Genomic DNA, 72,089 nt, shown 5'->3' on the forward strand with positions numbered 1-72,089 from the left:
TAGGTAGGTTGTCTTAAGGGCCCTCCACACTCGTGCGCGAATCGCGGCGCGAAGCCGCGAACGAGTGTAGTGTAGAGTCTAGTTCGCTAATCAGCGAAATCGACTCCACATTCCACAAGTCCACACTCGCGTTCGCGGCTTCACGCCGCGTACTCGAGTGGGCTTTATGTATAAGTAAAAGCGTAATATTAGTTAGAAATTTCCGAAAATTTTTTAGAAAATAGTTAAAAATTCGGAAATTTATGAACTATTTACAAGAAATTAGGATAGTACAAAATTGTTGTAAGCTTAATTAAAAATAGTGATAGGAAAACTCGTGCAGACAATACGTTGTGGGGTTTAAGAAATTTTTCAAATTAATGTTAAGAACGTTTGTAATCAATAGTAATTATATTATATCTATTTAATTATACTTTTTAATCATAGCTTTGTTAAAAAATTATGCAACTTGCAAATAAACCCTTTTTAGGGTTCCGTACCTCAAAAGGGAAGAACGGAACCCTTATAGGATCACTCGTGCATCTGACTGTCTGTCTGTCCGTCTGTCACAGCCTATTTCCTCCGAAACTACTGGACCAATTAAGTTGAAATTTGGTACACATACGTACGCTTGTGACCCAAAGACGGGCATGTAACATAAACAAATTAATTTTAAACAAGAGGGCCACTTTTGGGGGGTAAATGAGAAAATAAAAAAATAAAGTTTTTAAAACTATATCGTGTTACATATCAAATGAAAGAGCTCGTTACGAGAATCTCAAATATGTTTGTTTTTTGTAATTTTTAAATAAATTTACCATCCCCCCCTTTTATCGCCAAAACTACTGGGTCTAAAATTTTGAAAGAAATATACAAAATAGCTCTTTACCTATAGATCACAGGAAAACCTATTAGAAATGTGCAGTCAAGTGTCAGTTACTTAGTTTTTGATCCGACCCCTACGGTTTTTTAAAGACATCTCACGTTTTACATAAAAAATGGGTAAATTGGTAAAAATTGTGTAATGTACTTAGAATGCGAGTCCGACTCTCACTTGGCCGGTTTTCTTATAAATGAGCACTTATACTTATTTTCGGTTAGGTACCTACCTAAAATTGTGACTTTATTTTTTTATTTTTTTGGTACATGGAAAACCAACAGCGCTAAACATATCAACAAACTACAATAGAATTAGAGAGCCCATTATAGGTTTTCACTTATAGAAAAAGAAAAAGGGGTATGTGTTCAGTTATTACTGTTACTAGTAGTAACAGTAATAACTGAACACATACCCAGAATTTGAAGTCCGTTCTGGCCTAGTGGGTAGTGACCCTGCCTGTCTATGAAGCCGATGGTCCTGGGTTCAAACTTCAAATCCCGGTAAGGGCATTTATTTGTGTGATACACAGATATTTGTTCCTGAGTCATGGATGTTTTCTATGTGTGTATTTAATTATTTGTATATTGTAGATATCTTTGTCGATCTGATCACAATTTCTTCAATGAACTTCGTCAATTTGTGTAAGAATGTCCCTTTTAAAGAAACCTGATCAAGAGCCTTCCTGTAATCATATTTATGCATCTACTTATAGCTTATTTCACGGCCACAAAGAGCTAGCACCATTTGTGACGTTTTCAACCGAAAGGTACCACATTGTCGCTTGTTGATAAGGTTGATTTTTAATTGAAGCTATATGGAAATAGCGCCTTACTGACAAGCGATAGGTTACCCTTTTGATTGAAAATGGCACATTTGAAGCCGCCATACATTTTATTACCACACAGAATCGGTAGAAATCTCTCATCGGCTGTTAAACAATGATTTATGACACAAACATTGTATGATCGGTAAAGCGTCATTAAAGATAATGAAACTATTAAGCTTTCTCTAGACAGGCCATTAGATTGGCTTCACATCTCTGTAGTCTACAGTAAATTCGCACACCTTACTTAAGAGAATAGTGAAGATCACTATACGTAGTCCTCATTTTCTTCCCTGGATATTGACATTATAGAAAATATTGTTTTCAAATTAACAATTCGAAAAAGGGGTTTTTCTTCCCTGCTAGGAGGGATCAAAGTGGCACTTTTCTTCCCTGCTAGGAGGGATCAAAGTAACACTTTTCTGTTTTACGGCACTATTTTTACATTTTTTTTGCACATTATTTTTTTAGCTTAATTAATATTTGTAACATCATAATTACCTCATAGGTGATGTGAAAAGCAGTATGTGTCACATGGTAGCAAAATTATTTCCATATTGGGAGTAACACACTTGAATCCCTTACTACGCTCAGGATTCTACTTTAGAATCCCGAGAGTAACGAGGGATTCTATTATAGAATCCTTCGCTCGTTTCGTTTAGGATTCAATGTACGCCCTCGCCGTAAATATGTCATTTTGCTCCCTTGTAACACAATCTACTATTACGCAATTTGATGTAGGTATATTGAGTTAAGTATAGCCATGCCCCTTCGTTTGTTTTTTGTACGTACTCGGTTAAAAGTAGTGTTACTCCACATTTTTTAATTAAAGGAAAAATGGAAAAATTTACACCGACAGGACTGGAACCTGCGACCATTGGGACACCGGTCCAATCGCTTCTGCCAACTGAGCTGGTTGGACAGCTCGCAGACGTGTCTGGCAGTTCTGCTTCATAAAAAAATTGTAAAAGTAATGTTATTGTAGTTTTTAAGATAGTACTTACCTCCATAGTAGTAGTAGTAAATCACTTTATTGTACATAAAAAAATGTTAACATGAAATTCATATAAATTTAGGTACAAAGGCGAGCTTATCCCTATAAAGGATCTCTTCCAGCTAACCTTAGAGTAAATGAGTGGAATCGAATTAGATAGATAGACAAACTTACAGAACGTACAATAATATTTAAAAATGAAAACTACAATATTAACGTATACAAATAGCATTATACAATAAAAAAAAATGTACTAGCATACATAAACTAAACTGAACCAAACATCATTGGTGTGACAAAGGCGCAAAGGCTTCGGTGGCTCGGCCATCTGGAGCGAATGGGAGACGATCGGGCGGTGAAAAGAGCGTTTGAGGGAAAACCGACAGCACGCCGCCCGGTCCGGCGACCTAGGTACCGATGGCCGGATGTGGTGGACGCTGATCTGCGCGAGCTCCAGGTCCAAGACTGGCGAGAAACTGTACAGGACCGGGATCAGTGGCGAACTGTCGTGTTGGAGGCCAAGACACACTTTGGGTCGCTGAGCCAGAGGAGTAAGTATACATAAACTAATCTTAGGCTGTCTTTCCACTGAGGCAGAGATGAGCGTCCTTTTTTACACTATAGTGTAGCAAAATACAAAGTAGGTAGGTACATACTCGTACTTATAACAAGGAAAAAATCGACGCAACCAATAACATAAATCGTAGAGAAGTTAATAAAAAGTACCGTGTTATGGAAGCACACAATAATGACTTAATTGAAAATATCAAATGGCCACCTTCTATTAACTGGACTACGTTAAGGCACGGTCTCTTTAAACCGGATAAACATAGAATAAGTAGTCTCCGACCGAATTTTCGCTTTGTTACGGGAGATTCCGGCATAAAAATCATGTTTCGGACGAATGTTCGGTTTCAGCCAAAAAACTGCCGAAACTGTTTCGGTAGTGTCCGCCTGAAATTTCGTTTTCGGCGAGTTTCGGCTTAAATATCATGTTTCGGCCGAATGTTTAGTTTCGGTCAAAATTAGAGCAAAACTGAACTTTCGATTTGTTACAAATTCCGGTTACAATCGGACACTAAAAACAAGCCTTCGCTCACTCGCTGTATCGTAGATCGTTAACATAATATCCAGGTTATGTTAATACCTTTTCAATTTTCAATAGCTATGCGATTAAAAATCGCAACCGAAAATCGTCCGAACGAAACCCCATCCTAGCAGAGCCAAGGAATGAAGAATGCTTTAAAACATACTTAATGATAATTAGACACGCAAAACAGCCATAAACTCAACTGGAATCTTTTAAACAGTAAATCTATGAACTTCCGGTTATATAAGTGGCCGAAAAAGGGTGCTAGGAAATGGTAAGAAACGTTTAGTAAAATATAGAGCTTAGATAAAGTTTAAAAGGGTTAATTCATATAAAGAAACCCCGGACCCGAAGTGGACCCGGGTATGTCCTTAAACTACGTCCAAAAGAGAGGTATGAGCACTGTGAATGTCATATCGCGTTGTGTGGTTGGGCACAGCACAGCGGATGTCATTCCAGATGTTTTTTTTTTTTTTATTATAAAAGTTAGGAGCAAATTTTTCAGTTTTAAATTTTAATTTTATAATGCACTGACATGTAAAGATATGCCATACGATAAATAAATAAATGCTCCTTGGCTAACTCTTATTATAAGCTCTTATGATTAAGATACATAAAATTGTGTAAAAATATTTTCAATAATGTTAATTATCCAGAGATGAAAATGGTCCGTCCGGAAAACGTAGTACGTTTGTAATGGAAAGGCAGTGTCGCGGCGGTCGTCCGCTTTCGTCTCACCAAAGATAGATATAACTTCGTAATAGATGGATACAGTCTAAGGAAAAAACGTGCCTCGAAAATCACGAAAATTTGATTCTCGATCAGAGGGCGCCACTAGTTTTGGCCTACACTCGTATAGAGGGCGTTGACGGTTTCGTTTGTTATTTATAATTTTAACGCATATCAGTGAAAGAACATGGGTCAAAATCATAAAAATAATTAATGCAAATAAAAAAAATCATTTATCCATATTTAAATACATTTTATCGTATTTTTATAAATATTTATTTTTAGTTTTAAAGTGTGTCGACAGAAGGCAGTAAATTTACTGGGGTTACAAAATTTACTATGACAGTACCGCTCTAGTATAAGTTACTCTATGGTCTCACGCAATAATTTTGTCAAGGTGATTAAAACAAGCTGTCATTGTAAATCCCTGATAATTGCTATCGATATCATCATTCAATCGATTTGCATCTCTAATGGCCAAGTCCCACAGTAGCCGAAGAATTTAAAAAAATTAATAATGCGTCCTGCCAGCCGGCTTATGGGTTGAGATGAAATAATTTTGTCGATAATCCCAAAAATATATCGACCGTAAATAATCGCTCGTATGGCTGTCCAAACCATATTATAGTGATGTGGTTTTTATCGATACCATTTAACATATCGATATATTTAATTTTAGCAAGAGATAAGTTTGCAGGCGATACTGCCAATTTAAAAAAAAATAAAAAATGTTCAGACTCGTAATTGCGATTTTTGTACGTTTTTAATTGACAAAAAATCCCTGCAAATACCTCTTATCTCATTGGTGTCTTTATTCTGTCAATTAGATAGTTCTTATAAATCATAGTTTCATTATTTTTGGGAGGGAAGTACATAAACTCATAATTTTCGGATTGTCAGTATTATGCTCTTTACAATCTTGTCAGCCGTTTGACATCAGAATGAAGATAATATGCAAGATTTTGTAACTATAATTACCTATAATTTGCAAGTTGTTCAAGCTCTTGAACATGCAAATTTTAACAACATATGGTGTTATTTGTTTTATTTTTATGAATAATTTAATCAAAGTTATATTTATAACAACAACTCCACTGATCCCAACCCCAGCTCGTAATGACATGTATTTATTTAGCGCAAATACAATACTTAACACTTAGTGCTAGATAGTCTGATCTCACTGCGATATTAGTACCTAATAGTCAACATTAGGTCCGTTTTTGTCTTATATATCAGTATTTATTACCTTTTAAAATGTTTATATTGTAAGTTATATTACAAATGTGAATCCATTTTAATAAATAAAATAATTAAATAAAAACAAATATTTTAGAATCATCAGACATTTTCTAAAAAAAAACTAGTGTTGAATACCTACATAAAATTTTTGCCGTACAGTATTATTGCCCTTAGGTGTAGGTAATATTTAAGCTTCTTCCTTTTATCGATAGCACACTCCCATCACTACAAACAAACCAATTTGAAACCACCAGGCCCAGTGAGACATTTGTGTAGATTAAAATATATATGGGTTAATAATGTATTAGCAGTTATTAAAAGTTTATTTTATAGTTCCCCGCTCGGGCGTTAAACGGTTTTATGTAACCAGTTTTTTTCCTGTTATTTTCTAAAACATCATAAGTTTGTAGTTTCTTCTCTGGACTTTAGATCTTTTTTTTTAAGAATGGAGAATGTCTCCCGATTTCACAGTTTTGTAATCTGTGAAGATGTAATTTGGTGAAGGTTGATTTAACGATGCTTGTGTAGTTATTTGGAATACGTTTTGGAAGATGACTGTGAAATGATTCGAACTTTAAAATACGTCAAAAATTTGCTAAAGATACGATATGGATTGAATATGTCAGTGTCAAAACTCAAAAGTGACGTTTCTTTAAACAAAAACGTCACTTTTGGCACTCACATATCAGATCCATGTCGTATCTTTAGTAAACTTTTGACGTATCTTAAAGTTCGAATCAGGCCGATATGTTAGTGAGTTAGTGAGTATAAAAACCTAAACATATTACTACAAGTATCTCTGCTAAAGGGTATATTAACCTTTTCGACGCCGTGTAAAACACAAAAGCTGTCATCCAGACGCCACGTCACCGAAGTGTCAAAACTGAAATTGAACATTATACACATGGAGACTATATAAAGGAGCCAAATCTCTATGTATGAAAAGTATCCATCAAAAAACAGTAATTAGGCGGCGCCACCATACATCGAAATACTACCAAAAACAACCTACGTAATTTGGTCGGGTTATTTGTTGGTTCATGTTATACTCATGTCCCAGAGCCTAACTAGCGCCACCGGAGAGATTAGGAACTATTATTTAAAGCTGAAAGCGGTCACTTTTGCAACAATTCTGCCATAAGAGATTGGTATTCTTTCTATACCATCCATAATTATACATATGCATGTAGGTTTATGTTGCTCGGTGGTCTATGGCCGATTAATCAGTCTTTTGCGTTGAACCTACGGTGCGTATATATCGGTCATTAGCGTCCAAAAGGTTAAAAGTCAGATATGAAATGAGAGTCAAAATCAGATCGAATAACAAACTCGAATTGGCCTGTTAGGTACTAATGCCATCGGAATGTTTCCAATATTGCGAAATTTCCGTACCTATAGAAAAATTTCAAAAACTTCTAATATTTAGTAAACCTAACAAAAAAAAAACGAGTTTTTTTTGTTTTCCACTTTCTTGAAATTTTACCGCAACTTCTTTCACTCATCTGTAGACTCTCTAGTGAGTTGTGGCACTAAATGGTACCACGGTGTAATGTCTACTAACAGTTGTAATTTTAGACGCCATGGACATGATTACACGTATTTAATACAAAATTCTGGATGCCGAATCAAGCCCTCAACTCATACTAAAATCCCATTTATCTCAGCTATTTCAACGTCATAATTAAATACGAATATTCTATTATCTATGAAGATACACAGTATCACAACTCCGACGCCATTATACCACTAAAACTTTCCAAGCGCACAAAACATTCCTTATTTATAAACAACCCAGCCCTATTCTTTATTATTCTATTCACTGGGTTAATTGAGCAATATAGTTTGACACCTCACGGCCTGAATAGCCAATTATTAATACTAGCTTGATTAATTGTGATATCAGCATTTAATTTTCGTGTTAACAGACGAGCGGCCATTGTGCGCCGTGACGTTTCAATTTTGAAAAAATTAAATTTCGAACGGTTTTTTTTTTCTAAGGCTTGTGGCCGCGGAATGAGCCGCCGGCCAGTGTCATAATTTACTGTCGTTTTACACTAAGATTAGTTTTCTGGGCTTTTATATTGGATTCCGTAGGATTTAGGTTTATGAATCGCTTACAGAATACATGCTTAGTATGTTGTAGGTAATTAAAGTAGTGTATAGTGTTTAGTGTTATATATCTATTGTGTAGGTAAGGTATATTAGACTGTTTGTCTAATTTAAGGAATAAAATATTAAAAAAAGTACGAGAGAACTGGCGCAGTACCTATAGTTTGTCAAATGACTGTCTCATTTCAAACATAGACAGAGAGAATCATACTATCTTTGTCTTACACTAGTACTAGCACCCAAAAGAAAGGGATGAGTATAATTTACCTGGTTGTTACTGACTGACAAATTGGTTTGACCAACTTTATATCTAAATTTAAAAGTATAAATACATTTTATGTAATCATACATTACGTTACGTCATTGTAAGTACGAAAAAGTTGCAAGTCAAAGTGAATTCAGGATAAGTATTTACTAGAATGAAATCAAGAAAGTTTTTAGCATTATTTCCTCTTGTTTAGTTCTGTAGTTTTAACATGCTGTTTCAAACTTAGTTCCTTGGTCCCAAACTTGGTACTAAATCAAAGCCAACTTTGTTTGCCACCTGCATTTTTCAAATTTGCCACCTTTTTCTACTGACAAAGCTGGCTTGACTGAGTATATCTGTACCGAAGGTGTCCGTTTAGTCATACACGGTTTTTTTTATTAAAAGTATTTGATACGATTATCGCAATATCACTCGACGTAAATCGATGGTCGATAACGCATGAAATGCAAACTAGTCATTATCGCGGCATTATCTGTTCGCATTAATTAGCGGTAAAGCTATTTAGCACTTAGTTATTGTTTAACCAGCTCTTATTTACATAGATAAAACAATTTTAGCGGATTATATCCTATTGTCCAGTATAAATTGGTTATATACGATTTTACACTGTTTCTCAGCCCCTATTTCTCGTATAGGGCGGAGTAAACACTTGAGGTGGACGTACTTACAGGGCTATAACCGCTAAAATCGAAGTTCGCAAATTGCGAGAATTTTTCTCTGTCACTCTTATTACGCCTTCATTGGAGTAAAAGAGAAAGATCCCCGCAATTCGCGAATTTCGATTTTCGCGGTAGCCCCTCTGATTACAGATGTACAAGTTGCGGAAAGTTTCCAAAAAGTTGTTAAACTTCTCGGAAACTACAGGAAAAATTCACAGGAAACAACGGAATTATTTCACTTTTAAATGGAAACTTTCCTATTGGAATATTTCGAAGAATGAGAAATTTCAATTTTTTTTGTACGAAAGTAAAGTAATAGCTGATCAAATTGCTACGATGGATTGCCGGGTGTTGACTAAAAGAATGGTTAAAAGAGACTAAAATTGCCCGGTTTAGTTCACCGCATAATAAACTATAAATATATTACACTTTAAACAACATTATTTAGCAAAAAACATACAAAATATTCTCGATGTATCCCATAGCCGCATAGGCGAGCGCCACAGTCAAGCACACAGCCAGAGGAAGAAAAACGTAGTTATTCGCCAGAAGATAAATCTAGTGTGTAGGAACACTTACAAGATTTATTTAATTTATTGTGCAACGCTTTATTCATAAATTATTAATTTGCCTTTATTAATAGTTTTATTTTTAAACGTCAAGATGAATTATATGCACGCGTTAATTGGATAAAGGCCTTCACAGTTATAAATTCACGTTAGTGTTTCAATAATAAAAGCTAAATTAACAAATTTAAATGGGCGAACATTAAAATTTAAAATTAGTTTCATTTAATGCTCGGTAGCCCCAATGAGCTCGGTAACCTGTAATGGCGGCAATTTGAAAGTGGTCGCGTTCGAAAATCGAATTCCGAGCGTCGGACGTTAAAATCAATCAGTGACTTCCCTTTTTAATTTTAAAAAGTTTCTATTATACAAAATGCCATAAATTTTACGATGGATTTGTAAAGCGTTATTTACTTAAGTATTTTACGGAAGAATATCTTATTTCATACGCTAGTTTTAGAGTTTTATTTTATTTATGGTCATGTCACCACGGATTATCTTTAATAGCACCTCCCCATTACACGAGCACGAGCGTGCCTCGGAGAAGGAGTACGTTGCTACGAGCGTTATTGTGAATTCGTGCGGCAAAAGTAAATTTTTATGATTATTTTATCACACTTATAACTTTAAAACCACCAGAGATAGGAAGGTTTGAACTTTTGGTGTTTGATTGATCAACAAGGTACCCTAGTCCTTTCATATTTTTTAATAATAACAATTCAGTTAATGGCCCGTGAAAGCCGCTTTTGATCATGATAACAATGATAGTAGAATGGTTTGTTTACACGCGTCAAGTACTTACCTACTCTAATGCATTAGCGCTGTTCGGCGCTTTACCTTATAGATAAATCAGCTTTGGATTAGCTAAGGTTAATATCAACGATAATAATTATAATATTGATAAATTAAAATGGCTTGACAGATTTTCATAATAATAAAGTATAAGAGCTATGCAATTGAAAATTTTTATGCTTAATAAGTCCACTATTGGCATCATATCCCGAAAATTTTGTTTATCTGGTGTAATCCAAACCCAAGTTATGAGGGTTCAAAAAAACGACGAAGCGCTTCGAGAAAAGGTAGGTAGTGCCCTTGCGCTTCGCTTTGCTCGTCTTGGCGGGGGCACTACCGTGCCCCCAGATTGGGAAAAAAATAAGCTTCGAAAATTACTAACTCCACGTAGACGAAGTCGCAGGCAAAAGTTAATATAACCCATACAAATGTACTTGCATTCGTCGGGTAGACGCAATCTCATTGAGGAACATGTCCCGACGAACCTTGCACCCGTATTCGACACTCAAGTCTCAAACGGTCCTCAATGAGACATATTCAAAATGGCGGCATGAATGAAAGCTCATTTTCAGCGACGGTGACAGCGAATGATGGCCGCCGTTAGAGCTGTCAGCGGTGGATTGATATGGGAACATCGATTAGTAGTGTGACCATGAGGTTATTGTACACGATATAATTATTATAGGCTGACCAAACGAATTCTCAGAAGAAAAAGTTGAAAAATTTGGAAAGTGTAGGGATGAAGAATCGATCTTTTCGTACCTTTTCTATCATAGACATAGTATATACAAGTAGTTATAGACGCGCCACCGAGCGACCGGGGGTAAGAGAAAGAATATTCATATAAATTTTTAGATTTATTCTCTTTCACTCTTTTAAATTTCGGTATTTCACCATCGCCTCCTACCTATGATGCCACCCGGTCGGTGATAAGGACAAAGCATGGCACTATTTTCTCTTTCCTCTTATAGGAATCGCAATAAGACTATCTTTCTCTATCAAAGAGTGTCAGGCCCTTGTTTTCTATGGACCAATTGGTTGGCCAGACTATAGAAAGGCATTTTGATTTGGTATGACAGGAAAAACAACAAACACAGGGCATAATCTTGAAATCAGCAGACGGCTCTGCTGACTACAAAAAAATAAAAGATTTTTATAAGGTTCTCAGTGTAAAAATCGCTGTAGTCAATTTAGCTTTTCTAAATACTTAAATTTTAAACTGTCACCATCGGTAAAATGGTCAGACATGCTCAATGCGACAGATAGAAGTAATATGTTATACCTACCCTATACGAACATATTCTTATCTCTATTATCATCACAAAACGGACATATTATATCATATCAGAGATGGTATTCATTAAAACACATCAGGTAAACGGTTAACCCAACAAATGCGTGAAAATAACGAGAATTTCTCCTCCGTCTTGGCACTGACAAATTTTTATGAACCCTATTTAACAAATCGTGAGCGAGTGAATGACTGAACGAACGAATGAACGTTCTCACGAGCCACAGATAGCTTTAATTCAACTTTAATGACCTACTCGCGTGAATGAAATTGATTTGACAGCTAGTGTTGTGAATAATATTGTCTCTGGTTTTTGTATGCGAGTTGTTTTGACTTTCTTAAGTTGTAACTGATGACAATAATGGCTGGATAAAGTGACGGCCATCTTAGTTTTGATGTGGTTAGCAAATGTCGTATTATTTTAATTCGGGTTGCGTGTTGTTAGATAATTTTATTCGTTTTTTTATTGTTATATAGTTTTCATTGGCGTCGTTTTGATAATTAATTATAGTTGGTCAAATAAAATTGGCAGTAAATAAGAACCAAAAAACTATACTCATCCTTTTTTTTTGGGTTCTAGTACTATACAATACAATACAATACAATAATTTTATTTGCAAAAAAAGGGTAACGTTTACAGGTGTTAATGTAAGTAAACAGTGGTCTGTTTCACCTTTTCAGCTGTGTACAACAGCATGCAAATCCACGAAGGCATCTTAAAAAATATGTTATTACATTTGAAAAATTAATAACTAACAACATCTTATTAATATTTTTAAATATTATATAATAATAGCCATTCATATATGGTAGTTATAACCATAACCATTAAGATAACAATTATTTACAATTTTACACAAACTGTTACTCTACGTTATTTAAAAAATCTTGTGTACTATAGAAGCACCGAGCAAGAAGCCAATTTCTTAAGGTTTGCTTAAATTCATTGCCTTCGAGAGCTTTTATTTGAACTGGCAACTTATTATAGATCACAATACTCATATTAAAAGCATTTTTTTTATAAATGCTAGTCATACATCGTGGCTGATTGAGGCGATTTTTATATTGTGGTCTTGGATTCGCACAAAACAAGTCTGAACGCTTTACGAAATAATGTGGAAATCGCTTAACAAAAGTACATATTTTTAATATATAAATACATGCCAAAGGCAAGATGTTAAACTGTTTGAACAAAGGTCTACAACTGGTACCTACAGGAGCATTTGCAATTACACGTATACATCTCTTTTGAAGCTTGAATGCCCTTTCAACATCTACAGAGTTACCCCATATGATGAGGCCGTACTAGTGTAAGACAAAGATGATGATATGATTATCTCTGTCTATGTTTTCAAATGAGACAGTCCTTTGACAAACTATAAGTAAGAAATACATATGGCTGAATTCGTATTATACGTAGAATAAACAAAATTATTCTTATAAGCAAATTATTTTATTAGATATTGATTAGTGATATTAGTAGTGGTCACATTTTGTTGGGTCATTATTTATACCTGACATGAAAAACTAGCGGCTTTTTATGCTGTGGTCTAACTCCATGACCCTATTGCAGAATAATAACATCGATATCGAATCAATAATGATAACATTCAAACATTTCTGACACAAAGGAATTTGATTCGACTTCACTTCTAGTACCATGACGTTTTATTCCAAATGAAATGTCATTTGCAAAACAGTGTGATTAAATGGCGGCCGTAACTTGCGGTTCTTGAACACGTTATAAGGAACTTATAATGTGTTTAGATAAAGCAATGTATGTAAACTGTACATAATTGGGAATTAAAACACATCGAATTTAATCACCCGTCGTGACCACTACGTGCCACTACTCACTCAGGCACTGTTAGTGCTTGAAAACGGAGACCTAGGCTCTCCGAAACATTTCGCGCGAGTGACTAAAAATACGTGAGTGAAACCGCTAAGTTAGTTAAGTTAAAACACTCACTTTGCTCATTTTATAAACCCACACTCGTATAATACCTTTCATTATGTAGCAGTCACGTAAACTACTATTATTATTAATAATACTTTATTTCAAGCAACATGGCTCATAAAAGCAGTGAAACATTAAAATTGAAAATAAAAAAATAAGAATAAAATTAAAATTAAAATACAAATTCTATTGACCTATGGGAAACATGTCAGAAAATATAATTAAGATTTAGAAAAATATAAACATATTATTATTGTATTATGCCGATATCGTGCGCCCGCGCATGTAATGACACGGTAGTGTTGGAAGGCGTCAAGTAATTATAAACACATCTACGCCGCAAGGAACTGAGCTTGGTAATTAACTGCTTAATTTATAATATTGAGTTGTATTGTTATCTACTCCATCTAGGCGTTAATACTAGACTTAATCAATCAATCAAATATTTTATTTCAGACCAGGTCCATATTAGTGTTTAGTGTTAGAGTTAGACCAAGAAAAGTGCGATTTTAATAGCATACGCAGTGCAAGTGTTGTTTATACGTCATAATTTCATAGAAGTTTGACGTTTAAAATAACACTTTCACTGCGTGTGCTCTCAAAATCGTTGCAGATTTATCTTGGTCTAATTCTAGTGTACATTCCCTTAATGCCTTAATCCTATTAAATTATAATAAATTATAAACTAAGCCTATATGTACAGTCGCCATCAGATATATCGGAGCGGCCGAGCGACTCAAAAATATCTGAACACGCATCTAGCGCCATGACAATAGAGGCGTGTTCAGATATGTGTGAGCATCTCGGCCACTCCGATATATCTGATGGCGACTGTACATCATCCCAGTGTTTTCAGAAGGCGCAAGCGGGTGACTAACACTAGGCGCAAGAGGCTTTTGGGACTGTCACGCACGCGACGTTGCACGTTGCGGTGAGACTCCGATCGACCAGCAGATCAAACGCCGCAAGTGGAACTGGATCGGCCACACGCTCCGAAGGGACCCGGATCACATCCCGAGGCAAGCCCTAGACTGGAATCCCCAAGGAAAGCGGAAACGTGGTCGCCCTAAGCAATCCTGGCGGCGGACGATCATCGCAGAGGCGGCGGCCATTGGCAAGACGTGGAGCGAAATGAAGCGCGAAGCTCAAGACCGAACGGGATGGCGGAGCACTGTGGATGCCCTCTGCCCCATCTAGGGGATATAGGACCATAAGTCAAGACGCACGCGACGCATCAGGGAGACAGTTCTCTTGCGTATTATCGCAATATAATAATATAGTATATTTGAGGGTTATCTAAATGTTTATGCTAAGTATCATGTAATTTAAGAATGTCGTTTTCAATTATTCAAAAACGAGATTCAAATTTGACATGTACATTCTATTAAATTGTAAAACGGGACAATCGCGTATTTAAGTTTTAAGATTTACCACTGACGTTTCAAGGACGGCGTTGTTTCCAGGCGTGGCTCACTCCGCGATTTCGTCGCGTCGCCGCAAGTACATGCGGCCCACACCAATTTTGGTGTCTAACCTTAGTAGTTGCCACGCACCGCTACGGAACGGACGCCTGCTGGCGCTAGCGCCACCTAGCGGTCATATCTGTCGTAATAGAGGCGTTTTGTTAGAGAGTGAACCTTCTGTACCTATTATTATTTATTCTGTGACCTCAGCATATCCCAAGTATGAAACAGGGTGCCGAGGATGACTTGACACCTTATTATATTTACGTAGTTTATTTGTATTACATTGATGGAGCTCTTCCGGTGCTAATGGTCCGGAGTTCATTTCCGGGTGAGGTCAATTTAGGAAATGAAGCTAAGTGCGGATTCTAAGTGTGTTTAATTAACACGAATTTGTATAGCTAAATGGATAACGCGTACTTAGTGCCAGTTGCACCAAACAGCCTGTCACCGTTAAAACGTTCGTTAAATTTTATTGTATGGTAAGTTTCATAGTTCACTGCTGAGTGACGTTGATCAGTCTGTCAAATGTGGTTGGTGCAACTGGCCCTAAGTCCAGTATTGTATAAGGTGGATCGTGTAATTACATTAGGCGGACCGCGGGTCGTATGCTTGTTTGCCACAGATGTAGTAAGTAAAATGCCTCAGGAAGGCGTGAAACTAAACAGGTTCATCTCGTGGCCTCATCAATAACTCGCTACATTTCTATTAGAGCATCAATCCACCGTCGCCTCTAACTATGTTTTAATTATGCCGAGCGTTAGTAATTATATACAGCGTTGTGCTGCGTTTATTGCGGCGAGTAAGCTTGCCAGTGCACTCGACCAAGTGGTCTATTTAATTATGGTGCCCCCTCACCAAATACAACGGACCTGCTGAAGACTTCGCTCCCCTGCTGAAGTCTGACGAACAATGCGAGATCATATCTGCTTACTTGTAAATTTTGAATCTTTATTGTATTTTTTGTAACCAGTGTGTAACCGCCATACGATAAATAAAATAATGATAATTGCAGAACAATAAGAAATATATTATCTATCGATTTTAAACTGTTGTGAGACATGCTATCATTAAATAATTCCACGGTTTAGACTCACTTGTTTTAGTCACTCGCGCGACATGTTTCGGAGAGCCTAGGTTTCCTTTCTCAAGCACTAATAAACAAGTGACAGGTACAAGTGAGTCTAAACCTTGAAATTATTTAATATATTATCTAACAAGTATATCTACCTACTAATATTACAAATGCGAAACTAAGTCTGTCTGTTACCTCTTTACACTTTCATGATTAAACCACTGAACCGATCCAGATGTAGTTTTTTTTTTTTTTTTTTTTCCGTGGAAAATTCTGATTATTTAATAAAGTTTACGAATTTACAGTTTTCTTATACAGTACAATTTATATCAATTTACATTAAAACTAACTAAAAAGTAAACTAAACTAAAACCAAGTCACAACAATACATCGACATACATAATAATAAATTACCCTAAAATTAACTATAAACTAAACTAAATTAAAACTAAACTAAAAAAAGACACACATAGAACCTAGTCAAACCACTCGTCCCGCGCCCGTCCAGACGCAAAGGTGCCCATCACGCTCGCCGCGTTGCCACGCTGGACCGCGACAGACAGCCTCTGCATCAGGATGTAGTTTGGTATGAAGATGTAGTTTGAGGCCCGGGGAAGGACATAGGGTAGTTTTAGATACACGAAGTCGCGGGTGCAAGATAGTATTGAATAAGTGTTCTTGGTAACCCTCCATGGCATTTGCACTCACTATCGCAATATCATCATTAATGTCAAAGTTCCATGAAAATATGACGCTTAATAACGCGATTTTGTTCTTTTCAAGTCGGTGCAAAGTTAATTAGCCTAAAGCCTGACCAGAAACATATGATCACGCGCCATGTTGCAGGAATTTCACTGGAACTAATTTTTTCATACTATACTGAACTGTCACGAGTCATGAGAATAACAGCGCCCTCTTGACAATGATCATATATTACTGGTCAGGCTTTACATGGACTCTACCTAGTGAAGTGAAAGTAAGCAAATAGCTCGTATGCAAGTAGCTACCACCAAACGAGGCACGTGGGCGGGATTGACGCCTTCATTCTATGTACCCGTAATTGCTGATACGTAATTAGAGCCAAAGGCTCTTAATTAGCGCCCATTTCGGTCAAAAACGACACAAGTTATTAGGAACTACTAGGGAGTTATGACATTTAAGATCTGAGTTAAAAGTGTTCTGATTCGTAGTTCGGTATTATAATTACACGTAATTTGGGTTGTGGATGGATACTCATTATGAGTATATAATAGGCCTCTTACAAAAAACAGTCTAGATTATTTTCGTAGATTTCGGATATTCGGACACCGGATAACAGGGTGCGTAGCCAACGTGCTAATCTTTTACGCATTTATTGATGCATTTAATAAATCATTATTACTAAAAAAACGATAAAAGGAATGAGCTCCCTGCCGAGGTTTTCCCGAGGGGCTACAGTATGGGGTTCTTCAAAAAATTTGTGTACAGGTTTTTAAAGGGTCGGCAACGCGCGTGTAATATCTCCATCTCTCTCTCTCTCTCTCTCTCTCTCTCTCATCAGGCGGGCCGTATGCTTGATTGCCACCGACGTGGTATAAAAAAAGACCTTAATGCGGACTTAATGCCAATGGCACACTCCTTCAGCCAAAGCCAAATTCAGCCATGTCGGAGCCCCCCGTCAGCTGTCGGACCTATAATATTTGTTTGTGTGCGTATGTGTGCTAATGCTTCTTGTAGTGTGCGTGAACGCTAAAGACGGCGCCCGGGCGCCCCCCCGCGGCCTGACTACGCGGATGTCGGATCCTACATCCGATATCGGATCGGACAATCTGAAAACGCTCTTAGTGCGACAAGACAGTTGCCTTTCGTTCGCTACGAAGCATAAACGATCGACACGTTGGCTAGGCACCCAGACAGGCAGACAGACAAGAGATACTATCGCCACATCGAATTTATGGGACCCTGCCTTTTCGCCGAAAATTGTTTTGCCGAATTACATTTGCCAACCGACTTATCGCATAAGTTTGATTTGACCGAATAACTTTTACCAAATAATTATTTCGCAACCATTTCATTTCCCAACCCCATAGTTGGGAAATGAAAATGACGTACTAGGTTGGGTAAGGTTGGGTTGGATTATGTAAAGTTGGGAAATGAAATTCGGCCAAATGAGACTTCTGCGAAAAGTTGATTGGTAAGTGAAATTCGGGAATACAATTTTCGGCGAAAAGACAGAGAACCCGCATTTATAATATTAGTAGCGAGTAGTAGGGATTACTTTATTTAATATAACATCATTTACATCACAGCAGGTAAAGAAATGTATCAACAATTTGAAGTGGGCCATAATAGGCCTCATTTCAGTGTGGGTATGACTTCGCCTCCGTCGGTATGTTTATTGCAGCTTATTCGCGCCCTCTAACTGTATACAACTCCTTATTCTGAGTTCAAACTTGGTTTAAACTTTGCTAAAAATTATTAATATTTCATTTGACAGCATAGTTGGATTGAATATCTCTTTGAGAAGCATGGACAGCAGTCAAGCAAGCACGCGTGACGGATTCGGTAGCTAACCGCGCTGCATAAAAGAAACAATGCCTTTTGTTTCATTTATTTTTATTTATTTTTTTATTTGAAGATCCAACAACTGTGACATTAACATAAACAGATAAAGATAAATTTTATGTTTTATTTTTATTATTTTTTATGTAAATTTTCTATGGATGTCACTTGCCTGTCAATAAACGAATTTATTTATATTTATTAAGGTTTAAATCGATAAAATCACCTCAGAAAAATTCAACTGCTAACATCGGCAAATATAATTAGCTCTTCATACAAAAACATTTAGTGAAAGTGGCCGTTTTGACACCATTCAGCCAAAACTTTTCCCTGATAATTTTATAAGCCTGGTTTGTATGATGGTGGTATACCAACAGCAAAATCCTTAACGCTTTGGACACGAAACAAACGTCACCGATAATCGCATGCGATTTGCGATACACGCATTTGATTAATCGATTGAATTCGTTGTCTCTACTTAGACGGTAATTATCTAAAATCGCATGACATTTATTGCAACGTTCGTTGCAAATCAATCTAAAGCGAGGTTTAGACTAGCAAGAACTTGCATGCAATTTTCATTACATTGCGGTATCTGATAAACATTTTGAATGCAGTTTACCTTAGTAGTCAGCAATGTAACGTAATCGAATTTAAACTGTTGTGAGACATACTAATATTAAATCATTTTACGGTTTAGACTCACTTGTCTCATTAGCGACGCGGCGCGCGGCAGCGGCAGTACGCAACACACGGTCGTCGTGAACGCTGCTCGCACTATTAGTGCTTGAGAAAGGAGACCTAGGCTCTCCGAAACATGTCGCGCGAGTGACTAAAACAAGTGAGTCTAAACCGTAAAATGATTTAATAATGTAACGTAAATTGCATCAAGTTCTTGCTAGTCTTAAAGGGCCCACTAACTATCAGTCCGCCGGACGATATCGGCCTGTCAGTTGTTCGGAACTGTCAAATTTTTGTTCTAACCAACAGGCCGATATCGTCCGGCGGACTGATAGTCAGTGGGCCCCTTAAACCTCGCTTAAGAAAACGAGACGACACTACAATATTGCCACTTTTTAATTTATACTCTTTTTTGTCAGACTAGAAGCATGCGTTTGTGTGCGTTTCGTTACTTTTGGGTTACTCGGTTGAGAATGTACCACCACAGCCTGTGGCCTATTTAATAAAGCTACAAATTACAATTTACAAGCGGAAGTCTCTTTCTAATACATAGGGTTAGAAAGAGAGTTCCACTTGTGAATTGTAACTTTATTAAATAGGCCACTGATAAGAGCTTATGAGAGGAAAACCCTTGACTGCTGAGGTCGCCGTCATCGAAATCAATGTGGAGAATTGGTCCGCCGGACGATATCGGCCTGTCCTTCTTCTTCTTCTTCTTTTAAAATTATGGCTTCAGCCCAGTGGGACTATTTCGCCAGTATAGGTATTGAGAGGTTTACAAACGACAAAAATTGTACGGTTGTACAAGACAGTGTACGGTGATTTGTTAGCTCTTGTAAATCGATAGCTAGTCTTTACAAAAAGCACGTGGACTACCGGCCGTTGACTCCAAGATGGTGGTTAAACGCGCTTCAAAATTAATTCTCCATTCACTGCACACTACCACATTAGTTTACTGTATAATAAGCTATCGATATTACACTTTAAACAATATTAATAAGCAAAAAACAAAGTAATTAATCACGATGCTAACTATCAAGATGGCGCTCGAACCGGAAGTCCTATCGGCCTGTCAGTTAGAACAAAAATTTGACAGTTCGGAACCTGACAGGCCGATATCGTCCGGCGGACTGATAGTCAGTGGGCCCCTTAGATTCCGTCATCTTGCAGTTTTAAACCGATTCTATCAAGAATAAGCCCCTCGCTCCTCGCGCGCCGTCATTATCCTGTCACTCCGTTTATCTTAATTCCGCGCCGACGCCGATCGGCGTTAATGGCGTTTATTGATATACCTGGGTGTTAGCTGGCTTGACTTATAGAGCTAGAATGTTAAGTATACTTGAAACACTCGTTTCATATAGGTATAGGACGTAGTTTTCAATGTTCTAAAAGAATAATAGCGTTGATTGATACAGCTCTGCTGTGTGTTGGTCGGCTTCACTTATAAACTAGAATGTTAACTACGCTTGAAACACATGGTTCACATCGTCATATCACCTTTTATCGCCCACCGCTGCACCGCTAAGCATCGTTAGCACCGTGGCTACGCGCCCAGTAGGTAATTAGTAATTTATTGTGTAAAAGATTCAAAAGAAAAAAGATGTTTTTCTGTAAACGACTATCATCTTGGTTAAGCTCACTAGTTACAGTGGTCAGTGGTCACCAGTTTTGCTTTAAAATGGCTACATTTACATTTATTTAATATTGATGTTAATAGATTGCCAGAGGCGCTACGAAAACAGTCAATAATTGGGTGCAAATGCAAACTATGAATGATCTATCATGGATCTATTACGTGTGTTTAAGTTGTCAATGCTGCGTCTACGCTTGAATTTACGATTGGTTATGCGCGACAATAATTTAAATTTAAAGACAGATTAATCTTTAAATTTAATTTATGATCTATTCTAGCCTTAGAGCATATAACCAAACGGAGTAGCCATTAACAGGCGTTCCCCTCTTTCGAAAATGGTAATACACTATGGGCTGACGTTTATCTGACATGGCTATCTTTACGATACTTTACTTTTTTGTACAGAAAATTACAGACAAGGCGTCTCCGTTTGGTTATAATTATCGTCTAATGATTCTAGCTGTCTAGCCCATTGGTTCCTAGCCTTATTATGTAGTTCTTGTTGTTTGAACAGGTTGTTTGAACTGATACTGAGGATTTGGGAATCGGAAACTGTTCCTCAAGACTGGAGAGATGCCTCTATTTGTAAACTGTACAAGGGTAAGGGGCAGATTTCTGACTGCGGTTCTTATAGAGGCATCTCCCTTCTATCCGCTGCCAGTAAAATCTTAGGTTGCCTAGCAGAACAGCTCTTGCCGGAGAGCCAGTGCGGTTTTCGACCTTATAGGGGCACTGTTGATGCTATATTTGTTCTAAAACAAATCCAAGAAAAAAGCTTAGAACAAAACTGTCCCCTATATATGTGCTTTGTAGACCTTGAAAAGGCTTTCGACCGCGTGCCGCGAGAAGCTCTCTGGCTTGTTTTGCAAAAAACTGGGTGTCCCGAAAAGTTCGTTTACTTAGTCAGACAGTTTCATGAAAATATGATGGCTACAGTTCGACATGAAAACGAGTTTTCGGAACGATTTCCAGTCACCAGTGGAGTCAAACAGGGTTGTGTGATGGCTCCTACTCTTTTTGCGTTGTATTTCTCCACAGTACTTGAGGACTCGCTCCTTGGGTGCTCTGGGCAAATACAACTAAGCGTTCATTCTGACAGAAGTGTTTTCGACCTGTCTCGATTCAAGTCTAAGATGAAGGCCACAAGGCTCTCCGTACTCGAGATTCTCTATGCCGACGACGTTTGCTTAATGGCCAATAGCATGGAGACGCTTCAGTCCTACATGGATGCTCTGCAAAGGTCGTGCCTTAGATTTGGCTTAGTAATAAGCATATCCAAGACTCAAGTGCTAAAACAACCAGCCCGTAATTGCGAATCGGACACTTCCAACCTAACTATAGAAGGGAAACCCCTGACAGAAGTGTCCTCTTTCAAGTATCTTGGGAGCCAGATCAGAAAGGATAACAGACTATCCTCCGAGATCCCATCTAGGATTGCTAAGGCTGCGTCCACTTTCGGTCGGTTAACGCATCGTGTTTGGGGATCGCATGATCTAAAGCTGCAGACGAAGTTGTCGGTGTACAAAGCCATGGTTCTTCCGATTCTTTTGTATGCTTCGGAAACATGGTGTTTGTACAAAGGCGACATTCGCTTGCTGGACACGTTCCACTTACGCTGTCTACGTTCCATTCTGCGAATAAAATGGCAAGATCGTGTCCCCAACACAGAGGTACTTCGTCGTTGTAAAATGCCTGGCATGGAGGCGCTCTTGATGAAGGGTCAGCTGAGGTGGTGTGGGCATGTTTGGCGTATGAGTGATTGTAGACTACCTAAAGCCGTTTTCTACTCCCAGCTATCAGCTGGTAAACGGAAGCAAGGTGGGCAGCACCTACGTTACAAGGACATGCTTAAGCGTCACCTAACTGCCTGCGGTATACCACCTGACAAATGGGAGGAGTATGCTTCTCAGCGGCCAGAATGGCGTTCTCGTGTTAAGATGAGCGTAAAGAACTTTGAAGACGCTCGTCTCATTGAACTTGATACGAAACGTCAGATCGTAAGTCCCGGCCGAAACCCTCCTATAATTACACTTACAATGATTCTGGTCAGCTTTACTGCCCCACCTGCGATAGAGTTTAAAAATAAGTTCGGCTTTGCCAGCCATGTCAGAGCCCACGCTCGTAACTAGCTAGGGTCGCCGTTGCCGATTACGGCATGGAGCTATATATATATGTAGTTCTTAATATTATTTAAAGTCAGGTGGGGTGAGAGAAAAATTGTTTATTTTGCTCGGAGCAAGAGAAACTTGCATAAACTTGGCAGTTAGAATGTATTTTATAAGTTCCATACTTAAGCATGAAGAGGTAACGGACAAGCAGACAGCTTCGCATTTATGATATTAGTATATATATAGGGATTTTATTGGCACTATCCATCTCATAATTTAACATCCAATCAAGTTCGCATTTTTAAAGACCGAATGCCCATCCAGAAAGGTGCCACAGAGGTCACAGAGGGCCTATAATGAAATTCATGATTATTCATTGCTAATCTTCATATTACTTAAAGCGGCTGTTTCTCTGACGGTGATGGAATTTTGTCGGGAAATTATTCAGGTCATAATTTCATCGTGCTTGGCTTGTCAGCTGCTTTTACCCCATTAAATATGATAACTAAGGAAACTAACGGTAAAACATCAAGCCCCCAAATATCTGAGACTTCTGAGTACCAGACAAATTACATGTAATAAAACCGGCCAAGTGTTCCGTACCATTACGGAAAAAAACAGCAAAAAAATCATGTTTGTTGTATGGGTGCCCCATTTAAATATTTATATTATACTGTTTTTAGTATTTGTTGTTATTGCGGCAACAGAAATACATCATATGTGAAAATTTCAACTGTCTAGCTATCACGGTTCATGAGATACAGCCTGGTGACAGACAGACAGACAGACGGACGGACAGAGGGACAGCGGAGTCTTAGTAGGGTCCCGTTTTTACCCTTTGGGTACGGAACCCTAAAAAGTCACATTTAAACCAATTGACCAAACCAATGTTATAAATATATTAAGTACCGCTGTATGCGCGCAACCTCGACCTCATGTATACTCCATCTGACTCCATCTGTTTCCCATTTCTGTGTGTGCAAAATAAATATACTTTTCTTTTCTTTTTTTTTCAATTAATCATTAGCTGAAAGAACTGTTGTTGGGCGAAGGCCTCCAAGGATCTCCACAACAAGCGATCTTGTCGATCTACTGGTGCCGTTGGTGGCTTTTCCACGCTGCGCTTTGTTTTACTACTAACTGCCATTCCTTCACCACTCAAGCATTTTTGAACTATTGAAATAAAATGAATGAAGCAAACAAAGCAAATACCATAAAAATAGTTTCAGTAAATACGATGGCAATATTGGCAATACGATTTTGCCTGCGACCTCCATCTGTTGTCAAAATTTATAGACCCGTGTAGACACGTTATGTTACTAGCGCCATCTATCGTCACGCAGTGGTAGGGAATGAAGTAGAATAAACCCAATAGATGGCACTGTCGTGTAGATGAATTTAATTATAATATTTTATTTAATAACACGTTATTTATTGTACTTTAAACAAAATGCATCTTGTAAATGGTTCATTTATATAATAAGGTCGTATAGGTTTATTTTATATTTTAAAACAGCGCAGCGTGCGTGTAAAGAAACGGTGAGTAGTCAGTGTTACCAAAGGATAAAACTGTCCCGGCCTAAATGGTAAATAAGTTTTAAAAAATGCATTTGAATAATTTTAACGAAATAACCAACAACGGACTATTACTGCAAAAAAATTTGTATTCCGATACATTATGCAGTTATGAAGACATTGTGTGCTAGTTTTACCAGTTAATTATATTGCAATAAAATTATAGTCTCGCAAACCAATTTTGTCAGTAACAGTAAATAAGAACAAAATAAAATATATTTATCCTTTTCTTTTGGGTGCTAGTACTAGTGTAAGACAAAGATAGTATGATTCTCTCTGTCTCATTTCGGGCGTAGACGGAGAGTCATACTGTCTTTGTCTGTCTTGCACTGGTGCTGGCGCTCAGAAGAAGGGGATGTGTAGTTTTTTTTTGTTCTTATTTACTGACAAGATTTGCTTGACCAACTATAGTTGGTCCAACCAAATTGGCAGTAAATAAAAACAAAAAAAAACTATACTCATCCTTTTCTTTCGGGTGCTAGTACTAGTGTAAGATAAAGATAGTATGATTCTCTCTGTCTATGTTTCAAATAAGACAGTCCTTTGACAAGCTATATATACTAAACATTTTAAACGCAAACTGGTAACTTGTTCATATATCCTAGCAACACCTATTATTTTTTTCACCTAACCAAACTGTTGATTGATGTTGTGTTGTTTTGTTTTTCTTCTCTCTTCTCTCTTGTCTTGTTTGTTTGTATAGGTGCCGGTTGTGTATTATGATATTTCTCAAGTTTTTCCATTTAATTAATGAATGTTAATAACTGTACTTAAGGATAAAATCTCACATTTACTACGACGATTGCGCGGCCATCGTGATGTAATTATTTCATCCTCATATTAAAACATAAAGGGTAGTTTTAAAACTTTAGTTTTTATCACGTGTGATGAATGTTCACGGATAATTTCAGGAGTTTCGTGGATTTGGCGACTCTGACGCTTCACCGCCGTCATGAGATGGAAGGCAGGATCAGCGTTTTGGCTGGAAAATGCGACCAAGCCATCAATAACATAAGAAAGTTAAAGACGCAAGTAAGGAACTTCATATCGCCGCTATACTTACTCAACCTCGTATCTGCAACACTCATTTGATGACAAAAACACCCGTATTCCGAATGAAAGAAAAGCGACATTTCCTTCAAATGATTGTTGCAGATATGAGGTTGAGTAAGTATAGCCATGTATAGCGACGATATTAAGTTTTATTGTACGACTATACTTTTGTAGCCATGTGGTTTGTAACCAAACATACTTGGGCTACTTTATCATGCTAATAGGAAAGAGATATTATTTGCAGATGGCATACTTGTGGTTTCTAAAGATTTTAAGCCAGGTAAAGTAATGTAATTAGCCTTTATATTTAATTGAAGTTTGCAGTAGGTACATAGCATATATTAATTTGGTTCCACAACTTTAACTTCAACTCATCCTTTGAGTACCTAAACGTAGACTTATATTGACCGGGATATAGACCGTGATTACCTTTTGTATTGTTTTGTATTGTCGGGAGCTCAAAAACAATACAAAAGGTAATCACGGTCTATATCCCAGTCAATATAAGTCTAGTGGAACTAACCGTGAATCATTCAAAACTCTTATATTTATATTTATTTAAGCCTTTATTTTTCCTTAAATAGTTTTACATGATAAAAAAAAGTTTTCTAATATTATTGTTTTCCATTTTTACTATTTTAAGGACCCCTGTCGCGTATAGGCCTCCTCCATATCTTTAGCCAATTTTCTCCGGCTGTGGCTATAATATCCTTGGACCACCTTTTTATGGGTTTTCCCGCCTTCCTTTTGCCATGGGGTCCTGGCCACTTTGTGACTTTGTTGGTCCATCTGTCATCTGTCAATCTTCCTATGTGGCCGGCCCATCTCCATTTCTGTTTCAGCACAAACTCGAGGGCATCTATGATGTTTGTTTTGGATTGTATGTACTTGCTGTTAACCTTGTCCTTTAGTTTTATACTGAGAATACTCCTTTCCATGGCTCTTTGGCAGGTTCTTATCTTTAATTTGTTCTTGTTTGTGTGCACCCAAGTTTGAGAACCGTATGTAAGGCATGGTAAAATGCACGTGTCCATTACTGTTTTCTTATGTTTTAGATTGTAAATTCCTTTTAGAAGCTCTTTAAAACTCCAGTACTTCCTCCAGCTGTTATGGAGGAAACTCTTACCTAAACATAAACTACTGTTGATTGAATAATTAATTTTTAGTTTTATACATAGGTGGAGTATAATCTTCATCATCACAGGCCTTTGCATCTATTGCAGACGATTTATGCATTGCTGTTTAGACAGCGGGTTTGGTGACTGGAGGCCGATGCGTGAGCGGCATGGCCTCCCACATTTTTGGCAGAGGAAGCTCATGCCACCTGAGCTTCCAGTCCCGGACTGCCGGCGAGCGCCAGAACAGACATGATATTTTACCTACTATTGTCAGTTACAACCTCGCCTATCTCAATAATTATTGATCCTAGAGAAAAATGTTGAATTGAATTGGAATAGGCGAAATAGCCTTTAGAGTTTTGAATGATTCACGGTTAGTTTTACTAGGAAAGATCAAAGTTCGTTGAAAGTGAACGCAGCCGACGCGCAAGAATGAGGGTAGACAGAGCGCTGTCTACACAACTTTGACACCCACCCGCTATCTTCAGTCACCCGTGAACATGATGCATGTAACTGCGTCGAAATATCGGGAGCTCACAAATAATACAAAAGGTAATTACGGTCTATATCCCGGTCAATATAAGTCTAGTGAAATAGCCTTTATTTCAGACAAGTGTTTTGTAAGTACATTACTGAAATTTTCTAAGTCCCAAGAGCGCCCCGCCCCCAACCAAACCAAACCAAACCAAAAACATGATGAAACATGATAAAATATTTCCCATACTAATTATGTGTATCATATATTTCCCAGACTCGAACATTTGTGAACCGGCTCAACTGCGAGCCTTCAGAGCTGAAGGATCGGTTCCTGTCATCCATGAACAAGCTGGACGAGTATATCTATCTCATCACCGAGTTTAACCTGTCCATTGACAACCTTGGTAAGTGGCAGTGGTGTAACTAAGGGGGGGGGGGGGGGGGGCAAATGGGCAAAAGGCAGCAGCAGGGAGACTTTTGTCAGTCGTCAGGGGGCGCAAATTTGGTGACTGCCCCGGGCGCCATATCCTCTACCTACGCTCCTGGTAAGTGGGGTCCCTTTGTTTGACATAATTATAAGTCGTTATGTAATAATGAGATGATGAGGCGATCAGTTGAGAAAGAGGCTGGCTCAATTGGACTCGACTGGAAAGAGCTGGAAGTAGCCGCTTAAGATCGTGACAAATGGAGGATTCTTCTGCGAGCCCTATGTCCCTAATGAGGGATAACAGGACTGCATCATCATCATCATCAATGTAATGATTGTCATATTATCATTAGTCATAATTCTGAAGCCGTTAGCTTTTCAGGATTTTCCTCAGGTTATCCTATAGATAGGTTAGGTTTGTTTTATAGCAATCCTGAAAAATTACACGTTAGAAAAACCAAATTATGACTAACGAAAATGTGGATAAACAATACATTATGACTTAAAACTATATGGGAAACAATAGAGACCCATTCTGAAATAAATGATTCTTATTTTTTTTTATAGTCAGTTATTTCATACTATGATATAACTGTCAACTAAACTTCATTTACAGAAAAGCATGAAAGCATTGAGATGGCACCAGTGCATGACAATTCTTACAAGAACTATCCCGTGATGACTCCGACCAATCTGATGGATGTGCTCAGCGAACCTGCTCCCACCACGTCCACCGCCTGCGCTAACCTGTGTCCGGCTGAAAAAGGTAAAGATCATAGTTTAGCACAACTTTGGGAACAAATCAAATTATTTTTATATAAATGTTTTGATATGTGTATTTTTAATTAGTCACACTACTTTATAACTTATAAACTGAAATAGATGTCATATTTAACCCACTTCCCGGTTTCCGTTGAAGCTGAAAATTTGCATACTTATGTAGGTCGGGTGACAATGCAATATTATGGTACCATCAAGCTGATCTGATGATGGAGACAGAAGGTTGTCATAGGAACTCTGTGATAAAACAACGCAACCTAATTGTGTTTGGAGTTTTTAGAATGATCTCGATGAGTATTAGAAAAAAGTACAGTCAGCGATAAAATATAAGCTTGTACCAAAAATGAAATTTTTGCCCAAAACTTATTAGGTAATTCAGTCATAAACACTATAATAGAGTAATATGCTTTCTCGGTAAGAAAAGCTTTTAGGTTTCGTCATTTTACAGATAAGCTACCAATCCGAAGGCGTCCAAAGCGAGAGCAGCTGCTCATAGCATTCTCCAGCACCTCGTGCTCCAATGAGAGTGTGGGCAACAGCAGCAACACTGTCGAGAAAGAGGTCCAGTGTGTAGCCGCAGATGTTCAGGATCTAAACATCGCAGGTAAGATATATTCTTTAACAAAACCGCCCAAGTTTCCATACATTAACAATGTATTTTTCACCTCAGCAGCTCGAACAAGCCTACTTACGAAAGTGCGACTTTCCTCACTCCAGGGAGTTCCGTACATTAACAATGTATTTTTCACCTCAGCAGCTCTTACAAGCATACTTACGAAAGTGCGACTTTCATCACGCCAGGGAGTGAAACAAAGTAGCTTTTTTAATTTAGTGAAGGCCATGAACTGCCACTTCATACTCTATTACAAATTCGTTTTTTTTTGTTTTTATGTATTATTCTGTGTAATTCGAAATACATTTTACCCTTTAATATGTTCTCACTACTGAGGTGAAAAATTATATGTGCAACACGAGAGCAAAGTTATTTTACATCTCGTGTTTTTGAGTCCCTTGATACGATCAAGATTCTAACTTAGAATCACTCGCTTCGCTCGTGATTCAATTATACAATGTTTCGCTTTCTCGGGGCTCAAAATAAACACTCGCAAGAAAAACCAACTTTCCTCTCTTGTTGCACAAATAACTATTTTTATGTGAAACGTGAGTGAAATGTTACACACCAACTCACGCTTGATGACTCATCTTCCTCGCGTTGTCCCGGCATTTTGCCACGGCTCATGGGAGCCTGGGGTCCGCTTGGCAACTAATCCCGAGAATTGGCATAGGCACTAGTTTTTACGAAAGCGACTGCCATCTGACCTTCCAACCCAGAGGGGAAACTAGGCCTTGTTGGGATTAGTCCGGTTTCCTCACGATGTTTTCCTTCACCGAAAAGCGACTGGTAAATATCAAATGATATTTCGTACATAAGTTCCGAAAAACTCATTGGTACATTAAATTTTAATAGTTCATGAAAGTCCATAAACGTTCATATTTTCGATATGTTGAGCTCAATCATAGCTTTTACTTACCCAACTTAGCGTTCAATAATAAATAAATAATAAATAAATATTATAGGACATTCTTACACAGATTGACTAAGTCCCACGGTAAGCCTAAGGAGGCTTGTGTTATGGGTAACTCAGGCAACAATATATATAATATATAAATACTTAAATACATAGAAAACACCCATGACTCGGGAACAAATATCTGTGCTCATCACACAAATAAATGCCCTTACCGGGATTCGAACCCAGGACCATCGGCTTCACAGGCAGGGTCACTACCCACTAGGCCAAACCGGTCGTCAAGTTCAAACACACTTAAAAGTTACTGTTAATCTGCAAACTTAAAAACATGACTTATTCAGTATAATGACCTCACAAAAGTCTAGCTATAGTAGGCGAAACCTAAAATAAATATGTTTGTATTTAATATTGTCTTCGGTTACCGCGATAGTTACTCATGAAATAAAACTATGAAAACGGATTATATCGCGTATATTGAATTTATAATACATCCCGACGTTTCGAACTCTTTACAGCGTTCGTGGTCAACGGGTGACTGAGGAAAAATTACAAAGTGCAAAAATACCCACATACTAAAATAATGAACAATCATAGTATGTGGGTATTTTTGCACTTTGTAATTTTTCCTCAGTCACCCGTTGACCACGAACGCTGTAAAGAGTTCGAAACGTCGGGATGTATTATAAATTCAATATACGCGATATAATCCGTTTTCATAGTTTTATTTCATATGTTTGTATTGTTTTCAGATTCTAAAGCCATGGTGAACCTGCCGCAGCAGACAATTCTCGACACAGATACGGTGTATGAAGCGTCCATATTATGCGTTGATGGATCCACTTTCTGGATAGTTGTGGAGCAGACTGAGGCCTATAAGTAAGCCGTTTTACAGGTTTTTTTTAGGGTACCGCAGCCAAATGGCAAAAAACGGAACCCTTATGGATTCGTCATGTCTGTTTGTCTGTCCGACCGTATGTCACAGCCACTTTTTTCCGAAACTATAAGAACTATACTGTTGAAACTTGGTAAGTGGATGTATTCTGTGAACCGCATTTAGATTTTCACACAAAAATAGAGAGAAAAAAAACAATAAAATTACTTTCACTCATAAACAAAGTCCCCTTCTTTTCAATTATAGTTTTTCAGGAAAGATCATAAATAGAATCACCAAGGTCCGAGATCTTGGTATTATTTTGGATTCTAAGCTTAACTTCATTTCACACATAGACCACATCTCCGAGAGGGCCTACAAGAAATTGGGCCTGATACTTAGACTATCTCAACCATTTAAAGATCCAAACACCCTAAAAGTATTATACTCCTCTTACGTTCGCAGCATTTTAGAGTTCGGTAGCGTCGTCTGGACCCCTCAATATACCGTTCACATAAAAAGAATTGAAAGAATCCAAAAAAAGCTGTTAAAGTCGCTCAATTTCCGCCACGGTCTGAATATGTCAGAGAATAGCACACACCGTCGTAGTCTAGGGCCACTAGATACACGACGTGTTTATATAGACCAAATGTTTCTGTATAAACTCTTAAATGGCCTTACTGATTCTTCCACTCTTCTTGAAAAAATTGTCTTTAAATTGCCTCGTATTCCCACGCGCCACCCTTGGGACATTCCATATCGATTTTTGTAGATCTAATTTCGCCAAAAATACTTTTTTTAGACGAGCCTGTCATGATTACAATGTTAATTTCATAAATCTAGATATCTTCTCATTGTCTTTCAGTAAATATAGTAGTGGTCTGCGGAGCTTACTTTTTCCATAGCAGTCTTTGCTTTAAAAAAAAAAAAAAATTGTAATTGTTCTATAGTCTTATGTAACGTATGTATGTTTGTAAGCATGTTTGATACTTAGGTACTTTATTAGTTGTGTATCCAATTGTTACTTCTGTGTATCTTCCTATAGGCAGTGCCGAACAAGCCCTGTTTCTACTTGTTATCAATATCAGTATGTTATAATTAATGGAACTATAGGTCTTATTGTATATCTGCAAGTTTAAACTTATCTGTATGTGACTGTTTGTTTCCTAAATAAATTAAAAAAAAAAAAAAAAAAAAAAAAAAATTTTGGGGGTTCCCCATACTTAGAACTGAAACTCGAAAATGTTTTTTTCATCAAACCCATACGTGTGGATCTAATAACCAGATTTCTAATATCATGTTTTTCTAAACTGAATAGTTAGCGCGAGATACACTTCCAAAGTGGTAAAATGTGTCCCCCCCCCCCCCCCCTCTCTGTAACTTCTAAAATAAGATGATGATAAAACTAAAAAATATATATGATGTACATTACCATGCAAACTTCCACCGAAAATTGATTTGAACGAGATCTAGTAAGTAGTTTTTTTTTAATACGTCATAAATCGTAAACCGCAATTTACCTTTCATTCAATCAACTCGAATATAAAAAAAAGCACGGAACCCTCGGTGCGCGAATCCGAATTTGATTAATAAAATAAAATGAAATTATATTTAAGAGTTCCCGGGCAAGCTCGGCCGAATTGCGTAATTCCGCTCTCATTTTAAAACTACGTGTTGGATTGTAATGAAACTTTGCACATACAATGACATGAGGTATATTTAGGTCTGAAATTAGTTTATATAGCTCCAGTTTATAAAACAATCGAAATAGAGCAAAAACAAGTTTTGTATGAAAAACTAAAATTCGCTGTATTTTTTTTTACTATGGTATCTGAAGCTACATAAACTAATTACAGAGATAGATATACCTTATCCTATTGTAAGTACAATGTTTCAGAGCAATCTAGCTACTCGTTTAAAAATGAGAGCGGAACTACGTTTGTATGGAGAACCGAGCTTGCTGGAGACCCTTAATTAAATTTAAGAAATAAAAAATGTATAATTCTGTTCCAGTCTACTCCAAGAAATGACGGCATACTACTCTCAAGAGAAGAACCTCGTATCTATGAACCTGAATGACCTCCCCAACTTCACCTGCTGCGTGTTCCACGACGCGGAAGACACTCAGGGGTACTTCCGAGCCATGTTCATTAGGGTCGAGGTAAGGCCATTTTGAGAAACCTACAAAAAAAATTAGGGTAATTCGTCAATTACTGGCCACTGTTTAATAACGGGCCACTGTTTAATAACGGGCCACTGTTTAATAACTGGTCACCGTTTAATAACTGGCCACTTTATACTAAAAATCAACTATATTCACCTATAAACAAAATTCATTTTAGTACAAGGTGGCTAGTTATTGAAGGGTGGCCAGTTATTGAAACCTTATACTAAAATGAATTCTGTTTATAGGTGAATAGAATTCATTTTTTAGTTTAGGGTGGCCAGTTGTTAACCGGTGGCCAATAATTGACGATTTACCCTAATTATCGGACCAGCTTACAAAATTTTACGAGAATCTGTTGATAAATCCTATCTGTGGAGCCCCGATTCACCCCACGTTGACTATGACATTTTCAAAACACCTTGTATGTATTTGGTGTCATGGTAAAAAAAAACAGATGTCAGTGCCATGTTGTGTATGAAAACATGTTATTACAAGCTTTTTATTAACTTGCAATGTACCTATGTTAGTAAGTATGTATGTAATATGTAACTATGTTTGTACGGGTCAAATCTTGCAAGTTAAATTTGACCCACTTCCCGGTTTCCGATGAAGCTGAAAATTTGCATGTACATATGTAAGTCGGGTGACAATGCAATATTATGGTACCGTCGAGCTGATCTGATGATGGAGACAGGAGGTGGTTATTATGGAACTCTGTGATAAAACAACGAAACCTAATTGTGTTTGGGGTTTTTTAGAATTGTTTCGATGATTATTAGTTGCCTGTGGAAAGAAAGGTAGGTAGGTGGCGCCACCGCCACGCGCAGCTTCGGCTCCGGTCAAAAATACAAGTAAAAATTACATTAAAACTGTGTATACGAGAAAAAGAGTTACTAATGTGCAAAACAGTACCTAATTATCACGTGTGAGTGTTATCCTTAAATAAAATTAACTGAGAAAATAAATATTCAACGTTTACAAGTGAACAATTGTACAAGTGATTTTTAGTAAAAAAAAATATACTCAGTGACACGGAAGACAAATACAGATGTCCAGAATCATTGCAACAATAATCGGACTCAAAAACGTGTGAGTAATTACGATTTTAAGAACGAAATTATACAAAAGTAACACCGTTGCAATTCAAACGAACAAAGAGCATATAAACACAAAGCCGAGCAGTGACACTGACATATCAGCTGATGTAACCATATGTTGTCCAGCGACTCCAGCGCCACCTATATACTAATAGCAGAACGCGCACTAGCATATGACAACTCAAGTATCTCAACCTCGGCACGTCTAACAATGAAGAATATCACACCGCGGACGCCATCTACCCAAAACCTAGATAACTGACCAGACTTACTACCGGATTGCCAACACACTCTTGCGCATCGCGCACCGAATGTAATCTCCATGTACCACGCCATCTACTAGAAGTACAACAAACTTCGTTCATTAATATATGCGACTGACGTCCAGCGCCCTCTATATACCGACAGCAGAACGCTTACAAGAATACGACGACACAACCTCGGCGCGCTCGCCAGCTAGATATCACAGTATTGACGCCATCTACCGCAAACTAACATAACTACTTACCTCGTAACACTACCAGCTGGCTGTAGCGAACTCCTGCGCTTGGAATTTACTCTCCAAGTTATTGGTGGCACTAGTGCTGCTCCGCGCCATCTGGTTGGAAGTACAACAAACTTTGTCCCTCACAAGAATACGAAGAGAACGTAACACTCGTACTTAGGATTGCTAAAGTTTTGTTTATATAAATTCATGCTACGCCGCAAGATGGCCCCTACTACCACACTTTGCCCAAAGTGTAAAGAAGATGTAAAAGGTAAAGATGTCCTTCGATGTTCGACATGTTTACAAACATACGATGCACATTGTGCGGGAAGGTCACCGAAATTATTCCAACTCATGACAGCTGAGAGAAAGAAAGAATGGGTGTGCCTTACATGTAGAACCAAAAAAAACAAGCACAGTACTGTTATGAAAAAAATGTCTCCTGCGACCACGATAAACCTAGAATTCAGCAATGTAACCATGAGAAAAAAGAAAAATAATATTGAAATTAGTAACACATCACGTACGACGGCGTTAGTTCATTCCCCTACAAAAATGCTAGTCACAAAGACTTCGGCCAACCACACACCGAAGTCATCTAAGCCGCCAACGTCTCCCACCAAAACAGACATTAAAAATATCACGAGTCCGACGCAAATATTACCAAGCGTGGAAGCTCGATTAGACTTTGTAAACGCAACAAACCCACCACCAGCTTCACACAGCCCTGAGATTATTCAACCAAGTCTAGCAAATGCACCATTTTCGCCACCCGACGCCCTATTAGGAGTGAATATTGCAGTGAGTCCGCCTCCGGCCTCCCCGTGCGCCGATGCCAACTTGGAAAGTAAGACTAGTCCGCCATTGATATTACCTAGCGTTGAAAACTTAGAAATCAGCAACGTAACCTTGAGAAAAAAGAAAAATATTACTGAAATTAATAATACATGTATGACGACGTTAGTTCATTCCCCCACCAAAATAAAAGACACAGAAACTTCAGCCGACCAGTCACCAAAGTCTTCCAAACCGCCAATGTCTCCCGCCAAAACGGACATCAGAAATATCACGAGTCCCCCGCAAAAATCACCCAACATTATAACACCAGCGTCACCTACCGTCAACGCTCAGCTAAGCCTGGACAACGTGTCACCCATCTCTGACGCTAAAGTAACCACACAGGACAGCACGCCACCTGCGTTTCCCACTACTTCCGAGGTAACGGACGTAGAAACGACCCCAATCATGCCACGGTTGCGCATTTCGGCCTCCCCTGAAACAGAACTGAATAAAACAAATATTAGCACAACCTATGAAAGAACGCTTTGTAAAGCTAAATCTAGCGAATCATTAATACAGGGCGATTTTATGAATGACACAGACCCGCTCCTATTTATGGACGATAGTTTGTCAAGAAGTCTAGAGATACAAAATGACTTAAGCTTAGTAACAGAATTAAGAAGGGAAATTCAGAGATTGAAACTAGAGTTGTCCAGCACTGAAAACGAACTCCACAGTATTATAATAGAAAAAAATGAATGTCGCCGTCAAAATGAAAAACTGGTTAGAGAAATATCCGCACTCAAAAATATATGCAAGTCCCCGGCTCAGACAAGAAAAGACCGAAATAGTTTGTCTAACAATGGCACCCAAAACTCTATCATAGAGTCAAAATACGCACTTAACAACATTGCCTTGGAGCGTCAAGTTAGGGACTTGCAAACCGAAGTACAAAGCGCCAAGCAAGAAGTCCGCCGTCTACGGGAATGCATATTAGAACTTGAACAAAAATTGCGATACTCTAGCCCCAAACAGTGTATTCTTTCCGAAACTCTACCCTACATAGACACAAAAAAATCTCTTAGCAAACAGCTAGACTGTACATTCAAAAGTAAGCTATGTATCATCTCCAGCAATAAGAGGTATAACATTCTGCGAAACATAGAGTCGACCGATCTCTACAGTAGTTACGATTACTGTCACTTTATCACTCCCAATGTGGGCATAAATGTACTCCTGCAGTCTTTACAGAATAAGCTAAAAGAATATACTAGCCGAGACTACTGCGTAATTATGATTGGAGAGTCAGATTTCTACAGAACTCAAGATTACAACGAACTAGTAAAATCAATTAGAGAGACCTTAAGGCCCATTTCGAACACGAACATAATATTAACTACACCTACCTATATCTGCCGTGCACCCTTATACAATAGCAGAGTAAAACAATTTATTAATCTGCTAACCCCCGATATTAGAGATTATAACTATGGCTCTCTTTTGGAATCTAACAAACATTTAAACCTAGACCATTACTCTCAAATAACAGGTAGAATGGGCAGATCAGGAGTCCAAAGCATACTCAAAAACTTGACGCAGCTCATCTCCACTGTACAATCTGAGAGCGCACAAAACATCAAAAACAATATACCAAGTATCCCAGAACTTGAAACGAATACTCTACCCAGTGGCGACGCGGAGGCACCAGAGAGGGTGGGGTTTTTTCGTACAACTTTCGCACCACGCACCAAAACCTAGCAGGGCTAAATAAATCGGATACATCAGCGATACATCCAGAAGTGGTCGAGCGCGAGGAGCAGGAACGCGGCCCGCCGACTCTCCCACCACCGCTACTGATCCCCGCCGCGACTGCACACCTGAACCGATTGCCGGTAGCAACGGGCAGCGGTAATAACAAAACCGGCAATAGGACTGCCTTGAATACTAGCTCCCACATAATAACAGTATGTCAACAAAATATAGCTGCGCTACAAAATAAAACGTCACGTCTTGAAGTGCTATTGCAGGGTGAACTGAAGTGCGATATCTTAGGTATCACCGAACACTGGCTTACACTGCCAAATTTAAGATGTGTACATTTAGGTGGTTACAAATTAATATCATGTTATTGTAGGGCTAATACATTACACGGCGGGTCATGTTTATACGCGCGTGATTGTGTAAAATGCGTTGAAAATAGTGACTTGATGCAACTATCCATAGAACGATATTGTGAAATCTCGGCTTTAGACCTTATTGACTATGGTATAACGATACTTTGCATATATAGAACTAATCTTGTTAGTATAAATGATTTCCTTGTAGTGTTCGAGCGGGTGCTTGACAAAATAAGTGACCTAGAACTAAATTGCATTCTAATAGGAGATTTTAATGTAGATTGTCTTGGCGATAGTAATGCGAACCTTAAAAAATGGGCCGATTTACTTAGTACGCACGGATTCGTCAATGAGGTAGATTTTTACACGCGTATAACTAACAACACCGCAACTTGCCTAGACCATTTGTATTCAAACTTGTCGGCAGGCTCCGTCAATGTTAGCCCAGTAACAACTAATTTAAGCGACCACCTTGCAATCAGAGCGGAAGTGCGATTACAATACGGAAAAATGGTAAACCAAACCCATACATATTGTAGGCATTTCTCCCAATGCAACCAGGTAACCTTTGCCGATGCTATTCTTAGTGTTGACTGGATGGAAATAGTAACTAAAAACACTAATGCTGAAAAACTAACTGCAGCCATTTTAAATACGATAGTGAATAAATATGAAATTAGTTTTCCCCTTAGAAAGCGTATCATTAAGCTCGATCAGTCGTGGATTACAACGGAAGTGAAACTGTACAAATCATTATTATTTGACATGATAAAAATAAGAGATAGGCAGCCCAATAATGAATTAATTGACGACATTATAACGAGTATGCAACTGCACTATAATAAATTAGTAAACAATTGCAAATCTAACCACTACAATAAATTAATAAAATCCAGTAATAATGTATCAAAAGCTTTGTGGTCAGTAGTAAACAAGGAGCGTGGAAAAAATAACAGTCCTGTGTTAGATGTCGCAGATGTCATTTTAGATGACGATGGATCAGAGTTCCCTACCAAGAAACACGCGATGAATGCGATTAATTGTAAGTTTTTGAGTGCTGCGCGGGCGTGCGGGGCGCCGTGCGCCGATGTTACGTGCGCTCTGCGCGAATTGCGTGCTGCAAGACCAGCAGCGACAGGAACCCTCTCTCTCCAGCCATTTACTGCGGATGAGGTTCATCGTCTAATAACAACAACAATACCTCCAAAGGCCTCGAAGGATGTGTACGGCATAAGCATGAAATTACTAAGACTAGCCCCAATCCCGCTCGCGTTTGCTATGGCGGAACTCTTTAACCACTGCCTAGATGAGGGCAGTATGCCCCCTTTGCTTAAGACCAGCAAAGTAGCTCCGATTTTCAAAGGCAAAGGTAAGAGAGAAAATATGGATGGATACCGGCCTATTTCTATCATCCCAGCGGTATCGAAGGTTCTCGAAAGTGGCCTGAGCAGCCGCCTTTCCAACTTCTTGGTCGCTACGAACGCGCTGTCTGAACGCCAGTATGCGTACCGTACGGGGCACTCGACAACGTCTCTAACTCGAGAACTAGTCCGGCGTATCATGGCTGCCAGGGAAGGTCAACAGCAGGTCGCAATCTTGTGCTGTGACCTTTCCAAGGCCTTCGACGTTGCTGACCATGCTGTGCTAGCGGCAAAGCTGCAGCACTACGGCATTCACGGCTCAACGCTGTCTCTATTTACTAGCCTACTTAGAAATAGATCCCAAATTGTAGTAGGCGACGGCGGAAAGATAAGATCAGATCCCTTGGAAGCGACCATGGGTGTTGCGCAGGGATCATCAGTATCAAATATCCTCTTTTCCCTGCTTCTTAATGACCTACCGGAGTCAATTCAAGCTGCCGAAACTCTAATGTACGCTGATGACGTTGCCGCAATTGTTACAGCGCCTACCCCTGACGGTTTACAGCAGGGTCTGAACATCGCGGCAGCACAGCTGTCTAGGTGGTTCGCATGGAACGGGCTAGCCTTGAATCTAAAAAAGACGCACTTCTTACACTTCAACTTGTCGGGTCGCAGTATGAGACCACTGAGTGTCCAGATTGATGGAAAAATGCTCGAGCAAACCACCTCCACAACCTTCTTAGGATTCCAAATCGATCAGGGCTTAAAGTGGGATCTGCACGTTGACAAGTTGTGTAGCAAATTAGGAAGTGCATGCTTCGCTTTGGGTCGTGTTGCGAAGACAGTGACTCCAGAGGTAGCCCGAACCTGCTATTTCGCTACTGTACACTCACTGATACAGTATGGTGCAGAGCTATGGGGCCTCTGTGCGCAATGGGAGAGAGTATTTCGCCTGCAAAAACGTGCCGTCAGGATCATTGCGCGGGTGCCTGCCGATACCCCCGCCAAAGAGCTTTTCAAAAAACTTGGCATTCTTACACTGCCTGCAATAATAATCATGCAGGTAGCTATATACGTGAGGGGAAACTTAGACTCCTATAAAACGAGAGAGATGGGTTCTAATTGCAACACCCGTAACGCCAAGAAACTTGTAGGAATTAGTAGGAAAATAAAAAAATCTAATAAATTAACTCACGTAATGGGACCTACTGTCTATAATAACCTGCCACAAAACATTATTGACGCGCCAAGTTTGTGCAGCTTTAAGCATAGCTTAAAAAAGTGGCTCGTCGAACGCTCGTTCTACACCTATGGGGAATTCGTTGCTCACAAGGTCAGTGCCTAGCATTGTAGTCAAAAAAAAAAAAAAAACCTTTATAATTATAATAAATTTAATATAATTTTTTGTGACATGTGAATTGACTTTTGTTTTCTTTTTTTTCTTTTTTGATATTTATTTCTAATTTCGACCATGATTTACTTTATTTAATTTTTTGTTTTTGTTACACCTAATTGTATATTTATTGTTTAGATATTAATTTTAAGTTTTATCTCGATTTATATTTTAACTGTATTGTAATTATAAGTTTTTGACATGTAAATTGGTTTTATGAATAAAATGATTATGATTATGATTATGATTATGAAAAGTACAGTAAGCGATAAAAGCTTGTACCAAAAATGAAATTTTTGCCAAAAAACTTTTTTTTTTTTTATACAGGGTACAAACAAGGAGGAAGTGTTCCTAGTGGACACCGGTGAACAGCGGCCAGTAACGTCGAGCTGCATACAACCGTTGGCGCCTGACTTCTGCATATCGCCGCCGTACGCACACTGCTGCCATCTAGCGGACGTGAGTTGTATTATCTACTTATACAGGATGAAAAAAATTAAGGGGCCCTAAAGGGAAATTGCCTTAAAACAAAGATAGATATAACTCCGTAATAGATGGATACAGTCTAAGGAAAAAACGTGCCTCGAAAATCAAGAAAATTTGATTCTCGATCAGAGGGCGCTACTAGCTTTGGCCTACTGTCGTATAGATGGCGTTGACGGTTTCGTTTGTTATTTAACAATTTTTACGCATATCAGTGAAAGAACATGGGTTAAAATCATAAAAATAATTAATGCAAATAAAAAAAATCATTTATCCTTATTTAAATACATTTTATCGTATTTTTATAAATCTTCATTTTTAGTTTTAAAGTGTGTCGACAGATGGCAGTGAATTTACTGGGGTTACAAAATTTACTATGACAGTACCGCTCTAGTATAAGTTACTCTATGCTATTACTAAGACTCCGCTGTCCGTCTGTGTGTCTGTCACCAGGCTGTATCTCATGAACCGTGATAGCTAGACAGTTGAAATTTTCACAGATGATGTATTTTTGTTGCCGCTATAACAACAAATACTAAAAAGTACTGAACCCTCGGTGCGCGAGTCCGACTCGCACTTGGCCAGTTTTTTTATTTTATTTCGCTTGTCTAAAAATATTCTTGAGTACTAACTATTTGATTTTATGAATATTTTGTCGAGTGTAAGACCTCATGTTTCTTGGAGAAATGTTATCATTAACCATAACTATCGACTAGTAGAATAAAATAATAAAATAGCGAGTGTTCATTTTTTGGAATTTTTAGTTGGCTCGTGTCCCGGGCGTGTCAAACGAATTAAAAAAATCTTTGAATGCAGTTTTGTTTCTTTTTAAAAATAAAAGAATGTTACCTTTAAGTAAAATGAGCTAACTTTAGGTTTTAAGGCACTTTCCCTCCAGGGCCCTTTTTTGTTCACACTGTATATTATTTAGCTTTTACAGTATTTTTCAAATAACTTGGGTAATGTAATGTTTAAATGTTTTTTGTATTTACTTTTCTCGTATTTGAAATGAAAAGTAGAGTATTTAACTCGGGCGAAAGGCATCATTTCAGCCTCCGAGAATTGCCTCGACTGAAATAATAAATAATAAATATTATAGGACATTCTTACACAGATTGACTAAGTCCCACAGTAAGCTCAAGAAGGCTTGTGTTGTGGGTACTTAGACAACGATATATATAATATACAAATACATAGAAAACACCCATGACTCAGGAACAAATATCTGTGCTCATCACACAAATAAATGCCCTTACCGGGATTCGAACCCAGGACCATCGGCTTCACAGGCAGGGTCACTACCCACTAGGCCAGACCGGTCGTAAAAATGAATGCCTTTTACCCCTTGTTTTAACAATCTACACCATTTCAGGTGGAATTCGTGAGCACAAAGACAGACGAGATAGAAGAATTCTTGAAGCAGTACTTGGGGAAGCCCTTCACAATGAAAATAGACGATAAGTAAGTATAATCATAGAGTAACTTATACTAGAGCGGTACTGTCATAGTAAATTTTGTAACCACAGTAAATTCACTGCCATCTGTCGAGACACTTTAAAACTAAAAATGAAGATTTATAAAAATACGATAAAATGTATTTAAATATGGATATTTTTATTTTTTATTTGCATTAATTATTTTTATGATTTTGACCCATGTTCTTTCACTGATATGCGTTAAAATTGTTAAATAACAAAGGAAACCGTCAACCCCATCTATACGACTGTAGGCCAAACCTAGTAGCGCCCTCTGAACGAGAATCAAATTTTCTTGATTTTCGAGGCACGTTTTTTCCTTAGACTGTATCCATCTATTACGGAGTTATATCTATCTTTGGTATAATCAAAATTAGCTTAGCAGTAAAACTCACCTGATGGTCTCATCGGAAGATCAGCGCTGGAAGTCACTAGCAACATGCTGAGATGAGGCCATTTCGTGGCACTTTAATCTTATTTTATGTATTCTTTTATATTATGTAATGTTTTGTTTGTTTGTGCTTACGAATAATAGTACATTATTGTCGAGGCTCGGAAGTAGCTACTTGCTGGCTGAGGATTTGTTTTAAACGGACGACCTTGGGAGTCCGTTTAATTGAATCCGAAGCCAGCAAGTAGCCTTCTAGCCGAGTCATATATAGTGCTTTTCTCAAAAATGGCGCAATAAATGCAAATATAATAGAAATATTTTACAGAAGCAACATTGTTATGTATATATTTTCACAGAAAAAAGTAAAAAGATTTGCTTTGCCGCCGTTTTATTTTTTAAATTAAAAATGGAAGTGTATTTTTCTGCTGAAAATACGCCAACCTATTTGAGACACCTAAATAGTCGCGGTACCAACATTATAATAATAAGTACTGATCATCTGTTTGGCTGTTTAATGGACCTATGCCTTCATTTGATATGGCCACTTCAACTTTAAAAAAATTTGGAACTCGACAAATAATGGAATTTGTATGCAACATTGCAGTCCCGAAAACGAGACTGCAATGTTTTTAACTTTTTAATTTTTGGACTGACCATAAACTACGCACTTCGCGACCTACTTTTTAACCAGCAACGTCAACATTGCCGTCCATTTTTGAGAAAAATCTCATTCTATTCTATTCTAAAACGAGCGACTTTTCAACCTAAGGACGTGATTTTGAATCTCGGTGTATCAACAAGTTACTTGAAAGTTATGGACGAATACGAGCATGGCGAGAATCGGTAATTTCTGGTCTCGGTAACGTTTTTAGGGTTCCGTACCCAAAGGGTAAAAACGGTACCCTATTACTAAGACTCCGCTGTCCGTCTGTCTGTCACCAGGCTGTATCTCATGAACCGTGATAGCTAGACAGTTGAAATTTTCACAGATGATGTATTTCTGTTGCCGCTAACAAATACTAAAAAGTACGGAACCCTCGGTGGGCGTGTCCGACTCGCACATGGCCGGTTTTTTATAGAAAACGAGTATCGGGAGCACAATTTGTGCCAATTTTTGTGATTAGATTGCCGAGCAGATCCCCAAGCTTCTCAAGTGAGCCTAGGTAAAAAGGGCGGTACATATGGTGCTATTTTACCACACTAGTGCGATAATTAGCACATTACGTAACTATGTAAAAAATTGAAAAAGCCCTGTAAAACGTACGATACATGTGCGAATAGGTAATTCATAACTCGTGTCGATTTAAAGCACTCCATTCGGTCGTGTTTTAAATTATCGTGTATAATATTTTTCGCACTTGTATCGTAATGTACCATTACAGTCCATACCTACAGCCTATGACTAAAATTTAAAGAGTCACTGACTTACTGTAAAACGTTGTACGATACACGTGCGAATATGTAATTCGCACCTCGTGTCGATTTAAAACAGCCCCTTCGGTCGTGTTTTAATTCATCACCACTCGCTGCGAATTTCCTACTTTCCGCACATGTATCGTGAATAACTATTGTTTTCAATTTCAGCTCGTCAGAATCTCTGGGCGTCTACCTGTTTCTTCACGACGAGACTACGCTCAACGATTTGCTGGTGCAAGAGGGACTAGCCACCGCCTGTAAGTACCTTTTTTCTCGGCTCTGTGACCCTTAGGGCCGATACAGACGGACTGCAACCAGACTGCAATTACAACAACATGGTGCTGGTGCAATCGGGTTGCAGTCCGTCTGCACCGGCCCTTAAGCACAGAATAAGTAATAGCATTATCATACAGAACGGCCACGCCCCGCCCCGCCCCGACTCGAATGACCTCGCCCCGCGACAGAAATCTGGCGGACTTCTGGCGTACTCTATTTTTAAGCAATTTACTCACACAATGACGCATGACGCGTGTACAGACGTGCCGTTCATAGAAACGCAAGTGATTTTTGATGTATAGCGTGTCCGCCCTGTGCCTTATTGTATTGTATTGTATTCTTTATTGCAGATAACAACATCCATATTACATTAAAATCACGAGTACAATTAAAATAACAATAAATAAGTAAATTAAAACAAACCTTAAAGTTAAATTAAATTAAAATCTCCGTCATTAAACACACAAATCAAATAAAAAGGCACAAAAATTCAATAAATACAAAATAAATATTAATAATGGCAAATAAATTAGGCGATGCGTTTGCCGCACACAAACGAAGGCATGCAAGCGGAAGCTAGTATAAAAATAATTGTACTATAGGTGAAATAAAACTATGAAAACGGATTATATCGCGTATATTGAATTTATAATACATCCCGACGTTTCGAACCCTTTACAGTGTTCGTGGTCAACGGGTGACGGGTGGGGGCGATATAATCCGTTTTCATAGTTTTATTTCATGAGTAACTATCGCGGTAACCGAAGACATGGTCAAACCAAATTTTTAGTAAATAAGAACAAAAAAACTATACTCATTCTTTTTATTTTGGGTGCCAGTACCACCAATAAGACCAGTAAGACCAATATAATATGATTATCTCTGTATATGTTTGAAATGAGACAGTCCTTTGACAAAGTATAAATGGCGCTGAAAGTGAAAAGAGCGTATTCCCATCTTAAGATGCCGGCGGTTTAAAGGCCGGCAACGCACTTACAACCCCTCTGGTGTTGCGGGTGTCCATGGGCGGCGGTAATCGCTTACCATCAGGTGATCCGTCTGCTCGTTTGCCTCCTATTTCATATAAAAAAAGTGTCTGTTTGCAGTGGACAAGCCGCCTCGTACCGAGCAGCGAGCCCTCGTACCGACCTGCGGGCCCCCGGAGCTGCGCGCGCGCACGTCCAGCGAGCTGTACTGCAGCGGGCCCGAACACGACAACCCCGTACAAGCCGTCACAGTAAGTTTATTCATGTCAATAAGGGATATTACTGCAATGTTCTGCCACCAGAGTGCTAGTGCTGCACTCTGGTGGCAATTTAGCAGTTTAGTTTTCCGTACCCAAAGGGTAAATATATCATACATCTAAATCGGTTAAGGCATTTAGAAGTTATGGTGGAATAAAGAAACTCACATACATACATTCAAACATGAACGCTTTTCACATTACTCTCTTTTTTGGGCAGTCATGTAAAAACGGGACCCTATTACTAAGACTGCTGTCCGTCCGTCTGTCTGTCTGTTAGTTGCCCCGTGAACAAAGTTTTGTATGGATCACTAAAAGCACTCGAAATAGGGGGATATTACTGCACTGTTCTGCCACCAGAGTGCAGCACTAGCCTTTACACAAGCCTTTTGACAAGTTTTTAGTGATAATAAAATATGACATTGATGCATCAAGGCGGTTTGCTTACAGAGGACCTACCGGGAAACGCGAATCCGAAATTTCGCTATCTGCCTCTTTATCGCTCGGATATGCAAGAGTCACAGAGATGTTAGATAACGAAATTTCGATTTTCTTGTTTCGCGATAGTCCCTCAGATTGTGGTAGTGGCGCCACCTACGCAGAGTTTCGCGTAATATTCCCTATTGTGTGAAAATAAAGTGCATTCAAGACTTGCTTCTATTGTTCAGGGTTACAACAATCGTGACGAAATGGACATCTGCAAGCACTATACAGGGGGTTCGGAGAAGACGTGCTTCAAAGGCAGCCGCTGCAAAAAGCGACACGTTATGAAACACCCTGGTATGTCATGAATGAAAATGAAAATATGAAATATACTAGCTTTTGCCCGCGACTTCATCTGCGTGGACTTAGTAACAGCAGCTAAAGTAAATATAGCGCCTGGAAAAATTCTCATAGCAATCATTCAATTTGAGCATATTATGCACACAAATTAGCAGGCACTTCATTAATTATCTCAATTCCACCCCGCTTTTTACTTTCTTAAGGGATGATTTTCGGGATAAAAACTATCCTATGTCCTTCTCAGGGACTCAACCTATCTCTATGCCAAATTTCAACTAAATCGATTCAGCGGGTTCTCCGTACCGCGGAGTGTCATCAGGAGCAATTGTAAGCGTATTAAATATGTTAATAACGAGTCACTCACGTATTTTAAGTCGAAAAACGCCCACCGTCAACGCAAGCTCCTGATGACACTCGGTACGGAGTGAAACATGTCGAACGTTTTTCGACTTAAAATACGTGAGTGACCCGTTATTAATATATTTAATATGTCTGTGTCTCACGGAAGTTTTGTTATGAAAATGTTTATTTGGGTAACAAATAAATTACAATTGCAATATAATGGCTGGAATTTCCTAGTAGTTTGTATGAAAAAGTCGGCACGTTTGGTTTAAATACAAATCGTGGTAATTGCGTCATCTAGCGTATATATCAAATCTGTGTTACGTAGTATCATTCTGAAATGTTAATGCTTATGATTGTCACAGATGGCTGGACACTAGATCGCGTACCGACTCCTAAATGCCGTCCTCCCGTACTGCCCGCACCCGGCACGTGGCACAAAGTGGTCGTGACGTACGTCTGCCACTTCGACCGTCTCTACGTCATGTTCCAACAGGAGCCCCCTAAAGGTCAGTTACTCTTTCTTCCTCGCGTGGTCCCGGCATTTTGCCAGGCTCATGGGAGCCTGTGGTCCGCTTGACAACTAATCCCAAGAATTGACTAGTTTTTACGAAAGCTACTGCCATCTGACCTTCCAACCTGGAGGAGAAACTAGGCCTTATTGGGATTAGTCCGGTTTCCTCACGATGTTTTCCTTCACCGAAAAGCAACTGGTAAATATCAAATGATATTTCGTACATAAGTTCCGAAAAACTCATTGGTACGAGCCGGGGTTTGAACGCGACCTCCAGATTGAAAGTTGCACGCTCTTACCGCTAGGTCACCAGCGCTCCCTAAAGGTCAGTTATTGTCATTTATATTTGACCCACAAAGAAAAGAGGTGTTTACTAGGCGTTAACGGAACCAATGGACCCCGAACGCATATACCCCTTTTTTGAAACGGAATGTTTTTTATATTCACTATCATCATCATCATAATTTAAGAGCATGATGGCTGTTGTCCGGTATACTCCGGCATACTCCGGTATGCGCCAGTTTTATCGGTCCTCGGCCAGGTTCTTTAGGTCCCTGTTAAGACACGACATTTGCTTTCAGTTGTTGTCTGTAGCTTGCCTTTGGTTTTCCTCTCCCTCTTCTCGCTTCTATCTTGCCTTCTAATAGTGTTAAAGAAAGTTAATATAGTGTGTGTGTGAGTGTGTGTTAATATAGTGTGATATTCACTATACGCGATGTAATCTATCTATGTGTGTTTTTGCAGAGGAGGTACCCACTTTCGGTATCGTGCTGCCGCCCATGACGCTGGCAGCGCTCATACGTGACATGAACAGCCCCGCCACCTGCGCCGCTCACAAACCGTTGAAGGTACAATGTTATAATACACACACAATATAATTATACACGGTCTCGTGCCGCCCATGACGCTGGCAGCGCTCATACGTGACATGAACAGCCCCGCCACCTGCGCCGCTCACAAACCGTTGAAGGTACAATGTTATAATACACACACAATATAATTATACACGGTCTCGTGCCGCCCATGACGCTGGCAGCGCTCATACGTGACATGAACAGCCCCGCCACCTGCGCCGCTCACAAACCGTTGAAGGTACAATGTTATAATACACACACAATATAATTATACACGGTCTCGTGCCGGCCATGACGCTGGCAGCGCTCATACGTGACATGAACAGCCCCGCCACCTGCGCCGCTCACAAACCGTTGAAGGTACAATGTTATAATACACACACAATATAATTATACACGGTCTCGTGCCGCCCATGACGCTGGCAGCGCTCATACGTGACATGAACAGCCCCGCCACCTGCGCCGCTCACAAACCGTTGAAGGTACAATGTTATAATACACACACAATATAATTATACACGGTCTCGTGCCGCCCATGACGCTGGCAGCGCTCATACGTGACATGAACAGCCCCGCCACCTGCGCCGCTCACAAACCGTTGAAGGTACAATGTTATAATACACACACAATAAATTATACACGGTCTCGTGCCGCCCATGACGCTGGCAGCGCTCATACGTGACATGAACAGCCCCGCCACCTGCGCCGCTCACAAACCGTTGAAGGTACAATGTTATAATACACACACAATATAATTATACACGGTCTCGTGCCGCCCATGACGCTGGCAGCGCTCATACGTGACATGAACAGCCCCGCCACCTGCGCCGCTCACAAACCGTTGAAGGTACAATGTTATAATACACACACAATATAATTATACACGGTCTCGTGCCGCCCATGACGCTGGCAGCGCTCATACGTGACATGAACAGCCCCGCCACCTGCGCCGCTCACAAACCGTTGAAGGTACAATGTTATAATACACACACAATATAATTATACACGGTCTCGTGCCGCCCATGACGCTGGCAGCGCTCATACGTGACATGAACAGCCCCGCCACCTGCGCCGCTCACAAACCGTTGAAGGTACAATGTTATAATACACACACAATATAATTATACACGGTCTCGTGCCGCCCATGACGCTGGCAGCGCTCATACGTGACATGAACAGCCCCGCCACCTGCGCCGCTCACAAACCGTTGAAGGTACAATGTTATAATACACACACAATATAATTATACACGGTCTCGTGCCGCCCATGACGCTGGCAGCGCTCATACGTGACATGAACAGCCCCGCCACCTGCGCCGCTCACAAACCGTTGAAGGTACAATGTTATAATACACACACAATATAATTATACACGGTCTCGTGCCGGCCATGACGCTGGCAGCGCTCATACGTGACATGAACAGCCCCGCCACCTGCGCCGCTCACAAACCGTTGAAGGTACAATGTTATAATACACACACAATATAATTATACACGGTCTCGTGCCGCCCATGACGCTGGCAGCGCTCATACGTGACATGAACAGCCCCGCCACCTGCGCCGCTCACAAACCGTTGAAGGTACAATGTTATAATACACACACAATATAATTATACACGGTCTCGTGCCGGCCATGACGCTGGCAGCGCTCATACGTGACATGAACAGCCCCGCCACCTGCGCCGCTCACAAACCGTTGAAGGTACAATGTTATAATACACACACAATATAATTATACACGGTCTCGTGCCGCCCATGACGCTGGCAGCGAACGTGACATGAACAGCCCCGCCACCTGCGCCGCTCACAAACCGTTGAAGGTACAATGTTATAATACACACACAATATAATTATACATGGTTTCGTGCCGCCCATGACGCTGCAACGCTCATACGTGACATGAACAGCCCCGCCACCTGCGCCGCTCACAAACCGTTAAAGGTACAATGTTATAATACACACACAATATAATTATACACGGTCTCGTGCCGCCCATGACGCTGGCAGCGCTCATACGTGACATGAACAGCCCCGCTACCTGCGCCGCTCACAAACCGTTGAAGGTACAATGTTATAATACACACACAATATAATTATACACGGTCTCGTGCCGGCCATGACGCTGGCAGCGCTCATACGTGACATGAACAGCCCCGCCACCTGCGCCGCTCACAAACCGTTGAAGGTACAATGTTATAATACACACACAATATAATTATACACGGTCTCGTGCCGCCCATGACGCTGGCAGCGCTCATACGTGACATGAACAGCCCCGCCACCTGCGCCGCTCACAAACCGTTGAAGGTACAATGTTATAATACACACACAATATAATTATACATGGTCTCGTGCCGCCCATGACGCTGCAACGCTCATACGTGACATGAACAGCCCCGCCACCTGCGCCGCTCACAAACCGTTAAAGGTACAATGTTATAATACACACACAATATAATTATACACGGTCTCGTGCCGCCCATGACGCTGGCAGCGCTCATACGTGACATGAACAGCCCCGCCACCTGCGCCGCTCACAAACCGTTAAAGGTACAATGTTATAATACACACACAATATAATTATACATGGTCTCGTGCCGCCCATGACGCTGCAACGCTCATACGTGACATGAACAGCCCCGCCACCTGCGCCGCTCACAAACCGTTGAAGGTACAATGTTATAATACACACACAATATAATTATACATGGTCTCGTGCCGCCCATGACGCTGCAACGCTCATACGTGACATGAACAGCCCCGCCACCTGCGCCGCTCACAAACCGTTGAAGGTACAATGTTATAATACACACACAATATAATTATACATGGTCTCGTGCCGCCCATGACGCTGCAACGCTCATACGTGACATGAACAGCCCCGCCACCTGCGCCGCTCACAAACCGTTAAAGGTACAATGTTATAATACACACACAATATAATTATACACGGTCTCGTGCCGCCCATGACGCTGGCAGCGCTCATACGTGACATGAACAGCCCCGCCACCTGCGCCGCTCACAAACCATTGAAGGTACAATGTTATAATACACACACAATATAATTATACACGGTCTCGTGCCGCCCATGACGCTGGCAGCGCTCATACGTGACATGAACAGCCCCGCCACCTGCACCGCTCACAAACCGTTGAAGGTACAATGTTATAATACACACACAATATAATTATACACGGTCTCGTGCCGCCCATGACGCTGGCAGCGCTCATACGTGACATGAACAGCCCCGCCACCTGCGCCGCTCACAAACCGTTGAAGGTACAATGTTATAATACACACACAATATAATTATACACGGTCTCGTGCCGCCCATGACGCTGGCAGCGCTCATACGTGACATGAACAGCCCCGCCACCTGCGCCGCTCACAAACCGTTGAAGGTACAATGTTATAATACACACACAATATAATTATACACGGTCTCGTGCCGGCCATGACGCTGGCAGCGCTCATACGTGACATGAACAGCCCCGCCACCTGCGCCGCTCACAAACCGTTGAAGGTACAATGTTATAATACACACACAATATAATTATACACGGTCTCGTGCCGGCCATGACGCTGGCAGCGCTCATACGTGACATGAACAGCCCCGCCACCTGCGCCGCTCACAAACCGTTGAAGGTACAATGTTATAATACACACACAATATAATTATACACGGTCTCGTGCCGCCCATGACGCTGGCAGCGCTCATACGTGACATGAACAGCCCCGCCACCTGCGCCGCTCACAAACCGTTGAAGGTACAATGTTATAATACACACACAATATAATTATACACGGTCTCGTGCCGCCCATGACGCTGGCAGCGCTCATACGTGACATGAACAGCCCCGCCACCTGCGCCGCTCACAAACCGTTGAAGGTACAATGTTATAATACACACACAATATAATTATACACGGTCTCGTGCCGCCCATGACGCTGGCAGCGCTCATACGTGACATGAACAGCCCCGCCACCTGCGCCGCTCACAAACCGTTGAAGGTACAATGTTATAATACACACACAATATAATTATACACGGTCTCGTGCCGCCCATGACGCTGGCAGCACTCATACGGAAGTAATTTTTATTTTATTTTAATGTAAACATGAATAGGTCTAAACAGGTGAATTATATTTTTTAATTTTTTCAATAATTAAATGTTCGTTCCCCTTCAGCACCCCGCGCACTGAATAACCTATCACATATATTAGGACGTGAAACAATCATTATCATCATCATATTTGTATTATTTATTATTTCATTGCATGTTTGAGAAAATCACTATTACATACCTCGGCATGAAAAGGGGTTGCCGGCCTTATAACTATTCGGCCTCACTAGGTTCGGCTGGCAACCCCTTCGTTCACGGCTTCTGTAGTAATGTCCCCCCTCCCCTCCTCCGGCAGACTGCGCCGGCGCCGGGCGAGCTAGTGGCGGCGCAGTACCGCGACGCGCAGTGGTACCGCGCGCGCGTCATCTGCTCCACACCGCCGGACCAAAACGTCGAGGTAAACATTACACTGCCGTCCTAAAAATACTAGAGATAAGAGGAAAATAAAAAAAAATCTAAAAATTATGTGTCATTCTCAATTAAAAGGTAACATCTTATTGTCGTTCAATACCGATAATAAGTTACCTTTACATAAGGTTACGATAGTTGAGTACTCTAAAACGTTGATTACGTAATAAAAAGCTATAAAATATTTCGGTAAAATAAAAACACATTATAGACTATACACTTTTCAGGTGATGTACATAGATTACGGCAACGTGCTATCCGTGAAAGAGAACGAGATAATGGAGCTGGAGCCGCGCTTCACCGTGCTGCCGGCGCAGGCCGTGCTGTGCCGCCTCGCCGGCGTGCACAAGCTCAGCGACGAGCGCCACACCTGGGTCACGGCCAAGCGGAGGCTGGCCAGTCTAGCGCAGGACAAGCCCATGGAGGCACATATCATGTGAGTAACGAGGGCTCTCTAAAAATGCTCCGTTGAGGTGGTACGTGGTAAATGTCTCGGGTCATCATCCCAATTCCATACTGAAGCAGCAAATATAATGTAATGTTACAGCGCGCGCGGCTACGACGAGCTGACCGTGGAGCTGTTCGACCCCGCCGGCTTCCACCTCGCCGAGCAGCTCGCGGCCGGCGGCGCCGTGCGGTACGCGCGCGACTACGAGCTCGACCACGACTCCCGGCGCCGCTGCCAGCTGCTGCCGGCGTGACGGCGGGACGGCCCCGAGGTCTGATGTTCAATCATAATAGCTTCAGATTTTGATAGTGAGCGTTCTAGATACCAAAAACGATTGATTCCAGTAATAAATTTGTTAGATTCCAAAAATAACCCATAGATTCCAATAGTAACCCATAGATTCCAAAAATAACCCATAGATTCCAATAGTAACCCATAGATTCCAAAAATAACCCATAGATTCCAGTAGTAACCCATAGATTCCAAAAATAACCCATAGATTCCAATAGTAACCCATAGATTCCAAAAATAACCCATAGATTCCAGTAGTAACCCATAGATTCCAAAAATAACCCATAGATTCCAAAAATAACCCATAGATTCCAATAGTAACCCATAGATTCCAAAAATAACCCATAGATTCCAATAGTAACTCATAGATTCCAATAATAACCCATAGATTCCAATAGTAACCCATCGATTCCAATAATAACCCATAGATTCCAATAATAACCCATAGATTCCATAATTAACCCCTAGATTCCAATAATAATTTCAACAGTCCAAAAATAATTACACTTAAGTCCAAAACTAGGTTCCGAAAACTAAATGTCCAATATAGTCGCCGAGATTTACGAGCTGGAAGACGACTCCGGACGTCGCTTCCATTTGACGTCGAAAAAAACGTAAAAATCGACTTAAGTAATAAGGACCATACCGTTCTATCAGATTTTCTGTTGGAATTTCAGTGTTATATATAATTTTTAAAATCTAAAGCTATTGCCATTTAAGTTAGTGACTAGTTTCTTGGGCCTTAGGTTAAGAGGATACTGATTATATTAAGAGCTATAACTAAGTCAAACCTAAACAGCTAAGCTATATATTTAATAATTGTGATAATCGAATTTAAACTGTTGTGAGACACACTAACATTAAATAATTTCACGGTTTAGACTCACTTGTTTTAGTCACTCGCGCGACATGTTTCGGCGAGTGACTAAAACAAGTGTCTAAACTGTGAAATTATTTAATGTTTATTGTGATATTATTGAGTTTCCTCAGTGTTAAGTCTCATATGTTATTAACACTATATGGGGCGTTTTCTATGAAAAGGGACCGTATTGTCGATGGCCCTTACGCCTCACATCGCCGCGCGGCATTGTATTTATATCGGAGCATCGTTAATAATGGCGTAAGCGCCATTGACAATAAGGTCCCTTTTTATAGAAAATACCACATATATTATGTTTTGCATTAGAAAAACGGTAGAAAATCTTGACGTGTATTTTTATTGATAAACGCTTTAAAAAAATTAGTAAGTATTACTTATGAAACCAAAAGAATGTAAATAATATTATATATATATATATATATATATATATATATATATATATAATATTTGGTGTGACTTATTTTTCAAAAGTGTTTTTCTAGAAAATGACGTCAACATTGTTGACACTTTTTCCAATGCTAAAAAAAAGTTTTTTTTTTGTAAACAATCTTGACGTTTTTATTGAAAAATATTGAAAAACGCTTTAAAAAAATAGGTTTATATTACTTATGAAATCAAATGAATGTAAAAGATTGTATATGATTTATAATTGTAACATATTTGCTCAGCTGTGACTTATTTTTCAAAAGTGATGTTTAATAAAAAGACAAGTCAAGATCGCTTACCTTCTTACTAATGCTAAACAAAACTATAGTTAGGTAACTAAACAGAATTAATTTTAGTATAAGGTGGCTAGTTATTGAAGGGTGGCCACTTATACTAAAATGAATTCTGTTTATATGTGAATATAATTCATTTTTAGTTTAGGGTGGCCAGTTATTAAACTATAGTTAGGTAACTAAACAGAATTAATTTTAGTATAAGGTAGCTAGTTATTGAAGGGTGGCCACTTATACTAAAATGAATTCTGTTTATATGTGAATAGAATTCATTTTTAGTTTAGGGTGGCCAGTTATTAAACTATAGTTAGGTAACTAAACAGAATTAATTTTAGTATAAGGTAGCTAGTTATTGAAGGGTGGCCACTTATACTAAAATGAATTCTGTTTATATGTGAATAGAATTCATTTTTAGTTTAGGGTGGCCAGTTATTAAACGGTTGCCAGTTGATTGACGATTTACCCTACCTTTATTAAACTCGTTAAATCAAACCGGTAAATATATGAATAAGGGTTATTATTTTGTTAGATATTTAGGAAACAACATTTAGTTGTCCGGCTTTGCCTAAACTGTATTTGTGACGTTTTCAATCGAAAGGTACCACATTGTCGCTTAACATAAGGACGAAAATTGCTTGTATCTTTATACGAAAAACCTGTCAGAGCGGCCTTATGGCAAGCGACAATTTGGTACCTTTTGTCTGAAAACGACACATTTGATTAATAAACTGTACTTAATAAAGTATGCCATACTAGCTCAAGTATTTTGTGTTTTGTAAAAAATAAAGTTGTTGCTACGGATTTTTTGCTTTTACTTTAACTTCCTTAGAACCATCCAATGGGGTTGGCCAGGTTGGCCTGACCATTTCTTCTTCTTCTTTTTCTAGGGGCTATGTAAGGCTCCAGAGCCTATGTATCACTGCGACCATCTCTGATCTATTGTGATCGCCACCTACTACAACTCTCGATCCAAACCTGCAACTTCGAACAGCTGCAGGATCTTTTTGGTTTCGAGAGACTTTAACTCCTCCGGGCGCAATATATGTCCACCCAGGATCAAGTCACGAGTGCGCATTAGGCAGGGGCACTGTGTGAGGATGTGTAGGGGCGTCTCCTCTGCCTCCATACAGAGTCTGCACCGCCCCATGTCACGTTTCCCCATAGTGTGCATGTGCTTATTTAGGCCGCAGTGCCCGGTAAGCACCCTGACCAAGTTGCGCAGTTGGTTCCTAGGCAGCGCCAAGGCGCTCGAAGACGCCTTTTTGCTGAAGGCCTTGATAAGCGCTTTGGAATGGTTCAACCCTGGTTTTTCCCTCCAGAGTTGAATGGTTTTGTAGTGACAGTAGGTCTTTAGGGTGAGCCGCGTTAGGCTTCTGGGAATCCCACAAAACGGCTCAGGACTGTAGTTCTTCCCCTTAGCCCCTGCTCGCGCGAGTTCGTCGGCCTTTTCGTTTCCAACGATACCCGCATGCCCCGGGACCCAACGTAGAACAACCTTGTTCCTGGCTCCAAGGTTGTTCAATAATTGCCTGCAGTTCTCAACCAGCCTCGATGTGGTGACATCAGAGGTTAGGGCTAAGAGTGCCGCCTGGCTATCCGAATGGATATAGATAGTATGGTTGCCGTAGTTGCTTTGCAGATTTATTGACGCACATTCAATAATGGCGTATACCTCTGCCTGGAATATAGAGCAAAAACGCCCTAGGTTTAAGCTGATGCTTTTCCTGGGCGCTTCACCATATACTCCGCAGCCTACTTCAGATCCGGATTTGGAGCCATCAGTGTACCACCTCAGGCTTCCTTCTTTCCACTTAATTTGACTGTTTGACCAGTCCTCCCTTTTGGGAAGTTCCACTGAGTAGAGTTTGAGTGGACAAAATTTGGGTGCCATAGTGTCGGACGGCATCCCAAGAACAGGAATATCGTACACTGATTCCTTAAACAGTCTCAGGGTTTGCGATAACCAATTACCTCTCCTAGCGCCCGCTATTCTAAGCATACTAGATCTCGCCTCCAATTCCAGATGCAGGTGAAGGGGCGGTAGATTTAGTATGGCCTCTAGGGCTGCCGTCGGGGAGGATGACATGGCTCCAGTGACGATGACACAGGCAGTTCTTTGCAGGCTGCCAAGCCTCGTCACTGTTGCCTTCTGCGTCGTTTTCCTGTACCATGCTACGGAGGCGTAAGACACTATCGGCCTCACTATAGCTGTGTACAGCCACAAGGCAATTTTGGGTTTTAGACCCCATCGGATCATCTGACCATAGAGTAACTTATACTAGAGCGGTACTGTCATAATAAATTTTGTAACCCCAGTAAATTCACTGCCATCTGTCGACACACTTTAAAACTAAAAATGAAGATTTATAAAAATACGATAGAATGTATTTAAATATAGACAAATGATTTTTTTTATTTGCATTAATTATTTTTATGATTTTGACCCATGTTCTTTTACTGATATGCGTTAAAATTGTTAAATAACAAACGAAACCGTCAACGCCATCTATTCGTCTGTAGGCCAAAACTAGTAGCGCCCTCTGAACGAGAATCAAATTTTCTTGATTTTCGAGGCACGTTTTCTCCTTAGACTGTATCTATCTATTACGGAGTTATATCTATCTTTGGCCTGACGGAGTATTTCATAGATGGCGCCAGATTAGATTTTTTTACCTTGTGGTTAAATTAAAAATTAAAAGTGGAAAAATTCACTGTCTAGTACAAACCATAATCACACATTCACACATACTCATATCAAAGAGGATATAATAAGATAGAGCGTTACTGTCATAGTAAATTTTGTAACCACTGTAAATTCACTGCCATCTATCGACATACTTTTAAACTAAAAATGTAGATATATAAAAATAAGTAAAATGTATTTAAATATGGATAAATGTTTTTTTTATTTGCATTAATTATTTTTATATGATTTTGACCCATGTTCTTTCACTGGTATGCGTTAAAATTATAAATAACAAACGAAACAGTCAACGCCCTCTATACGAGTGTAGGCCAAAACTAGTGGCGCCATCTGATCGAGAATCAAATTTTCGTGATTTTCGAGGCACGTTTTTTCCTTAGACTGTATCCATCTATTACGGAGTTATATCTATCTTTGGAACCACCCAATGGGGTTGGCCAGGTTGGCCTGACGGAGTATTTCATAGATGGTTTAGGACGCCAGAATAGGTTTTTTACCTTGTTAATAATTTAAAAGTGGAAAAATTCACTACAGTAGTACAAACCACAATCACACATACTCATATCAAAGAGGATATAATAAGATAGAGCGTTACTGTCATAGTAAATTTTGTAACCACTGTAAATTCACTGCCATCTATCGACATACTTTTAAACTAAAAATGTAGATATATAAAAATAAGTAAAATGTATTTAAATATGGATAAATGTTTTTTTTATTTGCATTAATTATTTTTATATGATTTTGACCCATGTCCTTTCACTGATATGCGTTGAAATTATAAATAACAAACGAAACCGTCAACGCCCTCTATACGAGAGTAGGCCAAAACTAACGGCGCCATCTGATCGAGAATCAAATTTTCGTGATTTTCGAGGCACGTTTTTTCCTTAGACTGTATCCATCTATTGCGGAGTTATATCTATCTTTGCTCATATCATATTCATTGTCTGTTTAGTATGGGGTGGCCATAGACATAGTATATACAAGTAGTTATAGACGCGCCACCGAGCGACCGGGGGTAAGGGTAAAATATTCATATAAAATTTGGGCAGCATAGGATTTTTTCTCTTTCACTTGTGGATTTCGGTATTTCGCCATCGCCTCCTACCTATGATGCCACCCGGTCGGTGATAAGGACAAAGCATGGCACTGTTTTCTCTTTCCTCTTATAGGAATCGCAATAAGACTATCTTTCTCTATCAAAGAGTTGAAAGAGTGTCAGGCCCTTGGGGGTGGCGCATCCAGTTTTTTGCGGGTACGGTTTTCTGTAGGATCCAGTTTTCTGTAGTATGAGTGCAAACAGTAAGCTCGTGTGAACGTTACTATATAAACACTTACACTACTAAAACGGGATCCTGCAGAAAACCATATCCTTCAAAAACTGGACGTCAGTGTGAAAGAGCTCTTACTGGTGAATAAATAAATAAATATTACAGTACATATGGTGCTACTTTTTCGCACTAGTGCGGGAATGAGCACTTTTCGTGCATATGTCGAAAGTTTAAAGTGCCATATGTACTGTAAAACGTTGTACGATACACGTGCGAAAAGGTAATTCGCAACTCGTGTCGATTTAAAACACTCCCTGCGGTCGTGTTTTAATTTATCGCCACTCGTTTCGAATTTCCTCTTTTCCGCACTTGTATCGTAAATAACTATTATATTTATCGGCTAAGGAATGGAATGCGCTCCCGCCATCTGTATTCCCTGATCAATATGACCTCGGTCTCTTTAAAACAAGAGTGAATAGGCTGTTACTGAACCGGTGAGCTCCATCTTAGGCCCTGTCTTCACTTTCCATCAGGTGTGACTAGGGCCAATCGCCGATCAGTTTATAAAAAAAAAAAAACATATTATAGAACATTCTTACACAGATTGACTAAGTCCCACGGTAAGCCCAAGGAGGCTTGTGTTATAGGTACTCAGACAACGATATATATAATATATATATACTTAAATACGTAAAAAACACCCATGACTCAGGAACAAGTATCTGTGCTCATCACACAAATAAATGCCCTTACCGGGATTCGAACCCAGGACCATCGGCTTCACAGGCAGGGTCACTACCCACAAGGCCAGACCGGTCGTCAGAATTTCCAATATGACTTGTGTACTTCGATAGTCGACGCCGAGTCAAAAAACGGGGGTGGATTGTGTGGGGGGTATCAAGGGGGTGGAAATTTGTATGGAGAATCAATAACCGCTGAACCGATTGAGATGAAACTTGGTATGGGAATAGTTTGAGCTGTGGGGAAGGATATAGAGTGATTTTTATCCCTGAAATCAATTAAGGGTGTAAAAAATGGGGTGGAAATTTATAGAGTGGACTAATTTGGGGGTGAAAAAGGATGGATTTAAAAGCAGATTTGTTTAAAACTTAAGGTACCCAAATTACTAATTCCACGCATACGAAGTAGCGGGCAAAAGCTAGTAATGTAATACATTTAACGGTGCGTTCCAGGAATTAATCGCGTAGTAAATGAAATTGAAATGAAAATCAATTTAACTTTAGATTCTAGATATAGATTTGACTTGTACTTCATCATAATTTGTTGATTAAATCAACAAAAATTTAATGACGAAGTACAAATCAAACCTTAGTCTTAAGGAAAGAAATGTCTTTATATTATAAAATATTTTCGATACTAACGAATATAGTCGTGGCAGTAATTGTGGTTTGTACGTATTATTTTAGACTGTCTATTTTTGTTTATTTATTTGTCTATAGAGGCACAGGTACTCAACCTGCGACCTGCCTGGTTTTCATGGAGGCCCGTCAGGAGATTTTGGTATAGATGTCGCAGCCAATTGTATAAATCCTCACTTCTTAGACACATGGCACACCAAGAATAAGCAGGCATCTCGCTCGTTTTTTCCCAGAAAGTGCAGAATGTGGAATGAGTTGCCTCCTGAGGTATTTCCTTTGCGCTACGACATGGGATTCTTCAAGAAGCGGGTATTTAGGGTTCTCAAGGGTCGGGTCGGCAATGCTTAAGTGGCTCCTGTGATGTTGCTTATGTCCATGGGCAACGATGACTGCTTCCCATCAGGCGGCTCGTTTGCTGACTATCATCACATATTAAAAAAAAAATTAGCCAGCCAATTAAGTGCCTAGTCTAGCCCGTTAGCCCGCCGGCATCTAATTATTGCTGAAGAACAATCAGCTAAAGCTAAGTCATTGAGCGCGACCTTTAACCAGATGAAAATAATTATAATCTGTCGTTTCATTTCGGTGAATCAGAGTAATGTTTTTGTATACAACAGCAGATTTTTTCGTGATTTTAGGGTTGGCCCCATAGTAAAAGATTTTGTGAACCAAATTGGTTCAGACCTGTAACCGGAATATGTTCCGCGCCCCGTCTGCGAGAGGTTCTTACAACTAGGACACTGCCATTCCCGTTCCAATTGCACCATTTTTTACCTATATTCGGCGCTTATTATATTTACGCACTTGTATAACCTACATATCCACCCCTCAGAGTATGGACAGACATAACAGAAACATTCTGTATGTATACATATGTAGTCATTCCGGGGTCCCTTTGTTTGACATAATTATTGAAAGTCATAATGTAATGATTGTCATATTATCATTAGTCATAATTCCGAAACCGTTAACTTTTCAGGATTTTCCTCTGGTTATCCTATAGATAGGTTAGGTTAGGTTTGTTTTATGGCAATCCTGAAAAGTTACGCGTTTCTGAGAAAAACCAAATTATGACTAATGATAATATGACAATTATTACATTATGACTTTCAATAATTATGTCAAACAATTGAGACCCAGTAATAGGGTAATGACTACCAGTCAAATCAGTTTCTTTTTTCGAACTGTCACAACGATTTTGCTACTATGGAATTTATATGAAACACTAGCATGTGACGTCAAAATCAAATGACCTACTCTTTATAGTTTTATACGAGTTTTAAAATAGAAATTGTGTCTAAAAATAACTGCTGTCTATGTTTCTCTATTAATCTTCTGGTTCTTTATTTGATGCATAGCGTAAAATAATTTATTTTAAACACAGTCAAATACGCTATCCCTATTGGTTTAGTTTCCAATAAAAACCTTCCAGCCCTTACAGGTGTAATAGCTCATGCATCAGTATCCACGGACCCGCGTACACGAGCGACAAAGACGCGACAAAGACTGATGATGAAGGAGGACCCGGTATACGTGCAAAACTTCGTCTCAAGGATGATGGGGTATAACAAAACTTCCGTGAGACACAGACATATTAAATATATTAATAACGGGTCACTCACGTGTTTTAAGTCGAAAACGCTCGACATGTTTCACTCCGTACCGAGGAGCTCAAGCAAGCAAGCTCCTGATGACGCTCCTCGGTACGGAGTGAAACATGTCGAGCGTTTTCGACTTAAAACACGTGAGTGACCCGTTATTAATATATTTAATATGATGGGGTATAGTTTAGATTATGACGACCGGTTTAGCCTAGTGGGTAGTGACCCTGCCTATGAAGCCGATAGTCCTGGGTTCGAATCCCGGTAAGGGCATTTATTTGTGTGATGAACACAGATATTTGTTCCTGAGTCTTGGATGGTTTCTATGTATTTATGTATTTGTATATATATATAAATATTTTTTGTCTTGAGTACCCATAACACACTAGCCTTGAGCTTACTTAGGAAGTAAGTTTAGCGCCTGGATAAAGAGTTATAACAATCATTTAATTTGAGCATAAGTTTAAAAGCTTGACATCAATTATCAGGCAATTCATTAAATCTCTCAATTTCATTCTCTTGAGGGATCATTTCCGACATAAAAACTATCCTATGTCCCCGGGACTCAAACTATCGCGAAGCAATGCGGCGCGGGGTGAATCAATCCTTTGATACCGAAGTATCTTTAGAGGTGTTCTACGCTACGTGTGCGATCTCGTTGCGAACGCGAACGCCGTGGGCCCGACGCGCCGCGCCGCTTCGCGTTCGCGAGTTGTTCGTAAGACGCAGCGTAAAGGATGACTCACGTTAGACCGGGCCGTGACCGGGCCGGAGCTTCCGGCGCTTCGTTTTCTATGGAAAGCATCACGTGATCACCTGTTATGTCATAGAAAAGTAAGCGCCGGAAGCTCCGGCCCGGTCACGGCCCGGTCTAACGTGAGTCATCCTTAAGTGTTGAGATACATGGGTATTCTAGAACTATTGGAAATTACCACAAAGTAAAGGTGATTGCCGAGAAATAGACTGCATTATGAATAAACCGGCCAAGTGCGAGTCGGACTCGCGCACCGAGGGTTCCGTACTTTTTAGTATTTGTTGTTATAGCGGCAACAGAAATACATCATCTGTGAAAATTTGAACTGTCTAGCTATCACGGTTCATGAGATACAGCCTGGTGACAGACAGACGGACAGCGGAGTCTTAGTAATAGGGTCACGTTTTTACCCTTTGGGTACGGAACCCCAAAAACTATTATTCAAAAACTTATTTTCATAGAAAGCATCCCCTAAAAAACGAGCCAGTGGAACAGGGGGTGTCGGGCATCTCATTAGGCCCTAATTTGGGGTTCGAGCCGTATTGGACAAACGTGCCTGACAGAACATGGAAGGAGAAATGCGCTCGATGCCCCGAGCTCTTTAAACGGTGAGAGAAACGGTTTTGTTTAATCTAACACCCGGGAGATGGCGCTGACACGCGCGGATCGAATTGTACATCGCGCTATCGTTTGCTTTTCGTCGAATGAAAATAAAGACAAAACAATGCCCCGGGAAGCGGCACCACATGCGCGCACACTGTCTATTTGTATCGGAATAAATGAGATAGTACTATCACTGTTACCAAAGATAGATATAACTCCGTAATAGATGGATAGGTACAGTCTAAGGAAAAAACGTGCCTCGAAAATCAAGAAAATTTGATTCTCGTTCAGAGGGCGCTACTAGTTTTGGCCTACAGTCGTATAGATGGCGTTGACGGTTTCGTTTGTTATTTAACAATTTTAACGTATATCAGTGAAAGAACATGGGTCAAAATCATAAAAATAATTAATGCAAATAAAAAAATCATTTATCTATATTTAAATACATTCTATCGTATTTTTATAAATCTTCATTTTTAGTTTTAAAGTGTGTCGACAGATGGCAGTGAATTTACTGGGGTTACAAAATTTACTATGACAGTACCGCTCTAGTATAAGTTACTCTATGCTGTTACTGGTCCTGGGCAAGGGAATAATAAGAAAGCTATTTAAATAATTAAAAAGATATGGCTTATTGTGTAATATTACTCGTTAGTGTTTTAATAGGTATAAAATAAATGTTGTAATTATTTATTACAATAGTTTAAACAAATAGTTTTTCTTTAAAAACTGCTGAAGAGCCCCCGGCAAGCTCGGTTCTCCATACAAACGTAGTTACGCTCTCATTTTAAAACGAGTAGCTAGATTGCTCTGAAACTTTGCACTTACAATAGGATAAGGTATATATATGCCTATAATTAGTTTAAGTAGCTTCAGATACCATAGTTAAAAAAATACAGCGAATTTAAGTTTTTTATACAAAACTTGTTTTTGCCCTATTTCGTTTGTTTTATAAACTAGAGCTATATAAATTAATTACAAACCTCATTTCATTGTATGCGCAAAGTTTCATTACAATCCAACACGTAGTCTTAAAATGAGAACGAAACTCCGTTTGTATGGGAAGGTGCAATTTTAATTAAGTAAGATTTAATTTCAAGGACATTGGGTGTTGACAGCAGTGTTGGCCGAACGTTAAATGCAATAAGTAACCATTAACCAGTACAAATAGAACCCTAAAATGTAACCGTCCGTTATGGTTTACGATTCAATTTGTACTGGTTAATGGTTAATTGCAATTAACGTTCGGCCAACACTGGTTGCGTGTTCAAGCTACAAGACAGTGTGTGCCATGGATAGCACAGGAGATGTGTTGGTCAACATCACGATGTGCAAGCTGCTACAGATGAACTGTCTCGCCGGCATAGTGGGTGAGTTGATTTTTTCTGGGCATAAGGCGCCGTAAGCCCTTTATTTCATACTAGCTTTTGCCCGCGACTTGGTCTGCGTCGAATTAGTAATTAGGGTACAGTCGAGTTCATAAATATGTATACATTTGTTCACCTTAATCTATTGCAATAATGTGAAAAAATGTATACATATTTATGAACTCGACTGTACCTTAATTTTTTAATCAAAATCTGCTTTTAAATCCATCCTTTTTTTTACCCCCAAATTGGTCCACTTTATAAATTTTCACCCCATTTTTACACCCCTAAGGGATGATTTCGGGGATAAAAGTTATTCTATATCCTTCCCCACAGTTCAAACTATCCCCATACCAAGTTTCATCTAAATCGGTTCAGCGGTTATTGATTCCCCATACAAATTTCCACCCCCCTTTTCACCCCCTTGAGGGGTGAGTTCTGGGATAAAAAATATCCTATGTCCTTCCCCGGGACTCAAACTATCTCTATACCAAATTTCAACTAAAACGATTCAGCGGTTTAAGTGCGAAGAGGTAACAGACAGACAGACACACTTTCGCATTTATAAATATTAGTATGGATATGGATACTTGAGAAAATCCGACCCATGCTGCCCAAACTATGCGCCGCGGCGCCCTGGGGCGCCGGGAACAGCCACCATGTTGCCTATCTATTTCGAATTGCTTAGTTAGGTTTTAGGGCGCCGCCGGCGAAATTTTGAACTTGCAAGTGCGCCACGGACTGAAAAAGATTGGGAACCTCCAATGGGATTGAAATTAGTAGCCAAAGTACAATTTTTTGCAAATATTCCACAATCTACTTTGAACTTTAATTGAATAACAAAAAGTTCCAAATTGAAAAACAAGACAACTGCTTCCGAGTCAGATGGATAATAAGAAACATTAATAACAGAGCAGCGTAGCGTAGCGGGTGTGATGGAAGGCGTACCTAACCCAAAATCCGTTTTTTTGTGTCACTTCGCGTAAGGTGGAAGTAATTTTGCTACCATACACATACCTACTGCTTTTCACATCATCTATGAGGAAATCATTTTCATTATCTAAAAAAATATAGTGTCCTAGGCCAGAAAAGTGGCACTTTGATCCCACCTAGCAGGGAAGAAACAACCCTATTTCAAATAGGCGATGTGAAAAAACATTTGATGTGATTGCAGAAGGAAATTCAACGGGAAAGTGGCAAGACTTTAAAGACGACTATTTCGTGGTCCAGGACGGTTGGGCGCGCTTCTCCGTCCGCCACGAGAAGGATCTGCTGGTCCATCTCTCGCAAACTCCGGACCTGAACGACCCTAGTTACACGGTATAGTATATTTTCCCCTCACTAGCTCGAAAAGTTGTCGTTTATCCTTCAATACAAGCGGGGAAAAACGCGTTTTATCCACTAGTGGGGAAAGTAATTTGACCTTGGATGGAGCGTGTTTAAGTAGCTTGACAGATAACATCAGAAATGTCAACATAGTCAACAATTTTTTTTACTTAAAACCTTTTCTCACCGACTCGCGTAAAAATACACAACTTCCAGAGTTTTCTGTTATAATATCGTAAAGAAATGAGTGATTCCAGTGATGAAGATGATCTAACGCCTGTGGATGTTGCACTTTCCTCGCTATAGTGAGGTGAAAAGTTTTGTGTTACACACGGGCGCAAATGTATTTTACTTCTCGTGTTTCAATTCTACACTCGCGGGTAAAATACAACTTTGCACCCTTGTATAACAAATAACTATTGTTAACCAAGGGATGAAAGGCTATTTCTGCCGAGGTATTTTAGCGCTCGAACGCAGTGAGAGCGCCAATAGTCTGAGGCAGAAACGATGCCTTTCACCCGAGTTAAACACTACTTTTCATTTCGAATACGAGGAAAGTAAAATGCATGTGTTTTTCCAAATTACAATTACAATTTTATAGTATTTCTTGAGGGTAGGTACTTTCAATTAAAAATTTAGTCAAAAGGTGGTCAAAAGTATCGTTATTTATGGAATGGAGAGTCAAATATCAGAATGGATATTGTATCCGGCCTTCACCACTGGAGGGCTTCGTCACTTTTTTTTTCTTTATTATATGACATCTATTTATTTATTAAAAACTAAAAACTGTAATAGACGGCTTTTTCTTTAATATATGACATCTATTACAGTTTTTAATTTATATATAGTAGTGTGACTACTTAAAAAAAAACACAAATCAAAATATTTAATAAAATAATTTGATTTGTTCCCAAACTTGTTTATTTATTTATGTTAAGGAGAACCAACAGCTATACACTTACAATAAACAACAAGATTAAAACAGGAAGCCAATTACAGGAACTCACAGGTAGTTACAAAGTATTCAATTTACTATTACAGTTTATAATTTATATATAGTAGTGTGACTACTTAAAAAACACAAATCAAAATATTTAATAATATAACTTGATTTGTTCCCAAAATTGATGTACATTTTACTTAGAATGGAAACCTAAACTTATAAGAGGCAAACAGACAACCAACTTCTTGCAGTACCTTGAATGTACTCATTACGGATGCAGGAAGTTTCCCGATGATACTCCTCCCGCCCCGTCCGTCCCGCCCCCGCCGCGCCGCCCGCACTCGCCTAGGTACCGATTGACGACGATCGAGATGACACCAAATATAAATTTAAAAATATATCTCTAGAACCAGCGGTTTGGTCTGTGTTTATAGCAAAGAGGGATATAATAAGATAGAGCGGTACTGTCATAGTAAATTTTGTAACCACAGAAAATTCACTGCCATCTATCGATACACTTTAAAACTAAAAATGAAGATTTATAAAAATACGATATAATGTATTTAAATATGGCTAAATGATTTTTTTATTTGCATTAATTATTTTTATATGATTTGACCCATGTCCTTTCACTGATATGCGTTATATTTATTTATATTTTATTTATTTAGTTATAGAGGCGATATTAGGGCGACTGAGCCACTATTTCCTACCCTACCCTACGCTTGTTTGCTACCGGTACACATAATAAATAACTCCACAGATTCTTATTGATGACAGCATATATGGAAGCAAATGGGGCAGAATTTACAAAAACCATAAGTTTTGGCAGTGGAGTGAGAAATATGATTATGCGTAAGTAAGAAACTTGTTCGTAAAGTGCCTGCAATACCGCCACATCTTAAAATGTACTTTAAACTCCAACATTTATTCAGCAAATAGCAAGGGCACTTTTACACGTCAACATATACGAGGGTTGATCCGTATGCACCACCCCTAACCCTCTTACAATGAAACTACATTCAAGATTTATATTTTATTTTTCTACATAGTCTCCCTCAACACTAATACACTTATTCCATCGGTGCTCCAGCATTTCAATAGCCTCCTGAAAAAAAAAATGTCCGACCTCTGAAAACCACTCCTCCACAACAGATATCACCTCTTGATTGTCCAAAAAAATTTTTTCCACGTAAAAATTCCTTTAATTTTTGGAATAGCATGTAGTCGCTGGGGGCCAAGTCAGGCGAATACGGTGGGTGCTCCACCAATTCGAAGCCTGCTTGGTGTATGGCAGCCTTAGCGACACAGGACGTATGGACGGGAGCATTGTCTTGGTGGAAGAGTACGCCACTTGTCAACTTGCCCCGGCGTTTCTCTTTAATAGCCTCTCGCAATTTTAGAATTAAGTTTGCATAATAGGCCCCTGTAATAGTCTCTCCCTTTTTCAAATAGTCAGTCAGGATTATTCCTTGAGCATCCCAGAATACAGACAGCATAACCTTTCCTGCAGACGATACCACTTTAAATTTACGTGGTGGCAGAGAACCACTGTGTTTCCACTGCTTACTTTGAATTTTAGTTTCGGGATCATAATGATGTACCCAAGACTCGTCCATGGTTACGTATCTATAGAGAAAATTATCTTTATTTGCTTGGTACATATCCAACAGACGCTGGCAAATAAATACTCTACGTCTTTTCTGATCAATGGTCAACATTCGTGGCACCCATCTTGCACTGATCTTGTTCATACCCAATTCTTTAGTAAGTATCTGTTGCACTACATGATATGACAAGCCAGTCTCTTCAACAATTTGCCTGATACGTATTCGCCGGTCTTGTAACACCATATCGTGAACTTTATTAATATTTTCGTCTGTAGTGACCGTTACAGGTGGTCCACCGCCATGTTGGTTTTCACAACTTGATCTTCCGCACTTAAACTCTCGATACCAACGTTTCACTATGGTCATAGGATACTGCACACTCCCGTACAGTTGCCACAATATCTTGATGGATTTGAGTTGGTGAAAAAAAATTTTTTTGTACATATTTTATTACCGCCCTCTGCTCAACAGGATCCATTTTCATACAAAAAAACTACGACTCAACAATTACAGTAAGCTGTAGCTTAATAATAGTTCGACATTTAAAAATGTTTTATTTTTTTAATAACCTTTAAATGTTTATAAAAAGGTTTTAATAACCAAGTGACAGCAAAGAGGTCAGGTGTGGTGCATACGGATCAACCCTCGTAATTTACATACAAGCAAGAAAAAACCACCCAAGTGCGAGTCGGACTCGCGTTCCAAGGGATCCGTACATTACACAATTTAAACAATGTATTTTTTACGTGAAACGTGAGTGAAATGTTTTTAAAAAACCCGTAGGGAAAAACGTCGTATGAAACGCGTGTGCATTGGTCATTACACACATCGGCTTTCTTATTGCGCGCTCGCTTACAGCTCGCGCGCACAATATGGCCTCGTGTGTAATGACCAGCTTAGCACACTTGTATCATAATGTACTATTATTATTATTATTTATAATGGAACACAACAAAGATTATTAAAAAATAATAAACGCGAGTTTAAAGTTACTTACAAATATCATAAACGAATTGCAGAGCATTGTTGGGCAAAGAAGAGTGGACAGAATTTGTGATACACTGGGACTACACGACGGGCTGGCTGCTTATAACGCTCTCCAGATACATAGAATATAATAATGGATATTATAGAGTGTTCTACATCAACGTGACCGATGAATATAAATTCCCCATCAAGTATATCGCCATTGGCGGGTCTAGGGGCTATGCTGGGGAGTGGATCATTAAAGGTATGTGCTGTTTTCTTCTCTTTAGTCGTTCCCTCAATGCTGAGGGTCGTGATATGTCCTCCTGTTGAAGACCCGGTTCCTCCGTAGGCTTCTATTGCTCGTCAAGCACATGGCCTCGTCACAGGCAGGGGCGTAGCTAGAGGATATGGCGCCCGGGGCAGTCACCAAATTTGCGCCCCCTGACGACTGACAAAAGTTTCCCTGCTGCTGCCTTTTGCCCATTTTGGCGCCCCCCTTGGATGGCGCCCGGGGCACTTGCCCCCTCTGCCCCCCCCCCTAGTTACGCCACTGGTCACAGGGCGGACATACATCAAAAATCATTTGCGTATCTATGTGTGAACGCTACTATACGCGTCATGCGTCAACTGAGCGTTCGCCAGAAGCTAGTCAATCTGCTGTCGCGGGGCGAGGTAATTCGAATCGGGGCGGGGCGGTGCGTGGCCGTTTTGTATGATAAAACTTACTTATTCTGCGGCCTCGTGCAGTTTTAATTGCATAGGTGCAGTGAATCTAATAGGGGAGGGCTCTGAGATCTGGTGCCTTCAACATCTCAGGGTCTCTCCAGGCTATCCGGGGAGCGACGTGAGAGGTGTCCGAATTAGATGAGTCCTGGCATATCGTTGACAACCGACGTTTTGTGCATTGCTCTTCCAATGAACTGATTAGTAGATTAGTACGCACAGCTGTCCAAGGTACACTCGCCATCAGATATATCGGAGCAGCCAAGGGGCTCACAAATATCTGAACACGCCTCTATTGTAAAGGAATTAAAATGCGTGCTCAGATATTTTTGAGCACCTCGGCCGCTACGATATATCTGATGGCGACTGTACTCGTAAAAGCCGGCGCCAACCATCTCAAACGCGTTGATACGTTTGCAGGGAAAATAAAGACCTTTTCCGAATAGGTGATGTGAACAAAATAGTACATTGTGCAACATGGGGCGTAAGTTAAATATTGCAAACGAGAGTATAGTTAAATATATATTTATAGACTCGAGTTTGCAATATTATTGCGCCCCGAGTTACACACAATGTTTTTCATCACACTTGCGATACAAAAATGAAGTATAAAGACAAAAAACTTATAATTATAATACTAGAAACTTCATAACTCCCTGGGGAAAACGCTTTTTCTATACTTCCCGCTAAGCCTGCGTGCAATTACACATTTACTGAGCGAGTGTGATAAAAAAGTATGTTTCTACTGTTAAGAGCCAACAGGAGTGGTCATTTCTCCATACAAACGTACTCGACTGTTTCCTCCCTGGTTTTTGAAGCTAGAGGAATGATTTTTTCAACACAGATTAATATTGTCAATATCTGTGTCGGTGTGTTTTGCTTTTTTTGATATTTTTGTTTTTTAAGGCGCTAGAGCCCTTCAAACATGGCCAAAAATGGCCTCACTGACTATGCCGCAATGAGAGGCGTGGTATTCAAAACTGGTATCAATTAGCCAAAAAATCAAAACAGTCCGACACAGACAATTTCATAATCATTTAGATTTCCAAGTTTGGTTACGATTGCTTAAGTTTTGGAGGAGGAAACAGTCGAGTACGAAACCTCGATTTTTGAGATTTTTACGCAGGATTTTTCGCCTAAGCTGCAGTTGTCCTTATCGCACTAATTTTAGGGGCGGGGTCAAGTTTCTAAATACGTACACGGACAGAAAAGTGATGGGCAATAGTCGACATTGAAAGTCGATAATCTAGTGATGTGATAAGTTATCGATAAACCATAACAAAGTCGCGATTTGCCTCTTAGTAGGCGAAGTAAGTAAAGTGAGTATGCACTTTGGCCTCAGGGGATATCGTTTAACACTATTTATTATTCCTTGGTTCATACAAAGCTGAGCTGACGCACTAGCTACGAGATTAAGTCCTGGCTACCCCCCAAAAAGGGAGGGGAAAAGTCGGCTTCTGCGGTTCAGTTTGCCTCTATTTCTACCTATCTCTTGATATGAGATCAAATTTGGTATAAATTTTGTGTAAATTAGGGACGAATAATTTATTTTAGAAATAATAGTTTCACATTTTCATACACAAATCTGAATATACGAACGAAAAATTAAAACTATATATAATTTTTGGTCACAGATTTGCTCTTTAGAAGCAAATTGTGGTGATTTGCACTAAAAATTAATTACACAATTTAGTTTATTCATTCTTTATTTAGAAAAGTATCAGTTCTAAGTACGTATTATTATATTGCTTTATATTTTACAATTTTCACTATTATTCAAAAATTTATTTTAAACAAAGTATTAATTTTATTAAAACTTTTGTGACGTGATCTCATGAAAGGGGCTCCACGAGGCGAAATACTTTTTACGCCAATTATTTCCTTTTTTTTTTAATTTACAACAAAGACGAAAGTTCGAAAAAAATGTGGTTACTTAATAATTGCCTAACTTGTTGAAAAAATTACTTTACATAATATCAATTTATAACCGTAGTATATTCCATGATATGTTTTAAATACACCATATTATTTCCTAATTTTTAAAAGAATATTTAATACCTTTAAAATAATATCTGTCT

At 39.4% G+C, this 72,089-nt stretch overlaps 1 protein-coding gene across 1 annotated transcript; it reads left to right on the forward strand.

Moving 5' to 3' along the window:
* Positions 1-25,096: 25,096 nt before the first annotated feature.
* LOC134744016 (uncharacterized) lies at positions 25,097-54,446 on the forward strand. The gene is made up of 17 exons (XM_063677649.1): positions 25,097-25,272; positions 25,364-25,484; positions 27,375-27,504; positions 28,144-28,293; positions 28,756-28,911; positions 30,589-30,715; positions 32,724-32,871; positions 40,440-40,571; positions 41,968-42,056; positions 44,046-44,134; positions 45,260-45,390; positions 46,065-46,176; positions 46,887-47,030; positions 47,780-47,883; positions 52,308-52,409; positions 52,648-52,856; positions 52,968-54,446. Coding segments are annotated over exons 1-17 (2,100 nt in total). The 5' UTR covers positions 25,097-25,270; the 3' UTR covers positions 53,122-54,446.
* Positions 54,447-72,089: the final 17,643 nt, after the last annotated feature.

Source organism: Cydia strobilella, chromosome 9 (assembly GCF_947568885.1).
Source record: "Cydia strobilella chromosome 9, ilCydStro3.1, whole genome shotgun sequence".
Lineage (NCBI taxonomy): Eukaryota > Metazoa > Arthropoda > Insecta > Lepidoptera > Tortricidae > Cydia > Cydia strobilella.

What these genes read in the sequence shown, in the direction of transcription:
- LOC134744016 (XM_063677649.1), top strand. An exon ending in CCTGTCCATTGACAACCTTG is followed by an intron (nt 27,505 to 28,143) that starts GTAAGTGGCAGT and finishes CTTCATTTACAG; the next exon opens with AAAAGCATGAAAGCATTGAG. An exon ending in CCATGTTCATTAGGGTCGAG is followed by an intron (nt 32,872 to 40,439) that starts GTAAGGCCATTT and finishes TTTTTTATACAG; the next exon opens with GGTACAAACAAGGAGGAAGT.